The sequence below is a fragment of the Lucilia sericata genome, unplaced genomic scaffold, assembly GCF_015586225.1.
Source record: "Lucilia sericata isolate MDLA Ls3-8-SP2 unplaced genomic scaffold, ASM1558622v1 Contig000605F_arrow, whole genome shotgun sequence".
Taxonomy (NCBI): domain Eukaryota; kingdom Metazoa; phylum Arthropoda; class Insecta; order Diptera; family Calliphoridae; genus Lucilia; species Lucilia sericata.
The window spans coordinates 28,540-100,628 of record NW_023994612.1 but is presented as its reverse complement, the minus strand read 5'-3'; the positions used below and the strand labels follow the sequence as shown (position 1 = coordinate 100,628).

General features: G+C 32.6%; 2 protein-coding genes across 2 annotated transcripts; both read right to left on the bottom strand.

The window, feature by feature from the left end:
• Window positions 1–49,726: 49,726 nt before the first annotated feature.
• On the bottom strand, window positions 49,727–50,737 carry LOC119606605. Its single transcript, XM_037960172.1, has one exon. It carries the CDS (start codon window positions 50,735–50,737, stop codon window positions 49,727–49,729), a length of 1,011 nt encoding a protein of 336 aa, XP_037816100.1.
• A 10,673-nt stretch (window positions 50,738–61,410) lies between these two features.
• Window positions 61,411–67,950, bottom strand: LOC119606608. Its single transcript, XM_037960173.1, has 2 exons — window positions 67,715–67,950; window positions 61,411–62,161 (listed from the first exon to the last, which is right to left on the bottom strand). The coding sequence occupies exon 2, from the start codon at window positions 62,156–62,158 to the stop codon at window positions 61,532–61,534; it is 627 nt and encodes a 208-aa protein (XP_037816101.1). The 5' UTR covers window positions 62,159–62,161; window positions 67,715–67,950; the 3' UTR covers window positions 61,411–61,531.
• Between the last annotated feature and the right edge of the window lie 4,139 nt (window positions 67,951–72,089).

Here is a 72,089-nt window from a genome sequence, read left to right as displayed (position 1 = left end):
ATCAAAATTTTAATAGGATCGCAGATAGCTACAACAATTTAGTCCATATTTATCCCTTAATATCATTTTTTAGTTAGATATGGAAATTCTCGACCCTTTACAAAAAATTTCAAGCCAATATCTCAATTACATTCAAAAATATGTTCATTTAAACCTGTGTCCTTTAATTTCATCTTTTTCATATTTTAGTATTAAGTATGACAGAACATACATTTGGTGTTGAATAAAATATTTGGACAATTTTTAAAAATTATTTAGTTAATTATTTTATTATAATATTGTATATAAAATAAAAAAATTATAATTTTATTATGAGCCACGCACAACAACACCTAAATCACCCCACACAAATTACCTTTCCCGCCCACCGAAATATAAAACACAATTTAATACAATATCATCAGTTAGTATAATAGCTTTTTTTATTTGAACTGTTTATCTTAAACATAATACAATTAATTCTTACAACCTACTTATATAGTTAATTCCTAACACTACTTATTTTCTATAAAATAATCTGTCATATCGGTATACATATCCAGAAGGTAATATAAGTCCTTTAAATCTTCCTTGTTTTGAGATGATAGAGTTTCATAACAAATCCATCTTTTTCGCATAGTTGAAAGAACAGGATCAGAAGATAGAAGTAAACTATTAAAAATATCTTCATTCTGTGATTGCCTGGAGCATTTTTTTGAGCTGAATAGTTGAACATGCTTAAAATCTCGATTCCTCGCTTCCTGGGCTTCTTCTCTTAACTCTCCAAGTGGAAGAATATTCGATTCAATTATTATTTGACCATGACACAATACTTTGTGTACTGTTGGTGTTAGTTCCCTCCATGGATACAGAGATACAAGTAATTTAGAAATTTCAGGTGTGTATTCCCCAAATCGATTTTCATTAAATTTATGTTTACTATTCAGTGCCATTAAAATAGTTTTAACTCTTCGAAGCAACTCCTTGTCGATTCCAGTTATTTTTGAAGTAATTTCAAAATCACGAAAAAACCTTCTCGACGTATTACCGTCATTTGTACTACCGCAACTTGAAAGTGGTTTGTCGATGTTTAATCCCATCTGAACTTTAAATTCTTCTTGGATTATGCTTTTTTCCGCAGCTCTCAGTTCTTTCAATTCTTCATTATTTTTTGTTGATTTAGTAGGATAGTTTGTTTTTTTTTTCTGGATCGCCTTGTATGATGGTAATATATTGTGTCCTTTTTCATGCAGAGCTTTCCTTAATATTTGGTACTTATTTCGACTGAGACCCAGTTCCAACATAAGCGCTATTGCTTCCTCTTCAGTAAAATTTGATTATGATGTTGGAGTTGGTATACTTTCCACAATTCGCTTAAGTCGTTTTGGTGATGCATTAGGAAGAATAGTTGCAATATGTACGACATCCATATGTTGGTTTTCCTTTTTCAGCATTTCGTTAAATGTATCAGCAATTTCCTCATTTGAGATTGAAAAAAGTTTTTGTGTGACCCTCTTTTTTTTTACCTTGAACATAAGTCTTCGTATGACTTGCAAGGCGCTCCTGTTGATGTGTTGTAAGTTGAGATTCCCGTAGTAGTTTCCATCCAACTACAAAATTTTAATCGAAATTTCTTTTGATTTCCATCCACAGACTTACTTTTTACATCAAAAAGTTTTAAAAAGTTTTCAATTTTTGATATGCCTGTTTTGTCTACTTTTCTACTATATGTAGTTTTTATATAATTTGAAATGTCTTCAATTCTTTCTGGCCCTTTTGAAGATATACTCCATAAAACGGAACACAACTCTTCGTACTTTAATGTAATCTTCATTGTAGATTTATTAAATATGCTACTTAAAATCTGAGAAGTTTACTTATATACCAATTCTTGTCATTTCCGATACAGCTATTCCAAAGTAAAAAATTACGAATTGTCTACCTATTAACATTTAGGACTATATTACTATAACCTGTAATTCAGTCATTGATATTTCTTATTAGTGAATGAATCGAAATTATCATTACCTGTATATTTTTACCTACATGATCATAAACGAAACAGAACGAAATGATCTGTCGAAAAAATTTAGGTAAAAAATGGTTATAAATTTTTGGAAATTCAAGCATAATAGGACCTTTCAATTATAAGGATAAGCAAACAAATAGAAAATAGGTAAATATAAGATTTAAATATGTGCTGTCATACTTAATACTAAAATATGAAAAAGATGAAATTAAAGGACACAGGTTTAAATGAACATATTTTTGAATGTAATTGAGATATTGGCTTGAAATTTTTTGTAAAGGGTCGAGAATTTCCATATCTAACTAAAAAATTATATTAAGGGATAAATATGGACTAAATTGTTGTAGCTATCTGCGATCCTATTAAAATTTTGATATAAATCATAGTTTTAGAAATTAAACAAATATGTAATATATGACAAAATCTTTATTTATGAACAAAACTCAATGAAATTTTCAACGCTTGTTAAATTTGTCATTTCAAATAAGAATATGCAAAAAAAAAATTGAAAAGGTCAAAGGGCATCCCGCAATTCCCAAAAATAGGAATGAAAATCCCAAAAATGGGATTTTTTACTTTTTTGCCCATAGGGTCCACATTTCTTTCAGGGCTGGGAAAATACTTTTGGAGTAAATAGAAAACATATTGAGGTTTCCAAAACTGCTTTCAGTTTTCTGATCCCAGCTTTGGGATTTTAGAACATGTCGCCCAAAATTGAAGTTTTGATAAAAGATAGGTCATATTCGGAAGGACGCAGTGGCAACATTTTCAAAAAATAGGACAAGTTTTTTACGCCAAAGCGTTCTGCGTAAAGATACCTTTTAGAAAACTATAAAATTGTTATATGTTCTTAATAAAAATTTTATTTTATTAATAAAAGAGTTAAGACACATTTTTGGCAAAAAAACGCCAAAAATCTAAAATTTTTTGAATTTTTAAATTAAAAAACGTATATTTTTGGATCTGTAAACGATATTGATCTGAAATTTTTTGTATATTATTGGAAATTTTGTTGTCTAACTAACAAGAAAAAATTGAGTCCATTTGGTCCAAAATTACGCCCGGTATTCAAAAAAAGGCGGATCAAGGTATGGTAAATTTTGTATCACTAAATTTTTAAATGCCTATAACTCGGATATTATAAGAGATAAGTAGTTTTTTCAAGATCTCGTCTAGCGCTTTCACAAAATATAAAAATCTTTGTATTTGGGTGAAAAACAAAAAAATGGCACGAGTTTAAAAATTTTACATGTCGTAGGTACCCTACTTTGAGCCGCCACAGCGCCGTCCCTGGGGCATCTGCAGGGTTCATCTTCAAAACTTAAACTCGAATACTCCTTGGCTTCGCTCACGCCAAATTTTATCCCGATCGGATCAGCCGTTTAGAAATGCCAGATTTATTTCCAAAAAATTTCCATTCTGCCCCACTGTGCACCCGAAAAATAACAGATCAAATTTTTAAAAAGTTCGTAAATATTCCACAGTTAGATGGTTCCTTTAAAACTATTAAAGAGTTGTTAGACACTACTCGTTCGTCAATATCACTACTTAAAGCACTTGAAGTGGAAGTCGGAGATGCCATCTTAATTTTTTTGATTAGCCAAAAATTGGACAAACAAACTAAAAAAGAATGGGAGCAGTTCATCAATTCTAGCACAACAATTCCCCCAATGGCAAGTATGATCAATTTCATAGAAATGTCGTTTAGAACTCTTGAATCAATTGAAGAAACACCCTGGACATCAACAAGTGACACGTTAACATATTCTTCAGAAAAGAGAATACATAACCAAAAATTACACCGCAAATCTCTGCACGCAAACAACTTTCCTGTCGACAATAATATCTGCCCTTGCTGCCAACGTCGACATCCTCTTTACAAATGCTTTAAATTTTCTTCGCTGCCACCTGCAGACAAAAAAGCTGTTATTAATCAACATAACATCTGTTCGAATTGTTTACATATTGGCAACAGCGCAAATCAATGTAATTCGTCTGCTCGCTATCAAAATTTCAAACAAAATCATCACACTATTTTACATACTTCGTACTTAACAGATAATCAAAATATACATCCAACTAGAAATGTTTTGTCCACTACGGTAGAAAATGTTAATCAAAGTGCAATACGCAGCTTTCAACCAGAGGAACATCACAGTCAGGGTTGGCAAATGGAATTTTCAAATTGTATAAACATCATTAAAATAGTACTTTTTTGATTCTGATTGTACCAAGTCAAATTTGTTTGAAATTTTATATCAATATGAAGCATTTTCAAAATTAACAGTTCATTTGTATTTGCCCATGGCCTACCTATGGACTAGATAATAGTCTAGTCTATAGAATAGACATTAGAGTAGTATACTGACTAGTCTATGGAAAATAATGTACATATATTAGCATAAATACAAATTCTTAGAGTAGGTAGTAGAATAGTCTATAGAATAGACAACAGATTACTGTAAAGACTAAAAAATATACTAGTCTATAGAATAGTCAGAAATTAATCCAAATCCTATTTCATATACTAGTCCCTAGACTAATTTATAGACTGGACCATAGAAAAGTCATTAGACTAGATCGAAGTCTGGTAAAAAGTACTTTAAACGTCTATTATTTAAATTTTTAGCGGTCTCTTTGTTAAAAGTTTTAATATATTTAAACAAGAATTGTGTTTTGCCTCTTCTGAAGTTAAGTAAAAATTTTACCGAAGTTGATGGTCCTTTGAAGTACAAAAGTACAATTTCAGATTATTTTTTCAAAAGGAAATAAATTTAAAATTGTACAAAATGGATCATTGGTGTACCATTGTACTTTTGAGGATTGAATTGTACCAAATAAAGTACAATTGTACCAATTTTGCCAACCCTGATTACAGTTCAAACATTTCTTCTCTTGCTGTTAATAGAAACACTCAAGTTCTGTAAGCTACAGCTAATGTTTTAATAAAGCATAAAACATTTAGTAGGTAAACATTTAGTAAAAGCTCTTGTCGATCTAGGCTCGCAAGCAACGTTTATAACATCAGAAGTTTCTTAATTATTAGAGTTGAATACACAAAAAATAAAAGAAACAGCAGTTTGTGGAATAGGAGGAAACAACAAAACTCTGATAAATTATTGTATACATCTGCAGCTGATGCCAACACATGATAAACAATTTAATTTAGAAGTTGATGCTTTGGTAATAAAAAAAAGTAACATCATACAAACCATCAAATATAAATAAAAATCATATGCCAAACATACAAGAATATTTCCTTTCGGATCTAACGTTTTATTTGTCATCAAAAATTGATATTTTACTAGGTAGTGATGTGTACGGTGAGATTATGCTGTTTAATTCATTAAAATTTCCTAATAGTGTCTATTTACAAGAAAGTAGTTTTGGGTGGCTGGTTTCTGGACCTATTCAAAAGGTGGATGTAAACAACTGCAAAATAGAAAAACAATTACGTCTCTTTTGGGAATAAGAAGAACTGGTGGAGGTAAGAAAATGGTCGCAAGAAGAAGAATTATGTGAGGCTTTTTTTTCAAAAACATACAAAAGAGATGCTAATGGACATTTTATCGTACAGTTACCTTTTAAAAATTTACTTTATGGGATATAGTACCTGTATTTAACAATACTAATTATATCGCTTTAAAACGATTTAAACAATTAGAATCCCCCTTTATGTTTCGACCGCAATACGCAGCATTATATAAACAATTCATGACCGAATATATAAGGCTGAATCATATGGAAAAAATTGGTAATTATAGACAAGATCTACCTACTAATTGTTTCTTTTTCCCACATCATGGTGTTATCCGTGAAAATAGTACCACTACTAAACTTAGAGTGGTTTTTGATGGCAGTAGTAAATCAACCTCACAATTATCCTTAAATGATAAGCTTAGCCCTGGTCCAGCTCTACAACATGATTTGCCGGAAGTAATAACACGTCGGAGACGATTTAAAATAGGGTTCACCGCAGACCTAGAAAAAATGTTTCGGCAGATTAGCATTTGTAACGAGCATCAGCACTACCATTTGTATTTTGTGGCGGGACGAATATAATAACGAAATCAATATTTACAAATTAAAAACTGTAACTTATGGAACTACATGTGCGCCATTTCTCGCCATTAGAGTGTTGATTCCTTGTCTAGTAAAGTTCTTCAGTCAGATACATATGTAGACGATGTTATAGCGGGAGCTGATACACTTATTGAATCAATTGAACTACAACAACAGCTTCGTTCACTACTAGATGGCGCCGGCTTCAATTTGCGTAAATGGAATTCAAATTCACTTCAACTTTTGAAACACATTCCTATTGAATTCTTAGCAACTACAAACGACTTCCAACTGCAAAATCGAGATATGGCAAAGGCTTTAGGTTTATCATGGGACCCACAAACTGATAATTTTTGTTTTAAAATAAATTACAAGTTTTCTGAGAAAATAACCAAAAGTAGTGTACTTTCAGATTCAGCCAGACTTTTTGACCTTCATACCAGTTTATGAAGCGAATCGAGTTTCTCAAATTCAACGACTATCAAATGTTATTGACTGGAAGTATATTTCTACGAAGGAAAATCCTGCGGATTGTGCAACAAGGGGTTTATTGCCACAAGAGCTAAAATGTTACACACTTTGCAGTAACAAAGATCAGAAATATCATAGAATCTACTTCTACTGATATTGCCGCAAATGCAGTGTCTACTAGATCAACAGCAAAAACACCTGAAACAACAATACCAACTACTTTAAAAACATCATCAACAACAACCCATGAAAGTAATTATCCTGATTTTTACTCAAAGTTTTCAACATTTACGAAGCTGCAGCGAGTAACAGCATATATATTTCGATGGTACAACAATTTAAAGGAATATATGTTAAGAAAAGGTAATGGCGAAATTATTGCTTTCAAAAATGCGTATAGCGATAATCGAACCCATTATCTCACAACATCGGAATTGAAAAAAGTCGCATTAGTACTTGTAAAGCAGTGTCAACAAATTACGTTTCATATTGAAATTAACTGTATTTTGAATCAAAAACCATTGCCAAGCAGTAGTAGAATTAATAATCTTCAAAAAATATCCTATTTTATTATCAAAAAAGGATCCTATTTCTATTCTTATTTTTACAGATACACATTTTAAAACTTTACATGGCGGTGTGCAGTTAATGCAAACGTATGTCATGTCCCACTATTGGATCATATCCGCTAGAACTATTGGTACATCAGTTAAGAGGATATGTGTAATCTGCTTGAAGTATACTGCTAGAGCTTATCAGCAAATAATGGGCAATATTCCAGCTGTACGCATACAGCCAGAAAGACCATTTAAGCATAGTGGGTTAGACTACGCCGGCCCTCTTTCTATAAAACAATCAAATTTGCGAAGAAGTTCTTCAAGTAAAGATAGACAAACATTAGTGCAATACTTAATAACCGATTTTTATAGTTTTTTTTTTTTTCTAAAATACTACGTTTTTGAACATTATTTTTTTAGTTCATTTGAATAGGTTCGTCATCTTTAATTGACAAAAACAACAACAAATTGCATTTTTCATGAAACTTTTTTATTTTTATAATCATTTTTACAAGGTTTTAGAAAAGATTTACTAAGGAACATATCCGCCGCTACATGATATAACTCCGAAAATTCGAGGTGATAAAGATTTACAAAGATTCTTAAATAATGGCAGGGAAATTTCGGTTCAAGCCTTTTTAGTTCTTTTAAGTTAGGCTTCTTTTGTTTCATACTGTTTGCCCGACCTATACACATTACGAGAAAGAATATCCGAAACATTTTCAATAATAAATAGGTGAGACGATTATGGAGGCCACTCCAAAATTTTTACATTCGGGCTTCGAATCCACCCTTTTACAGCCCTGGCGGTATGGATTGGGGCATTATATTTTTGAAATATACACGGCAATGGTTCAAAGATATCCGAAAATGTGAAAAAGTTGTTTTCAGTATGGCATTACAATTATTACAATTCTTACTAGATGAAAGAAATTTAAGCTCACGTGTTTCATAATACGGAATTGCCACTACATTCAACATCCTCAACAGCTATGCAAAGGACTCAGGTAGAGCCCTTCCTTTCAAAAATCATAAAAATAATGATTATATCGATCTGGACCTTCTAAATTAAACATTTTTTCATCCGAAAAAACAAGATGTTGATATAGCTTTTTATAACCATGTGTTCACGTGCAAACTGAAGAGGATTTCTCTTTACGAGAGGCAATTGGAGTGGCTTTTATTAATTTTTTAACATTTCTAAAGCCTTGGCTCTTCTTACAATTCCTTTTACTGTAGCTATGCTTGCTGTAACACCTAGCCTCCATACAACCGTACCTCCCGATTTGGGCTTTTTATGCTATAATTACGTCAAATATACTATTATGACTCTAAAAATTGGCACAAATAAGTTTTATATAAGTATAAATGACACTGCAGATTTTCGTAATGATCGGCCCTTATTTGACCCTAGCCCACAGTGGACCAAATACCCAATCTAGCGCGAAATTGGTCGGAAAATTTTATGTTTTAAAAATACAATGTGTTTCGCTTTTACAATTGTCATGTTACCAGTGTGCTTAACTTTAATTTTTATTTTTTGTTTACTACCAAATTAACAACGCTGTAGGCAGTCAAACATGAGCAATTATTTGAAATAAAAACTTCTGCAAATTCCATACCGACGCGTTGATAGTTTCAAGTGATATTTTTAATAATTGAGAAAAGGTAATTAATAAATTTATTTATTATTTTTTAAGTACAAGGTATGCTTAAATAACTGTGTATGTGTGTAGTACTTTTGGGACGGGGTTCGCCAGAAAATTTCGATCGAATATATGCCTCTTTTGATGTTATTTTTATACCCAAAGATGGGGGGTATATTGATTTTGTCATTCCGTTTGTAACACATCGAAATATTGGTCATTGACCTACAAAAGTATATATATTCTGGGTCCTCATTAAATTCTAAGACGATCTAGCCATGTCTGTCCGTCCGTCCGTCTGTCTGTCTGTCTGTCTGTTGAAAGCACGATAAAGTCCGAATGGAAAGAGCTAGAGGGTTGTAATTTCACATAAATATTTTCAAAAGGTAAGGTTTGTTTGGTATTGAAAATGGGCAATATCGGTCCACGTTTTCGGATAGCCCCCCATACAAGTGGCCCCTCGAAAAGCAGCTTTAACAGCCATAACTTGTTTAAAAATACGAATATAGCGATGAAATTCGACATAAGTAAGTTTCTTGTGATCCAAAATCACTATACAAAATTTTATGAGGATCGGTCCATAATTGACCCTACCCCCCATATAAGGTCCCCTTTAGAAAATGACTTTAATGCTCATTACTAGCTTAAAAATACTAGTATATAGATGAAATTCGACATAAGTAAGTTTCATACGAGTCAAAATCTATCTAAAATTTTTTTTGTTGATCGGTCCATGATTGACCCTTTGGTAGACAGAATTTGGTTCGTATTAAATTTATTTGTGTCGAATTTCATTGCTACACTCGTATTTTTAAGCCATTAATGAGCGTTGCAGTCATTTTCTGAAGGGGACCTTATAGGGGGGGGGGTAGGGTCAATCATGGACCGATCCTCATAAAGTTTTTTAGATAGATTTTGACTCGTATGAAACTTACTTATGTCGAATTTCATCTACATACTAGTATTTTTAAGCCAGTAATGAGCATTAAAGTCATTTTCTAAAGGGGACCTTATATGGGGGGAAGGATCAATTATGGACCGATCCTCATAAAACTTTTTTCCACAGTGATTTTGGATCAAAAGAAACTTACTTATGTTGAATTTCATCGCTATATTCGTATTTTTAAACAAGTTATGACTGCTACAGCTGCTTTTCGAGGGGCCACTTGTATGGGGGCTATCCGAAAACGTGGACCGATATTGCCTATTTTCAATACCAAGCAATCCTTACCTATAACAAATATTTATGTGAAATTTCAACCCCCTACCTCTTTCGATTCGGACTCTATTGTTCTTTCGACAGACAGACAGACAGACGGACGGACGGACGGACAGACATGGCTAGATCGTCTTAGAATTTAATGAGGACCCAGAATATATATACTTTTGTGGGTCTATGACCAATATTTCGATGTGTTACAAACGGAATGACAAAATCAATACACCCCCCATCTTTTTTAATGTTGGGTATAAAAAGTGGTTAAATAGTAACTTAGTTTTTATAAATGCGGACATAAATTCTGAAGGTCTTGGAACATCGGTGCCCGTTACTCATGCAACAAAAAAGGATTATTTTGAGAAAAGTAAGAGAGCTCAACTTTTAGATGTTTCTTCGCTTGTAAATTCCAAGTCGTGTGATGAATTGGTTTTGCAGCAAAAGTTGGTTTATATAAATCTGGAAAAAGAGATGCTGCAAAAATGTTGAAAGAATTGGCGGCCTCTCCAACGAGAGCAAACAAAATTAAAAAAACAAATTTTTGACCCACCGGATATGCCTGTACCGTATACTCCAGAAGAGGCGTTGGCTTTATTTGTGGACGGAGACTGCAAAAGAAAAGTGTTATCCAAGTAATATGACATTTTAAGATGTTTCAGTAGAGGTTCCTTTGCAGTATTTGGTAAATAAAACAGCTGAAAGGTTAGCATACCTTCAAAGTGACATACTGGAGCAAACTAAATCACATGAAATGTATCTGACATACAAGTGGGGTTCTGATGGAAGTAGTGGTCATTCGAACTATAAGCAAAAGTTTAATGATACTAATGCTGATAATTCAGACCAACATCTTTTTGCAGTATGCCTTGTGCCTTTACAGCTTAATGATAATAATGTTTTTTTGTGGCAAAATCCACGACCATCGTCTACACGATATTGTAGACTTATCAAGCTAATTTTTGAAAAGGAATCAAAATCTTTAATAAAGCAAGAAATTACAATAGTTGAAAAACAAATTTCCGCAATTCAGCCAACAAAAATAAATTTAGAAAATCAAGAATTTACAATACATCATCATTTTTTGTTAACAATGATTGATGGCAAGGTTTTCAGCACTATTTCAGACTCGTCATCGCAAGTGTGTGGTATATGTGGAGCAAAACCAAGTTCGGAATTTCCGTTTTGCATGCCTGGATACGATGTTTGGAGTGCATTCTACATATTACATATAAGACTGTAATAAAGAAGTGGAGGCCTTGTAATGTAGAAGAAAAAGAAAAAGTTGAAAACCAAATAAAAGGTTGTAAAAGAAAAAATTAAATCAGAAATGTATTTATTGGCCGATGCCCCAAAACCTGGAATGGGATCAACGAATGACGGAAACACGGCTAGAAGATTTTTCAGTCAACCGTCCTTAGCGTCAAGTGTAACTGGAGTAAACGAGTTTTTGATAAAGAGACTGCAAGTTATTTTAAGTACGATATCCTGTGGATATACTGTAAATACTGAAGCTTTTCGTTTATACATATCAGAAACAGCCAAAATATATATGGAACTTTATCCCTGGTAATATATGCATCCTACCCCCCACAAAATATTAATACATGGAGCTGATATAATTCAACAATTTTCGTTACCAATTGGCATGATATCGGAAGAGGCCTTAGAGTCCCGAAATAAAGACATTAGAAATGTACGAGAATTTCACACTCGAAAGCTTTCCCGAGAAAAAACAATGCAAGACTTATTCCAATCTTTAATAGTATCATCGGATCCCATTATATCGTCAATTTCAACGAAGCCGTTCAAATATCGAAAATCGGAGTCTATTTGTTTTCAGAACCTATCATAACAGAAACTGAAAACGATGTTGTAGATGACTATTCAAGTGTTGAAAGCAGTGAATAAACATGGATATAGACCCTCAACTCGTTTTAATATACTCTTTGGCCATCGAAATGGAAGCTATTTATACCCTACACCACTTTAGTAGGGAGGGTATATTGGATTTGTGCTGATGTTTGTAACATACAAAAATATTCGTCCTAGACCCACCTCAAAGTATACCAATCGGCTTAGAATCGTTTTCTGAGTCGATTAAGCTATGTCCGTCCGTCCGTCTGGCTGACTGGCTGTCCATGTAAGCCTTGTGCGCAAGGTACAGGTCGCATTTTTCAAGATAATTGGATGAAATTTAGCACACACGTTTTATTTGAGCCAAGGCTACGTGAAATAATGGATTTTAACCATTTTCAATAGGCTTCGTCCTTGGATCAAAACAAGAGTCATTCAATTATCTTGAAAATTGCGACCTGTACCTTGCGCACAAGTCTTATTTTTATAATGTATCATATGTATATTTCCTTTTTTAAACTAAATGAAATATTGATTTTTTAATTTTAAATACACATACATAGTCAAATAAGTAAAATAATAAGTTGTGCATTTTTATTTTTTGATTTTATAACATAAATAAAATAGATTAAAAATAGGTAATAAAAAAATTAATTTTCACATATTGTATTTCATAGCAATTTGTGTCATGCCCCTTTAAAAATCACGTACATTTCTTGCCGAGTTAAACCCTCTTGCGCGCTAGATTACGCATTTGGTCCACTGTGTAGCCCCCATATAAACCCCCCTTCAAAAAATGCCTTAAACGTCTAAAATTGACTTGTAACAATTTGTATCGCAATGAAACTCAACAAAACTAACTGTTATTTAAAAATAAATCCTTTTCCCAAATTTAATGAGGATCGGCCTATGTTTGACCTATACTCCTATATAAAGCCTCGTTTAAAAAAATTTTGGAACTAAGGTAAAATTCAACATAAAGGTTTCTTTATGAAAAAGAAAAATTTTAAAAATATACTCATGGTGTAGGTGTAGGGTATGGTCGGCCATGCCTGACTATACTTTCCTACTTGTTTTTTTCGAATTGGTCCATTATTGGTCATAGTTCTCATATAAGTTATCGGCAGGATCGGCACATAATAATCGGTCGGTATCTGAAAATCACTTAATACAAATGTTTCTGGGCCTAATCAAAATTAATTACATACATACATGCGTAGAGAAGTTACAAAATGATAAATAGTATCTTAATTACGGAAACAAAACATATGCCGGGTTTAACAGTTCTCCATAAGGGAAATAAAGTACTTTAGTACTAAAGTACATACTTAAGTAAAGTTTCTTTCCTTGGTATAAACTTTTTTGTATGCTTGAACGTAAATCTGGTATAATAATTGTTTTAGAAAAAGTTGGCGTAAAAAGGGACGTGGCGTCCAATCCAGATCTTATACAGTTTATAGTTCCTCCTGAGGTCAGACGGTATACCAAATTTCATGTAAAACTGTTCAGTAGTTTTCTGTAAGTCTCGAATGAAAATTTTGTATAACAATTATATAGATAAAAGTGATCATAAGAGGAATCGTGACGTCCAATCATGATTTTATATAGCCTATTCCACTTAGAATAGAACTATAGCCTTCTAAATTTCATGTAAATCGATTCAGTAGTTTGGCCGTGAGAGCGTAACAAACAGTCAGTCTCTTTCATATAATTATAGGATAGGATATAGGTAAGGATAGTTTTATAAAAAGTGGGCGTAGAAAGGAGCGTTGCATCAGATCAAGATCTTATGTATATCCTATAGTCCTTTTCGAGCTTATACCTATCGGTATGCAAAATTTCATGTAAATCGGTTTAGTAGTTTTTGCATATTGTGATTGCAAAATTGGTGAAATAATAGTTTTACAAAAAGTGCGCGGAAAAAAGAGCGTGCCATCCGATCATGATCTTATATAGCCCATTGCTCAATTTGGGGTTAGACCTATTAGCGGTCCAAATTTCATGTAAATCGGTTGAGTAGTTTTGCACACAAACAGTCTGATTTATATATATGTATGATATTATACGTTTTGATAAAGTAATGTGTCAGATTTCATGAAAATCGGATCAGTACTTTTTTGTATGCTTGATCGTTAATTTGGTATAATAATTGTTTTAGAAAAAGTTGGCTTAAAAAGGGGCGTGTCGTCCGATCCAGATATATATATAGTTTATAGTTCCTCCTAAGGTCAGACCTATCAGTATACCAAATTTCATGTAAAACGGCTCAGTAGTTTTCTGTTAGTCTCGAATGAAAATTTTTCTATTTAAGGCATGAGAAAACTTATATATTTCTTCAAATATTTGATCAATAAAAAAACTGCTAATATAAAAGTAGCTGGTGGAGGGTATTTACGATTCAGCTCAGCCGAATATAGCACTCTAACTTGTTTTTCATAGGATCAACAACGTTGAAAATCTATTGTACCTCCCGTACAAAATTATATAAGTTTTATAACTACAAATATTGCCATAAATTTTTCTCACACATAGAAATTATTTTAAATACAGAACATAGGTTAAATTTAGTACTCTCTGTAACATTCTGTTAAGTGGTAGTTTTGTTTTTAATTGCATATTGTAAGGCGTAATGAACGTAAGTCAAAAATATTAAGGAAAATTTGAATCAATCCATAAAAGTTGATAATTTATGAAACCAGTTTAAGGTGGAGGGTATTTAAGATTCGGCAAAGCCGAATATAGCTCTCTAACTAGTTTTTTAGTACAGGAGGTACAATCTATATATATCATCATCATCATCATCATATATATAAATACGCAAAGCCAAAACGATTGGGAACATTTTCCGGCTCTATTACTTGACCGATTTTCTTGATTCTTTTTTTGATGAATGCAGATTCGCGAACCTCACTGCAGAATCTATATATGATCAAAATCGGTTCAGTATTTTCGGAAGTATAAGCGTTTAAAGTTTCTACCAATACACAATCACACAAACATGTGCTTGAATTAAAAAATAGAAAACAAAATAAGAAAGCAAAACAACACTTTTTTTTCATTGTAGAAAAAAGAGAGGAGAGTGTAAAAACATGTTACTTCTCTGTTGATGATTTATTTTTGTATTTTGCAATGATATTTTTTGTAGTTGTTTTTAATAAGATTTTTGTAAACTAATATGATTTTATTGTTTTTTTATTTTTTAAAAGTGTAAAGTGATAAATTGTGAATGTAATAATTATTTATGTAAGATACAAGAGGATGATGATGTTTGATCTGGGAAAACATTGCTGGGACAAGAATTCTACATAAATGTTAGTTTTTATTGATTTTAAAGATTTTAATGATGGACAAAAACAAAGCCTGTTAAAATATAAGTAGGATAGTTTGTTGGTCATGTCGGTACATGATACACCGTAATAAATGAATCAGTATATCTCTAATACGTAGGTTTAGCACAGTGAGGATTTGATGATATTCTTCTTTTTCGGGTTATTCTAACCAATTAGGAAAAAGGCGGTTATAGAAATAGAAGTGTAAAGTGAAAACTGTAGTTTGTGTAGGCGATGGTTACTTATATGTTTTATAAAAATAGATGGTTGATGACTGCCCTTTCTTAAGGTGGTATTAGAGTCTAATACCACCTTTAGCAATTTATCGTTTACTATTCTTTTACTTGCAACTAAACTTACATACATATGTTAATTAAGGCTGGAATTTATAGTTTATTAACGTTTTCTTTCAAACATTTCTTAAGAAGTACTTAAATAATTATGAAAAATTAAATAATAACTAAATCATGGACAAACTCTTGAAGTAAAGAGGCGTTTAAGTCTTATCCTCCAGATACAAGAATCTATCCCTGTTGCAAAATCTCTCTTGCCTATGCACTTCTATGCGAAAGCTAATAGAATAAATTCGATTAAAAACATTTAAATTTAAGCCAAATAAGTAGTAAGTCAGCTGAAAGAAGTCTTTATCGAGTGTTATAAGGGAGAATTTATACAACATAAACCTGAAGGATGGACTTTTTATACAAAAGGCAGCAAAATTTATTTATTTCTTATAGAGATAATATATACTATATATACTCCTGTTCCAAAAACACATTCCGATCTAAAATGGAGTTATTTAAGTAAAGATAGTTATTAAAACTTAAAAAAACAATAATTTAAAACATCCCACTTTAAAAATTGAAAGTGGTTTATTCAAAAAACAAAAAAATGGAAATAATTCCACTTTTGATCGGAATGAAATTTTTTTACAGTCCTGATAGCAATAATTGAAAAATTGAATTTTGTATGAAATTTTGTTAGATCGTAATTTGCAATGTACTTTTGAAGGAATACTTCAAGTCTACCTTCTGCGCAAAAACATAGTTACAAAAGATGAAAACACAGAAGATATGTTGAATTTTGGTCATTAAAATCTATGTCCAGTTTTAAAAAAATGCTTATAGGTTTGGATTCTGTGCGCTGTGGTTTGTACTTTTCTGATTCCTCTTAAAAAAATACAATTTCACTTCCAAATAACTATAAAAAATATATTATAAAAATAAATTCTTGAGAATGACTTCAGGAGTAATGAATTTGGAATCAAATAAAAGAGACATTCCGCCTATAAACAATCTGTGTTAAAATCATCACTTCTGTAGGTCTTTTCTTTTTTTCTTGCTGGGATATAGAGATATAGGTTGAATATTATTACAGGTTACAAAGGAATAGTGCTGGGCAGGTTCGACATTGTTTACGACAAGGGGCATCGATGATTGCTAGAGGAATTGACAGATTGTTAAACATAGGAAAATATCATATTGTAAAGAATGAATACATATATCATATTGTAAGTTTTGCATAGATTTTATAAACATTTATGTAGAGGATAATAAATCGAAATATTTTTGAAAAGTATGTTGCATAAATTATTTTAGAACTTAGATTTTAAACTTCTTTCAGAATTTAACCAAATTTTATCACATTTTCTAAAAGAATACGTTGATCAAAGCAAGTTTTACACTTTGATAATAGTAATAGGAATATTTTTTAAAGACATTTGAACTATAAAAGTAGGGATTTATTTTGCAGCATAAGTATGCAATCTTTTCTTCAATGGTTCCGGTCGAATTTCGGCCGCGGGGCGAACTCTAGTAAGAATGAATGTGTGTTTATTTGTTTGTGGGTTTGTTTGTGGATTTGTTTGTGGGTTTGTTTGTTTGAAGTCTATAGACGGCTAAACTGCTGGACCGAATTTTCACAGTGCCTTCCTGTATGTCTGGAAGGAACTATAGGCTACTTTTTATTTAGAAATTTTAAGTGGGCGAGGTGCCACGCCTACATGCAAAATAATAATTAAAAGTTGCATATCTCAGAAACTGCAACAGCTAGAGTCCTCAGATTTTGTATGGACAACTTTGACATCCATATGAACATATGTGGAAAAAATGGGCGGCCTATCTATAGTGGGCGTGACACCTCCCATATAATAAAATCTTAAATTATATAAAGAAAATATAACAGTTAGAGTTCTCAAATTTTTCTGAGCTACTTTATTAACAACATGAATATTTAGGACAAAAAATAGGCGGACTAGCAATAGGGGGCGAGGCACCTCCCATATGAATCTATATATAAAAATGAAAGTGTGTTTGTATGTATGTATGTATGTTTGTTTGTTTGTGCTTTATAGACTGCTAAACGGCTGGACCGATTTTCCTGAAATTTTCACAGTTTCTTCCTGTATGTCTGGAAGGAACTATAGGCTACTTTTTATGTTGAAATTTCATTGGGCGACGTGCCACGCCCATATTAAGAAAATATTAAATTAGTATATCTGAGATAATATAATAGTTAGAGTCTTCAAATTTTGTCGGAGCAACTTTAGTATCAATATAATTATTTAAGACAAAAAGTAGACGGATTAGCATTAGGGGGCGTTTCACCTCCCATATAAATTAAATACAAAAATTCGTTTATCTTGGAAACTATTACAGTTAGAATATTAAAAATTTGCACGAGTAACTTTAATATCCATGTAAACATTTTGGGAAAAAAAAATTATTATATCTGAGAAACTATTAGAGCTAGAATCTTCAAATTTTAATTGAAGAACTTTGACATTCATGTGAACATTCAGAGAATAACGGGCGGACTTTCAATGGGGGGTTTGGCACCTCACATATGAATTAAATATAAAATTTCGCTTATCTGGGAAACTAATAGAACAAGATTCTTCAAATATTGCAAGAAGAACTTTATTATACATATGAACATTTTGGAGAAAAAAAGGGCGGACTGTGGGTTCCCATATGAATTAAATAGAAAAATTCGTATATCTGAGAAACTATTAGAGCTAGAATCTTCAAATTCTACATGAAGATCTTTGACATTAATGTGAACATTTAGAGAATAACGGGCGGACTTTCAATGGGGTCTTGGCTTATATGAATTAAATACAAAATTTCGTATATCCGGAAAAATATTAGATTTTTTTTTTTAATTTGTCATCGATTACATTAAAATCTTAATTAACGTTCGGATAAAATGTATCTCTGGAAAACATTACAGTTAGAATCTTCAAAATTATTAAGAAGATTTTTTATTTATATTGCTTTTAGGGTAGCAAAGCACACTGGGTATAGCTAGTATCTTATAAATATAAAATAATACCCATGATATCCAAATTTACAATGGTTTCCAAATTTACAATTTGTTGAAGCCTAATATTTAGATAGTATGTGTAATGAGGATCCATACGAGGCTACATAGTGCACCTGTACTGCACTTATGTACTCATGAGACCATCCGTCTTGAGCTGAATATCGGATATATGGTTTTTAATGGTTAGTAGGGAAATACTACAGAACTGGTTTCTATCAATTATAGCCATAGTAATTCCAGCTTTTGCCAAGGCAATATTATTTTTAGTTATATCCCGTGTTCTCTAACCCAAATAAGGGAATTATCATCTCGCCATCTTATTGACAGGTTGACTTCCATTATAGATTCTAATACACCCATTAGATATCCCTACACCAGCTTAGTGGGGATGGTATATTGGGTTTCTCCGAAGTAGTGCTTTTGTTTTGTCCTTAAATACCCTGATGAATTTTGAAATGATTGGGCTTCTTTTGATCCTAGCCCCCATACAAAGCACAGCTTTAAAAAAGAATTTAGTGTCAACAATTCGCTTAAAAAGAGAAGTGCCGCAATGAAATTCAGCATAAACACATTTTATGTAACTGTAAATTCGTCCTCCAAATTTTATAAGGATCGACTCATATGAAGGCATCCCACAAGCATATTTCAGAAAGATAGTGTTTTAACAATAAATGGCTAAAATATATCGGTGGCGAGGTATAAATCAACTTAAATGATTTATTATGAAAACTAAATCACATTTTACTCTCATAACTGGTGTAGGGGGTTATATGGTCGGCCTCGTCAGCCTATAATTTCTTTCTTGCTATTTTTATACCCTTCACCTTCGTGAGAAGGGTATATATAAGTTTGTCATTCCGTTTGTAATTTCCAAAATATAATTTTCCGACCTCATAAAGTATATATATTCTGAATCCTTATAGATAGCGGAGTCGATTAAGCCATGTCCGTCTGTCCGTCTGTCTGTCTGTTGAAATCAGTTTTCTGAAGACCCCAGATATCTTCGGCATCCAAATCTTCAATAATTCTATCAGACATGCTTTCGAGAAGTTTCCTATTTAAAATCAGCAAAATCCGTTCATAAACAACTGAGATATAAGCAAAAATCCGAGACAACCTCTGAAAATTTCATACAAAATAAACAACAACAACACTGCTTATTCATTGCCTTTGTATTTTGTTTTTGTTTTTTGAGTATTTCGTTTCGTATGTTTGGATGGCTGTGTGTTTCATTGCCTTGTGTATATTGTTTTTGTTTCTTAGTGCATTCAATTTCGTATGTTTGGATAACTGTGTGTTTCATTGCCTTGTGTATATTGTTTTTGTTTTCTTGGTGTATTGAATTTCGTATGTTTGGATGTCTGTTGGTTTCATTGCGTTGTGTATTTTGTTTTTGTTATACCCTCCACCACCATAAGTGGTGATAGAGAGTATATATAAGTTTGTCATTCCGTGTGTAACACCAAAAAATATTCATCTGAGACCCAACAAAGTATATATATTCTGGGTCCTTATGAAATTCTGAGTCGATTTAGCTTTGTCCGTCTGTCTGTCTGGTTAAAACACGCTCACGTTAAAACTAAGCAAATAACATCAACCAAATTCACTGAGAATATTCATTGTTTTCCTAAGCAGTTTGGTATTGAAAATCAGCAAAATCCGTTCACAACGTAAAAAGTTATGAGAAAAAATTTCAGACTACCTAAAAAAACATTAAGTTTTTTTCCCTAATTCTTGAGTAGTTTTCTCAGAAAACACCAAAGATAATTCGACAAATTTTGTCACAGATTATTTTTTCCATCTATAGATTAATTATGTTTAAAATTGTAACAATCGATCCAAAATTTCCCATATCCCCCATACAAAGGTACATATTCCCGGAAATTAATTTATCGTTAATAACATCCTCAAATATATCGGTATCAACACAAAATTTTGTACATATTGACATTATATGAACAGGAATCAAAACTACGGACTGTAAACTACGGAGATCTGTATCGGTCCACAATTGGTCATAGTTCCCATATAAGGTCCACTTTCAAAAATCACTTAAATGAACCTATTTTATTGATAAATAAAGCTATCAGGATAAAATTCGACATGAATATGTTTTGTATATACATAAATCATTCTACGGAATTATTTTCCGGATCGGTCCATAATTGGTCATAGCTCCATATAAGGTTCACATCAGAAAATCACTTAAAAATAAGTTTACCATAAAGCAGACACAATAACAACAACCACAATAACAACAACAACTATAATTATTGCACACGAAACGTGTCATCAAAATCAACAAGTTCAACAACCAACAAACGTGCCAACATCAAGACTGCAATACTAGCAAATTGACATGAGGTAACCCGAATCCACACAAGCTCCAGTAATAAACACTGTTCAACGGTTCAGCGTGAGAAAATACAAAATCAGCAAATGCATTACACGCGCATTCGAAATAATGGTTCGATGCGGAAATATACAGAATCAGCAAATTCATTTTAAAATAAGTTTCATTTTATATTAAAATTGTAAAGTCTTCGCAGTCAGTTTAGTGAATTAAACAATAAAGGTTCTATTACTAACTTAAGTTAGTAATAGAAAAAATATTTTTAAAAAAAATAAACCTTTAAAATAGTAATTGGCGCCCGAGCAGGGACCCATGGAAATAAAGGGTCCTTTGTCGTAATAAGTGTTATTAATCGTGGAAATGATGCGCCTTATTAGTCTTTCTTAAGAGACAAAAGGGAGGTCCTCTTAAGGATCAGCGGCCGCGATATAAATAAATAAAAAAAAATAAGAACATTTAGATTAATAAGTGAACAATAAATAAAATTTAAAAAAAATAATAATAAATTTGTGAACAATGAATAAAATAACTCTAAAAAAATAAAAATAAATAAGTGAACAATAAATAAAATTTTTCTAAAAAAATAAAAATAAATAAGTGAACTATAAATAAAATTAAAAAAAAAAATAAAAATAAATTTGTAAACATTAAATAAAAATAAAAAAGTGAACACTAAAAAAGAATTTCTGAAATAAAAGCAAACAAACAAATAAATGAGTTTTTATCGAATAAAAACTTTAAGAAAAAAATAAAAAAATAGAAGAATAAAAGCATATAATTGAACACTGAAAAATTTTTTATAATAGAAAGAAAAAAAATAAGAACAAATCTCAATAATTAAAGACAAGGACATCATCATATATATAAATACGCAAAGCCAAAACGATTGGGAACATTTTCCGGCTCTATTACTTGACCGATTTTCTTGATTCTTTTTTTGATGAATGTAGATTCGCGATCCTCACTGCAGAATCTATATATGATCAAAATCGGTTCAGTATTTTCGGAAATATAAGCGTTTAAAGTTTCTACCAATACACAATCACACAAACTTGTGCTTGAATTAAAAAATAGAAAACAAAATAAGAAAGCAAAACAACACTGTTTTTTTCATTGTAGAAAAAAGAGAGGAAAGTGTAAAAACATGTTACTTCTCTGTTGATGGTTTATTTTTGTATTTTGCAATGATATTATTTGTTGTTGTTTTTAATAAGATTTTTGTAAACTAATATGATTTTATTGTTTTTTTATTTTTTAAAAGTGTAAAGTGATAAATTGTGAATGTAATAATTATTTATGTAAGATACAAGAGGATGATGATGTTTGATCTGGGAAAACATTGCTGGGACAAGAATTCTACATAAATGTTAGTTTTTATTGATTTTAAAGATTTTAATGATGGACAAAAACAAAGCCTGTTAAAATATAAGTAGGATAGTTTGTTGGTCATGTCGGTACATGATACACCGTAATAAATGAATCAGTATATCTCTAATACATAGGTTTAGCACAGTGAGGATTTGATGATATTCTTCTTTTTCGGGTTATTCTAACCAATTAGGAAAAAGGCGGTTATAGAAATAGAAGTGTAAAGTGAAAACTGTAGTTTGTGTAGGCGATGGTTACTTATATGTTTTATAAAAATAGATGGTTGATGACTGCCCTTTCTTAAGGTGGTATTAGAGTCTAATACCACCTTTAGCAATTTATCGTTTACTATTCTTTTACTTGCAACTAAACTTACATACATATGTTAATATAAGGCTGGAATTTATAGTTTATTAACGTTTTCTTTCAAACATTTCTTAAGAAGTACTTAAATAATTATGAAAAATTAAATAATAACTAAATCATGGACAAACTCTTGAAGTAAAGAGGCGTTTAAGTCTTATCCTCCAGATACAAGAATCTATCCCTGTTGCAAAATCTCTCTTGCCTATGCACTTCTATGCGAAAGCTAATAGAATAAATTCGATTAAAAACATTTAAATTTAAGCCAAATAAGTAGTAAGTCAGCTGAAAGAAGTCTTTATCGAGTGTTATAAGGGAGAATTTATACAACATAAACCTGAAGGATGGACTTTTTATACAAAAGGCAGCAAAATTTATTTATTTCTTATAGAGATAATATATACTATATATACTCCTGTTCCAAAAACACATTCCGATCTAAAATGGAGTTATTTAAGTAAAGATAGTTATTAAAACTTAAAAAAACAATAATTTAAAACATCCCACTTTAAAAATTGAAAGTGGTTTATTCAAAAAACAAAAAAATGGAAATAATTCCACTTTTGATCGGAATGAAATTTTTTTACAGTCCTGATAGCAATAATTGAAAAATTGAATTTTGTATGAAATTTTGTTAGATCGTAATTTGCAATGTACTTTTGAAGGAATACTTCAAGTCTACCTTCTGCGCAAACATAGTTACAAAAGATGAAAACACAGAAGATATGTTGAATTTTGGTCATTAAAATCTATGTCCAGTTTTAAAAAAATGCTTATAGGTTTGGATTCTGTGCGCTGTGGTTTGTACTTTTCTGATTCCTCTTAAAAAAATACAATTTCACTTCCAAATAACTATAAAAAATATATTATAAAAATAAATTCTTGAGAATGACTTCAGGAGTAATGAATTTGGAATCAAATAAAAGAGACATTCCGCCTATAAACAATCTGTGTTAAAATCATCACTTCTGTAGGTCTTTTCTTTTTTTCTTGCTGGGATATAGAGATATAGGTTGAATATTATTACAGGTTACAAAGGAATAGTGCTGGGCAGGTTCGACATTGTTTACGACAAGGGGCATCGATGATTGCTAGAGGAATTGACAGATTGTTAAACATAGGAAAATATCATATTGTAAAGAATGAATACATATATCATATTGTAAGTTTTGCATAGATTTTATAAACATTTATGTAGAGGATAATAAATCGAAATATTTTTGAAAAGTATGTTGCATAAATTATTTTAGAACTTAGATTTTAAACTTCTTTCAGAATTTAACCAAATTTTATCACATTTTCTAAAAGAATACGTTGATCAAAGCAAGTTTTACACTTTGATAATAGTAATAGGAATATTTTTTAAAGACATTTGAACTATAAAAGTAGGGATTTATTTTGCAGCATAAGTATGCAATCTTTTCTTCAATGGTTCCGGTCGAATTTCGGCCGCGGGGCGAACTCTAGTAAATATAATATTCCGAGCTAGAGACGCAAAAAATTTGGAGAAATATCTTATACTCCGATGGCAGCTACCAGAACAACATTCAACAAAAAGCAGCATGTTCCCGACATCAATTCTTATGTAGGATTATTTTTATTTCTATCTAGAATTATTACACTTATTATTAGTAAAATTAATTACCCACAAAAAAAAAAAGAAAAGAGAAAAGAAAAAATATTCATTACAAAAATTTTTTTATAAAAGTTATTATTACATAAATTAAAGAATACTACGTCCTTGAAATTAAAATTGGTATAGAATCAAGTTATTTTCTGAATTTGATCGCGACCATTTCCAATGCCTGACGAGACTATTGACCAACTGACTGACAGACTTAATAGAACACTCACAATGGCAACACCGGGTACGGGCACGACACGGACTGTAGGACTTACTGAATCACAGAAACAGGAAATAAGGGATATCATTAGGGAAACTTTGCGAGCACCACAGTGTGGTAATCTGGACGAGGACATGGACCAGCCAATAGGACAATTGACACCAAAATTGGAGGAATTGGATAGGGTACCCGATATTGTAAAATCTTTAAGGGAATTTTCAGGTACCATAGGGGAATTCAATTCTTGGAGGAAATCGGTGGACAGGGTGTTGGAATTATACGAATCACAAAAGGGAACAGGGCGATACTATGCCATTCTTCATACCACACGCAGGAAAATTACAGGAGAAGCAGACACGACACTTGAGTCTTACAGGACACCGCTGGATTGGCCGAAAATAAAAAATGTCTTATGATGCATTATTCGGACAAGAGAGATATTGGTACGTTGGAATACCAAATGACTGTCCTCTGCCAGGGCAATAGGTCGATAACGGAGTTATACCAAGTAGTTTACCAACATCTCTCCCTGATATTGGATAAAGTAGCCTGTCTGGATATTGACGAAGGAAGCTTGAGAGTTATGACCAATACCTATAGGGACAAGGCACTTGATACCTTTATAAGGGGATTAAACGGAGAATTACCGAGACTCCTGAGTGTTCGGGAACCATCGTCACTTCCCCTGGTCCTACACATTTGTCTAAAACTGGATAATATGACATTCCGGCGGAATTACGCCCACGGTCAGCTAGCTAGGAATAACGTACCAAAGGATCGTATTAGTACAAACACATACCAGGGAAACAAACCTAGATTTTATCCGGAATTGGCCCATATTGGCGGTAGAATTCTTCCTAAACCACCATTACCACCTCGGAATACGACAACACCAAACTTTAATCCGAATACTAACTGGCAGCCCGCGAATAACCGAAATTGGACACCAAGACCCCACTATAACCAAGGGAACCAACAAAAATTCCCAAATCAATATCCTCAAGCACAATATTCAAGCCAATCTATAAACGAACCAATGGACGTGGACCGATCAATTCAGACACGCCAAGTTAACTATATAAATCGACCAGCGAACACAGTGTTCAAGAGACCACCTCCAGCATCCATTCAAGCCCCACAAAATAAGATGCAGAGAAACTTTCACATAACAGCGGACAACGAGAATGGACTCTATTAATTATTATCATGAGGAAGGCGCTATTGGAGGGGTACCTGACATAGAGGAATATTACAGGGAAATCGAGGACAACGAACAACCTTATAGAGATACTACATACGAACCTCCTGAATATGGTCCTTCGGAAGATCCACAAAACGAAGCTCTTGTGGACCTTAATTTTTTTGGTTAAATAGTTCCTCGTTACCATACTTTCAGGCTAGAACGAGGAACGGACAAACACTAAAAATCCTAATAGATACAGGTAGCAATAAGAATTACATAAAACCCCAATTAGCGATTAACCCAAAATTAAATCAGGAGAAATTCAGTGCAAACTCAGTTGCGGGAAACGTCCAGATAACTCACCACGTAATTGGTTGCATGTTCGGAATAAACGATATTACAATTAAATATTACCTTCTACCAGGACTTAAAACGTTTGATGCAATTTTGGGGCATGATTGCCTAAAGCAATTATCAGCAGTAATTTATACTCTCACATACACAACTAGGGTCATGGGCGAGATAAGGACAACAACCAACACACCCACGTATTCAAAAAATTACCCCTACTCAATGGCTCTACGGGGGGTTATAGAGGAAGAAATTACTAGACTACTGAATGACGGAATAATTCGACCATCACGTTCTCCGTATAACTCACCAATTTGGGTAGTCCCAAAGAAACAGGATGCGTCCGGAAGAGAAAAATATAGAGTTGTAGTGGATTTCAGAAAACTTAATTCAGTAACGATTCCTGATAAGTACCCCATACCAGAAATAAACGATGTCCACTCTCATCTTGGAGGGAACAAATACTTCACGGTGATCGATCTAAAAAGTGGCTTCCACCAAATACCCATTAGGGAAGAGAACATAGAGAAAACGGCTTTTTCCGTAAACAACGGAAAGTACGAATTCACGCGCTTACCTTTCGGATTAAGGAATGCTCCATCTATATTCCAACGAGCTCTCGACGACATTTTAAGAGAACATATCGGCCGGATATGCTACGTTTACATAGATGACATTATTATTTTTAGCAAGGATGAAGTCTCACACTTGAGGCACCTAAATGATGTTTTTAGGACTCTGAATGCAGCTAACATAAAGGTCAAGTTCGACAAATGTGAATTCTTCAAGGAAGAAGTCGAATTCCTTGGCTTCATTGTTTCCTGCAATGGAATAAAAGCTAATCCGAAAAAATTGGAAGCAATCGTGAACTTTCCCTATCCTGGTAATATTAAAGAGCTTCGATCATTTCTTGGCCTCTCCGGATATTATAGGAGATTCATAAGGGGATACGCGGACATCGCTAAGCCACTAACAAAGCTCTTACGAGGAGACAGAGGAATGATTTCCAAATCAGAGTCAAGCAGGAGGGAAATAAATCTCGACAGTTCGGCAAGACTTGCTATTGACACACTAAAAAACGCCTTAGTATCCAAGGAGGTGATACTGTCATATCCAAACTTCGAAAATGTATTTCAGCTAACTACGGAAGCATCTAATGTGGCGATAGGAGCAGTACTAAGTCAAGACGACAGACCGATATCCTTCATTTCTAGGACGTTGACAGAAACCGAAGAGAATTACGCAGCTAACGAGAAGGAGATGTTAGCTATAATTTGGGCTTTGACAAATCTGAGAAATTACCTATACGGATCGGCAAAGGTCACCACCACCGACCACCAACCGCTAACATATGCTCTCAGCAATAAAAATAACAACTCCAAAATGAAAAGATGGAAAGCGATTTTGGAGGAATATAATTACGAGATTCAGTATAAACCAGGGAAAAGTAACGTGGTAGCCGATGCACTCTCAAGACCTCCTAAAACAAATATTAATTCTCTAACAGGAACTGTACACAGTGGCGATAGCTCACCGGAGGAAATAATACCCAGTGTAGAAGTCCCAATTAACGCATTCAAAAACCAAATTTTTCTTCAAATTGACGACACCCCAACATATGAATTTAAGATAATATTTCCCGGATTTCACAGACACCTGATAAAAGAAGAGGATTATGACACGGAAAAATTGATATCCATATTAAAGAAATACTTAAACCCGTCGGTGATAAATTGTATAAAAACCACGGAATGCATTATGGGAAAAATACAACTTCTTTACCCACATCATTTTGGAAATTTTAAGGTGCGATTTACACAAAATTTTGTGGATGATATTCTATCGGAATCGGATCAGGAAACCCTGATCATAGGAACCCATAATCGTGCACATAGAAATGCAGTAGAAAACAAAACCCTGATACTTGAGAAGGCTTATTTTCCCAGCATGTTTTCTAAAATTAAGAGGATACTAAAGCTCTGCTCTATATGCAAGAGGAATAAATACGAAAGACATCCCAACCAACCGAAAATAAATGAGACACCAATACCAACTTATCCCGGCCAAATCATTCACATCGATATTTTTTCTACTGATGGGAAAATAGTCCTAGCAGCACTTGACAAATTTTCCAAATACGCGCAGACGAAAATTTTACAGGGAAAATCTATAGAAGATGTTAGGAGACCTTTAAGGGATATTCTTTTTTTCTACGGGGTCCCTAAAATAGTTGTTATGGACAATGAGAAGTCGTTGAATTCCGCCTCAATTCTCTTTATGATGAAAGATGAATTGGGAATAGAAGTCTTTACAACGCCACCCTATAGAAGCGAAGCAAATGGTCAAATCGAGAGATTCCATTCGACATTGGCCGAAATTTTGAGATGTCTTAAGGATGAGGGGGTTTGTAGGGATTTCGAAGAGTTATTGGAACGATCTGTTAACGAGTACAACCATTCCGTACATTCCTCAATAGGAAGAAAGCCGGTAGACTTGTTTTTCGGTAGGACCGTAGATTTTTCTCCAGGGAGCTACGAACGAACAAGACAGAATAACGTCGATAAATTGAAAAGGAAACAGGAAAAGGACTTAGACTATCACAATAGGAACAAGGCGGAAACTAAGCGATACATACAATTTAAACGGGAACTATAAAAAGAGGACAGACATTCCACTATAGTGACTGAAAGAAGCAGAGTAGTACTCAAGAAGCACATAAGGAATTAACTTTTACCGAATTTTATTACAGGTTACTTTTGCTGATCGCGGCCTGTGTGAGTGAGTTCCAGATAATGGACTACTCCAACTCAAGACTGGTAGTGATTAGCACAGGCTCAGCGAAAATTCAAACTGGCGTGTTCAAACTTGTCCATACTATCGACTTGGGAGAATACGAGAGTTTAATAGAAAGACTGGAAAACGAAATTAACCTTAACAATAATACCGACAATCAATTACTACCTTATCTATCTTACACCATATCTCGAATGAGATCCTCTCTATCCAGACTAAAATCCAAAACAAAGACGAAAAGGTCTCTGGACTTCATTGGCAGTGCTTGGAAGTGGTTAGCAAGTAGTCCGGATCATCACGATTTCGAAATAATAAAAGATAAAATTAACAATGTCCTAGACACCAATAATAACCAAATTGTAATTAATCAATTAACTCTAGAAAAGATAAACAAACTCTCAAATATGACCAATAATATTTCCAAATTGTTCGAAAAAGAAATTAAAGAAGAAAAAATGTTAGACTTTAAGTATAAATTAGAAATTATTAAAGAAGAATTATCTAATATTGAATATGCCATTTATTGGGCTAAAGCAAACATTGTAAATTCATTTATTTTTTCTGATACCGAAATCGACGTCTTAAGAGATATTTTTTACAATGACAACATTCCATTCGGTAATATGGACGAATTACTAAATTTTGCTAAAGTCAAAGTTGCATCAAATAATAGGGAAATTATTTACATAGTAAATATCCCAACAACCAGTAAAGAAACTTGTAAAAAATTTTCAATTAGACCTGTAAAAAGAAATAATGTAGTAATTAAGACAAATTTTAAGAAAATTTTGAAATGTTATAATAAGATATTTGGAATTAAAAATGATTGCAAAGACTATAATAAATTAAGTATTTGTGAAACAGACAACATTATAGACATAAGTGAATCAGAGTGCATCCCGAATCTTCTGAAGAGTAAAGCATCCCGCTGTACAACAACTAATGATGAGCGTGTGGCACTAGTAGAAAAGATAGATGAAAGCATGGTACTTCTGAATCAATTCAAGGGGCAAATTGAAATAGATAATTCGACAATCAACATAGATGGCACATTTTATAAATTCATCACCTAAATTCCACAGTACGAATTCGAAATCAGACTTATCTGACAACTCAAGTATCCCTTACAAAACCATTACCCGCATTGTTTCAGCAAAGTAATGCGATTTTCCAGGAACAAGTTATGTCGTTGGAGAGGATGGAGGCCGTTAATGTCAACAATTCTCACTTAATCAAAAAATTACAAGTCGAGAATAAAATCAATCTTTCGGTTAATCTTGGACTGATAGTGGCCATAACAGCATTAGCTATCGTTGCCTGCGTAATGAGAAGGAGGGGAAATGAAACCACTGAAATAGAAAACAAGTCACCTGAAGTAGGAAAACAATCACCAAACTTGTAAAGACAAGAGGAGACGGTTGAAAATGATAAATTCCACGTAAATCCGGAAGTTTCTTTGTCACTGCCATCAATAAGTGTCAAGAACAAGAGGATTCACGACCTTCCATTTTTCTAGTAATTCATACGAGGACGTATGAACTTACAGGGGGAGGAGTTAACACATTGTCCGTTACACTACTCATAATAAGTTTACCATAAAGCAGACACAATAACAACAACAACTATAATTATTGCACACGAAACGTGTCATCAAAATCAACAAGTTCAACAACCAACAAACGTGCCAACATCAAGACTGCAATACTAGCAAATTCATATGAGGTAACCCGAATCCACACAAGCTCCAGTAATAAACACTGTTCAACGGTTCAGCGTGAGAAAATACAAAATCAGCAAATGCATTACACGCGCATTCGAAATAATGGTTCGATGCGAAAATATGCAGAATCAGCAAATTCATTTTAAAATAAGTTTAATTTTATATTAAAATTGTAAAGTCTTCGCAGTCAGTTTAGTGAATTAAACAATAAAGGTTCTATTACTAACTTAAGTTAGTAATAGAAAAAGATATTTAAAAACAAGTTAGAGTGCTATATTCGGCTGAGCCGAATCTTAAATACCATCCACCAGCTACTTTTATATTAATACTTTTCTAATTGATCAAATATTTGTAGATTTAATGTCTTAAATAGAAAAATCCCAAGATTTAAACAGCTTAGGTCTTTAAGGGGCAGTTCCTAGTATGGGAAATAAGATCAATTATAGACCGATCGTAAAAAATTCTTTAAGCATAATTTCTGTACATAAAAGCTATATTTCAGTCAAATTTTGTATCTACATATATCGTAATTTAGTATAGTTTTATTTGGTAATGAGTAATGTGCGTTTAAGAGATTTTCGCAAAAGGACTTTGTATGGGAGCTATGACCAATTATGTATATAAAGACAAAATTTCAAAATTCTGTATCTATATCATTATTTGGTAATGAATATTGTTCATCTAAGTGATTTTCTGGAGGGGACCTAGTAGGAGAGCTATGACCAAATATGGACCGATCAGGAAAAAATTGTTCATCTAAGTGATTTTCTGGAGGGGACCTAGTATGAGAGCTATGACCAAATATGGACCGATCGGGAAAAAATTCCACAGTAATATTTCTGTGGGAGCTATGACCAATTATGTATATAAAGACAAAATTTCAAAATTCTGTATCTATATCATTATTTGGTAATGAATATTGTTCATCTAAGTGATTTTCTGGAGGGGACCTAGTAGGAGAGCTATGACCAAATATGGACCGATCAGGAAAAAATTGTTCATCTAAGTGATTTTCGGGAGGGGACCTTGTATGGGAGCTATGAACAATTATGGACCGATCGGAAAAAACTTTCACGGTAATATTTCTATGAATATGGGCAATACTTGTACCAATTTTTATATGGATATCTTAATTTAGTAATGAGTTATGCGCGCTTAAGTGATTTTCGGGAGGGGACCTTGTATGGGAGCTATGACCAATTATGGACCGATCGGGAAAAAATTAAACAGTAACATTTCTGTGCATATGGGCAATACTTGTACCAAATTGTATATGGATATCTTAATTTAGTAATGAGTTATGCGCGTTTAAGTGATTTTCGGGAGGGGACCTTGTATGGGAGCTATGACCAATTATGGACCGATCGGGAAAAAATTTCACAGTAACGTTTCTGTGCATATGAGTAATACTTATATCAAATTTTATATGGATATCTTAATTAAGTAATGAGCTATGCGCGTTTAAGTGATTTTCGAGAGGGGACCTTGTATGGGAGCTATGACCAATTATGGACCGATCGGGAAAAAATTTCACAGTAACATTTCTGTGCATATGAGTAATACCTGTACTAAATTTTATATAGATATCTTAATTTAGTAATGAGTTATGCGCGTTTAAGTGATTTTCGGGAGGGGACCTTGTATGGGAGCTATGTCCAATTATGGACCGATCCAAAAAATTTTTTCTTTGAATGAATTCTATTGATATAAGATTTTAATTTGTAAAATTTTGTGAAGATATCAACATTCCGACGGAAGTTATTAACAAAAAACCCATTTTCCGGGAATATGTACTTTTGTATGGGAGGTATATGAAATTGTGGACCGATTCTGGCAGCAGGGATCAAGCTCTTATGGAGAAACGAATGTGTGGTGATTTCCATGGAATTACCTTACATAGTTTTCGAGAAAATTACATCAGAATGTGTAAAAAATTCCTATTTTTTTCGAGGTTGTTTTAAATTTTGATTCATAACTTTTCCCGGTGTGAACCGATTTGGCCCATTTTCAATACCAATACTCAGAATTTGATAAGGACCCAGAATATATATACTTTGTTGGGTCTCAGATGAATATTTCTTGGTGTTACACACGGAATGACAAAGTTATATATACCCTCTATCACCACTGATGGTGGTGGAGGGTATAAAAAAAACAAACCTTTAAAATATTTATATATATATATATATATATATATATATATATATATATATATATATATATATATATATATATATATATATATATATATATATATATATATATATATATATATATATATATTCGTGAACATTTTCCACATCAGTCCATAATTGGTTACATTCCACATAAGGAATTTTTTCAGCATCGGTCCATAACTAGCTCCCATATAAGGTTCACTTCTGAAAACCACTTAGTGCAACATAATTTATTATTAAACTGGACATGAGTATGTTCTGTGTATAGATAAATCATTATGATTATTTTTTTTCGAATTGGTCGGATTTTATATTTTCTTAATGTGGGCGTGGCTCATCGCCCACTTGAAATTTCGAAATATAAAGTAGCCTATTACCTATTCCAGACATGCAGGAATACGCTTTCAAGAAAATCGGTTCAGCCGTTTAGTAGTCTATAACGTTCAAACATACAAACATACAAACATTCATTTTTATATATATAGATAGATTAAAAGAAAATAACAATAGTAAAGAAAAAAGATTAATAATACTTTGAAGGAAAACTATAAACAAAACCTTCAATAGAAGAAAAAAATGAGTAATTATGAATTAATAATAGAATAATTAAAAAAACAAGTAAGAGTGCTATATTCGGCTGTGCCGAATCTTATATACCCTTCACCATAGTGTATTTAAAAATTCATTTTCCCGACTTTTCATTATTATAGCAATAGCAAAACATAATGAACAACAACAACGCTAAACGATATAAACACACAAAAAACAAAATACACAAGGCAGTAAAACCAACAGACATCCAAACATATGAAACGAAATACATAAAAAAAAACAAGTTAGAATCAGGGATCGTAAATAATTATTATCTTTGAATTTTTAAAGAAAAAATCAAATATAAGAAATTATAGGAGAACAACTTTAAAGATACCATTTTTATTGTTTTGAGCTATATTTTTATAAAACACTATGCTTTTTAAATTTTTTATTTTTTTGGCAAAAAATAATAATTATTTTCTGATTTTTATTTTTTTTTTGGGCAGAAATAAAAATCAAAAAATGATTTTTATTTTTTTTGGCAGAAATAATAATTATTTTTTGATTTTTATATTTTTGGCAGAAATAAAAATCATTGTTCGTTCGTCAGTGTCTTTGTTTGTTTGTTTAATTGTTTGTTCGTTAGTCTGTCTGTTTGTTCATTACTTTATTTTAAGATCAAATAATATAAAATACAGACTTATTTAGTTATACATTTTATTATTTATAAAATTGTTTGTTTACTTTTTTGTTATAAGTTCACAAAATATAAAATACATGTTTATTTTAGGACACATTGTCTTATTTAGCTAATTGAAAATGTATAATTACAAGAAAAATAAGTATAGCTCTTCTTCTTTATATAAGTCAACGTAATTTGTATTTTAGCTTGAAACAAACAAACAAATTAAGAAACAATTTTATAAATAATAAAATGTATAACTTAATAAATCTATATTTTATATTATTTTATCTTAAAATAAAATAATGAACAAACAAATAAACAAACAGGCAGACTAACGAACAAACAATTAAACAAACAAACAAAGACACTGACGAACGAACAAATAAACGAACTAACGAACAAGCAAAGAAACTATCTAAGATCAAATAAACAAATAAGCAAAAATATCAAGCGAATTAACAAACAAATGAATAAACAAAAATGATATTACCTTGATGATTTTTATTTCTGCCAAAAATATAAAAATCAAAAAATAATTATTATTACTGCCCAAAAAAAATAAAAATAATTTTTTGATTTTTATTTCTGCCCAAAAAAATAAAAATCAGAAAATAATTATTATTTCCACCAAAAAAAAAAAAAAAAAATAAAAATCCAAAATAATTATTATTTTTTGAGTTTTATTATAAAAATCATAACGGTTACGGTCCCTGGTTAGAATGCTATATTTGGCTCTGCCGAATCTTAAATACCCTCCACCTGCAAACTACTTTTTATTAAAACCCAATATAAATATGTTATAAATGGTTAAAGTTATAGGGCCGAATTTATAATTTATACCAAAGAAATAAATTTTACTTAAGGGCACTTCACACGGTCACACTTTCCGTACGACAAGTCTAATGAAAAAGCAAAATGAAATTCCATCCGTATGACAAAAAAGAGAGTTTACAGTTCTCCATAAGGGAAATAAAGTACTTTAGTACTTAATATGTATTTTAATACTTAAAGCCCCTTTCACACGAGCACACAAGTAATAAGATCTGTCAAAATTTTGTGCACAAGAGAACGGATGGGATCGTCTAAACACAATATGTAATGAAATCATCACACATTGAGAGAAAATACGGATGGAAAATTTGACAGTCGTATGGCTCTCTTCATTTTTTGAAATGATTCAGGGATGTATTTTTATGTAAACACATACAAAAAAGTGAAACGGCTGTTCCATCTTACTTTGTTATTGTTTTATACCAATCGTGTAAACACAAAAAATATAAATCATACGACTTTTATTCTCTTTTTTGTCATACGGATGGAATTTCATTTTGCTTTTTCATTAGACTTGTCGTACGGAAAGTGTGACCGTGTGAAGTGCCCTTAAGTAAAATTTATTTCTTTGGTATAAATTATAAATTCGGCCCTATAACTTTAACCATTTATAACATATTTATATTGGGTTTTAATAAAAAGTAGTTTGCAGGTGGAGGGTATTTAAGATTCGGCAGAGCCAAATATAGCATTCTAACCAGGGACCGTAACCGTTACGATTTTTGTAATAAAACTCAAAAAATAATAATTATTTTGGATTTTTATTTTTTTTTTTTTTTTTGGTGGAAATAATAATTATTTTCTGATTTTTATTTTTTCGGGCAGAAATAAAAATCAAAAAATTATTTTTATTTTTTTTGGGCAGTAATAATAATTATTTTTTGATTTTTATATTTTTGCCAGAAATAAAAATCATCAAGGTAATATCATTTTTGTTTATTCATTTGTTTGTTAATTCGCTTGATATTTTTGCTTATTTGTTTATTTGATCTTAGATAGTTTCTTTGCTTGTTCGTTAGTTCGTTTATTTGTTCGTTCGTCAGTGTCTTTGTTTGTTTGTTTAATTGTTTGTTCATTAGTCTGCCTGTTTGTTTATTTGTTTGTTCATTATTTTATTTTAAGATAAAATAATATAAAATATAGATTTATTAAGTTATACATTTTATTATTTATAAAATTGTTTCTTAATTTGTTTGTTTGTTTCAAGCTAAAATACAAATTACGTTGACTTATATAAAGAAGAAGAGCTATACTTATTTTTCTTGTAATTATACATTTTCAATTAGCTAAATAAGACAATGTGTCCTAAAATAAACATGTATTTTATATTTTGTGAACTTATAACAAAAAAGTAAACAAACAATTTTATAAATAATAAAATGTATAACTAAATAAGTCTGTATTTTATATTATTTGATCTTAAAATAAAGTAATGAACAAACAGACAGACTAACGAACAAACAATTAAACAAACAAACAAAGACACTGACGAACGAACAATGATTTTTATTTCTGCCAAAAATATAAAAATCAAAAAATAATTATTATTTCTGCCAAAAAAAATAAAAATCATTTTTTGATTTTTATTTCTGCCCAAAAAAAAAATAAAAATCAGAAAATAATTATTATTTTTTGCCAAAAAAATAAAAAATTTAAAAAGCATAGTGTTTTATAAAAATATAGCTCAAAACAATAAAAATGGTATCTTTAAAGTTGTTCTCCTATAATTTCTTATATTTGATTTTTTCTTTAAAAATTCAAAGATAATAATTATTTACGATCCCTGATTCTAACTTGTTTTTTTTTATGTATTTCGTTTCATATGTTTGGATGTCTGTTGGTTTTACTGCCTTGTGTATTTTGTTTTTTGTGTGTTTATATCGTTTAGCGTTGTTGTTGTTCATTATGTTTTGCTATTGCTATAATAATGATAAAGTCGGGAAAATGAATTTTTAAATACACTATGGTGAAGGGTATATAAGATTCGGCACAGCCGAACCCAGCAAAAATTTTCATTACCTAGTAATCCAGAAAGTAATATTGGAATCACGTGGAAACTAATTACTTTTGGGGTGAATAACTAATTATTTTTGTTCGACGAGGTTCAAATAATATGTACCTACCTTAAACAAATTAATAAATGGTTACTAATTTGATTACAAAAACTTTGCGAAATAACTAGTTACAAATAAAACTACAAATATGTTATGTGATAGCTAGTTATTTTGGGCCGACTTTGTATGTAGAAAAACAAAAAATAAAAAAATTCTCGGCCGGGATTTGAACCCAGGCATTCAGTTGTTTTCTGTGTTTCTCACTCCAGCCGCTTACTCGATGCTCCATTAACATGTTGCTGTTTGCAATTTTGAGAACGGCATTTTACAAAAATATATAAATGAATGTCATTTTGAAAAAAAAATAAATAGTATCCAGCAGGGCTCGAACCACGAACCCCCTGTTTGTTAAATAAGCGACCTAGACAATTGAGCCATAACAAATCCAAATTGTTTTGTTATTTACCAGTAATAACCTATTCAGCTAAATAAAATAATGTGGATGATAATGAACACTCATTACCAAGTAATGTATGAAATAACTACTGGCTATTACCAAAAATTTCAGATTTTTTGCTGGGAATATAGCACTCTTACTTGTTTTTTTAATTATTCTATTATTAATTCATAATTACTCATTTTTTTCTTCTATTGAAGGTTTTGTTTATAGTTTTCCTTCAAAGTATTATTAATCTTTTTTCTTTACTATTGTTATTTTCTTTTAATCTATCTATCTATATATATAAAAATGAATGTGTGTTTGTTTGTATGTTTGTATGTTTGAACGTTATAGACTACTAAACGGCTGAACCGATTTTCTTGAAAGCGTATTCCTGCATGTCTGGAATAGAAATTTCAAGTGGGCGATGAGCCACGCCCACATTAAGAAAATATAAAATCCGTATAGTTGAGATAATATAACAGTTAGAGTCCTCAAATTTTGTCGGAGCCACTTTAGTGTTAATATGATCATTTAGGACTAAAAGTAGGCGGACTAGCATTAGGGGGTGTGGTACCTCCCATTTAAATTAAATACAAAAATTCGTTTATCTGGGAAATTAATAGAACTAAATTCTTAAAATTTAGCACGAAGAACTTTAACATCCATGTAAACATTTTGGGTAATAAATTGGCGGACTACCCATGAGAGGAGCGGCACCTCCCATATTAATTAAATACAAAAATTCGTTTATCTGGGAAACTAATAGAACTAAATTCTTAAAATTTTGCACAAAGAACTTTAACATCCATGTAAGCATTTTGGGTAATAAATTGGCGGACTACCCATGAGGGGCACCTCCCATATTAATTAAAAACAAAAATTCGTTTATCTGGGAAACTAATAGAACTAAATTCTTAAAATTTTGCACGAAGAACTTTAATATTCATCTGAACATTTTTAAGGAAAAAAGAGCGGACTTTCATCTGGAGCCCCCAAAATAGAAAAATTCGTATATCTGAGAAACTATTAGAGCTAGAATCTTTAAATTTTACTTGAAGAACTTTGACATTCATCTGAACATTTAGAGTATAACGGGCGGATTTCCAATGGGGTACTTGGTACCTCCCATATGAATTAAATACAAAATTTCGTTTAACTGGGAAACTAATAGAACTAGATTCTTCAAATTTTGAACAAATTATTTTAATATTCATCTGAATATTTTGGAGGAAAAAGGGCGGACTTTCATCCGGGGAGCTTGAAGCCCCACATGAATTAAATTCGTATATCTGAGAAACTAGAATCTTCAAATTTTACATGAAGAACTTTGACATTCATGTGAACATTTAGAGAATAACGGGCGGACTTTCAATGGGGGGCTTGGCACCACATATATGAATTAAATACAAATTTTTCATAGATAGATAGAAATTGGCAAACTTGCAATAATTTGCTTGGCATCTCTTATATGTAACATATTGTTAATCTGGAAAACTATTATAGTTAGAATTTTCAAAATCGTTAAGTGGGTTTTTTATTTAATCAGTTTAAACGGCTAAACTGATTTTCTTGAAATTTTCACAATATCTTCCTGTATGTCTGGAAGGAGTTATAATTGCTTTTTATGTTGAAATTTCAAATGAGCGAGGTCCCACGTATAGAATCTGCAAAAGTGCCGGGAAAATGCCATCCGGCCCTGCAGCTTTATAGGGAGCAAAGCTCTTGATTGCCCCTTTAACCATGTCAGATGTAATAACTATTTCCGTGTTACCCTCTCCTTCCTCCAATATCGGTTCATCTATGTAATTCGATATACCGGGTGGGAAATGAGAGTCCATTAGGAGTTTCATTGTCTCCTCCATATCTTCAAGCCTCCTGCCCGTGTCATCGATCATAGATTCCCGTTGGACATGAGTTTTGGATAGGAATTTTTTATCTTCGATACGTCATTTACACTATCTACCTGTTCACAGAAAAGTTTCCGGGGGTCTCGTTTGGCTTTTCGAACAATTTTCTTATAGCTAGGCTTCCCTGGTTTGGGTATAAATATTACCCTTGCTTCTTGCCATTAAACTGGGGTATATGCCAATTTTAAGCATGCAGTGAATATCTGTGACAGATGTACGGAAACCAGTCCCGCATCCATCTGCAAAAGTGCCGGGAAAATGCCATCCGGCCCTGCAGCTTTATAGGGAGCAAAGCTCTTGATTGCCCCTTTAACCATGTCAGATGTAATAACTATTTCCGTGTTACCCTCTCCTTCCTCCAATATCGGTTCATCTATGTAATTCGATATACCGAGTGGGAAATGAGAATCCATTAGGAGTTTCATTGTTTCCTCCATATCTTCAAGCCTCCCGCCCGTGTCATCGATCATAGATTCCCGTTGGACATGAGTTTTGGATAGGAATTTTTTATCTTCGATACGTCATTTACACTATCTACCTGTTCACAGAAAAGTTTCCGGGGGTCTCGTTTGGCTTTTCGAACAATTTTCTTATAATCACCAAGTTTATTACGATACTCATCCCAGTATACTGCATTTTTTTACGCCGTGCCCGGTTAAATAGTTTGCGAAGAGTCTTCCCAAGGTTCCGGATCTCCCAGTTACCCAGGGTTTTTCCTGGGCAGATCTCCGCTCTTGCAGAGGGCAGCTGTCCTCGGACGATTCAATCAAAGCACTTGTGAACGTTTCCACTTTGGCTTCTATATTCTCTTTATTTCGACATTGAAAAGTGTCCTTACCTAAACGATTCTTTAGTAAGGTCCCGAACATTGTCCAATTAGTTTTAGACTTATTACGAAACTTTATCGGCTTTGGTGGTGGCCTTAGTATTTTGAATCTTATGTACCGATGATCAGAAAAGGAGTGCTCGTCCGAAACTCTCCAATCCTGAATTTTGTTTATAAGCTCTTCTGAACATATAGTTATATCTAATACTTCTTCTCCGATTCTATTGACGAAGGTAGCTTTATCACCCAAGTTCAATGTTATCAAGTCTTTAGTATTAAGGAAATCCATGAGGGCTTGTCCCCTACGATTGGTGTTTGTACTACCCCAAGCTACATGGTGCGAGTTGGCATCACAACCTATTACAATTTTCATACCTGTAAAATAATGATTAATAACACTGTGTGACACTCATAAACACTGATTACGCGATATAATGATTTTTATAGACCTAGATAAGTAGATCATTTTACCATTTTTATAATCTTCAATATACCCACTGTTGCCAACTTTTTTCCCAAAAATATCGCTAAAGTCGACTGAAAAATAGCTAGAAAATAGCTAAATTCAAGACATTTTGAAAAATTTAGCGATAAATCGTCAAAATAATATTTATTATATGATTCTGAAAACAAATAGCTAAAAAAACTAGCTAAATTTTTCAGATTTTTCATATTATTCTAAAAAGTCAGCGATTTATCGCTAAAATCTATATACATACGTTGGAATGGGATAGTGATACAAACACATCTTATAACAAACACATAAGAGAATCTTTTTTTATGTTAAATATTTTCACTTTGGGTTAGGAAAAATGTCAAGTTGAGGTTAATTTCGATATGCGACCCTATACAGATTGCTTTAGAAATGTTGTAAAGATAAATTGAATTTCGAAGTGCTGGCCTTTATGGATCGAGCAGGGTGACGATAACCATACGACTGTTGTAGTGTAGCAGACCAGGATCTCTGCTGGGAATCGAACCCACAACCCTCAGACTGACAGGCTAGCACACTACCAACTAGCCTACCGGGGCACCCAAGATTATTATTATACACTCCTTTTGTGGGAATTTTATCTGCAATATCGATATGCGGCCCTATACGCCTTAGAAATGTTGTAAATTTTTAGGACTTTATGGATCGATCCTTTCGTCACTTATTTCCAATGTTCACTAATTTTTAGAATTATGGTAAATTTTATTATCATATCACTCATTTACTAAAAGACTAGAATAATTAAATATTCGTTTTTTGAGTACAACAAAATATACCCCTTTTAAAGTTTTTCGTATAACTTTACCTGTACGCACAAATATTTGCTCCTAGTTATGTTCTTCAGAACATTCAAAATAAGTATAATACACACAGCTAAAACTCAAATAATTTACATTGAATGCATATTTTTATATACATACATATATGTAAATCGTCATTCGTAGCAACTTTTAAGCGATATTATCAAAATATAAATGAATAAAAAATGCCTTAAAATCTAAAGCAAATTCGCTAGATTTCCCGCTAATAGCTAAATCATATTTTTCCCCGCAAAATGGGATTAAAAATCGCTAGATTTGACGAGAAAATAGCTAAATTGGCAACAGTGCAAATAAAGCTATCTTGATGAAATTCGACACAAATATATTTTGTCTTTATATGAGTCACTCTACGAAATTTTTGGTCATAGCTCCAATATAAGGTCCACTTCCGAAAATCACTTAAACGCATATATTTCATTAAATTCTAAAGCTATAAGGATAAAATTCGACACAAATATGTTTTGTGTACATATAAATCATTCTACCACTTTTTTCCTGGATCGGTCCATTATTGGTCATAGCTCCGATATAAGTCCCACTTCTAAAAATCACTTAAAGGCACATATTTCATTGTCAAATAAAGTTATCTTTGTAAAATTCGACATAAATATGTTTTGTCTTTATATGAATCACTCTACGAAATTTTTTCAGGATAGGCTCCCATACAGGGTCCACTTACGAAAATCACTTAAACGCATATATTTCTTTGAATAATAAAGCTATCGGGATAAACTTGAATATGTTTTGTGAGCATATAAATCATTCTTCCAAATTTTTTCCGGATTGGTCCATATATGGTAATATCTTCTATATAAGGTCCACTTCAAGAAAATCACTTAAACGCACATATTTCATTATCAAATAAAGATATCTTGATTTCTGTAAGGTCATAGCTCCTATACATATTAGAGTTCTGCATCGAATAACTTATCTTGTCGGTCGATAATTGGTCACAACTCCCATGTAAGGACCATTTCCGAAAATTACTCAAATGCACATTAAAAATCAAAGTTATCGGGATAAAATTCGACACAAATGTGTATTTCGTATTTATATACGAAATTTTTTTCCGGAACCCACAAACAAATAAACACACATTCATTTTTATAGAATTTTCCAATTTTGCAAGAAGAACATTAAAATCCATGTGAACATGTGGGGGAAAACGGGCGGACATTCTTTAGGGGGGCTTGGTACCTCCCATATGAATTAAATGCAAAAATTTGTATATCTCAGAAACTATTAGAGCTGAAATACCCAAATTTTGCACGAATAACTTTGGCATAAATGTGAATATTTGGGTAATAAATTGGCGGACTAGCAATACAAACTATTAGACAGACCTGGGATAAGTGCATTAAATATGTTAATGCATTAACAATTTTTTCAACATTAAAAAAAATTAATGTTAATGAAAGTTTATTGCATTAACATTAACATGGGTGCATTTAATGCATTAACATTAAATATTTTTGAATTTAATGCATTAATTTTACATTAACATTAAATAATCAATATATATAAAAATTAAAGTGTGTTTGTATGTATGTATGTTTGTTTGGTTGTTTGTGCTTTATATACTGCTAAGCGGCTGGACCGATTTTCCTGCAATTTTCACAGTTTCTTCCTGTATGTCTGGAAGGAACTATAGGCTACTTTTTATGTTGAAAAAGTGGGCGGATTAGCATTAGGGGGCGTGGCACCTCCCATATAAATTAAATACAAAAATTCGCTTATCTTGGAAACTATTATAGTTAGAATATTAAAATTTCCACGAGTAACTGTAACATCCATGTAAACATTTTGGGAAATAAATTGGCGGTCTACCCATGAGGGGAGTAGTACCTCCTATGTATGTATGTATGTATGTATGTATGTATGTATGTATGTATGTATGTATGTATGTATGTATGTATGTATGTATGTATGTATGTATGTATGTATGTATGTATGTATGTATGTATGTATGTATGTATGTATGTATGTATGTATGTATGTATGTATGTATGTATGTATGTATGTATGTATGTATGTATGTATGTATGTATGTAGTATGTATGTATGTATGTATGTATGTATGTATGTATGTATGTATGTATGTATGTATGTATGTATGTATGTATGTATGTATGTATGTATGTATGTACGTATGTATGTATGTATGTATGTATGTATGTATGTATGTATGTATGTATGTATGTATGTATGTATGTATTTTTTTTTTTTCATTAGGAGGTGTAAATCTTGCATTTGATTCCCATGGTAATAACCTTGGGATATGTCGGATTCCTACCGACTAAAGCACCCCCTTCGTCATCCAAAACCCCTGCGGGACCGTCTATAATGATATTGCATCGCAGGGTTGGTTAGCCTTATTTTAGCTATTTATCTCAATTAACGTTTCTCGTCTCACTTTCTCTTCCGCTCTTAGCTTCTCATGAACACCTTTAATCATTTTGATTAATACTTCCCAGTTTTCTGCCTTTTTTCCCATTTTTGGGATTTTCATTCCTATTTTTGGGAATTGCGGGATGCCCTTTGACCTTTTCAATTTTTTTTTGCATTTTCTGATTTTAAATGACAAATTTAACAAGCATTGAAAATTTCATTGAGTTTTGTTCATAAATAAAGATTTTGTCATATATTACATATTTGTTAAATTTCTAAAACTATGATTTATATCAAAATTTTAATAGGGTCGCAGATAGCTACAACAATTTAGTCCATATTTATCCCTTAATATCATTTTTTAGTTAGATATGGAAATTCTCGACCCTTTACAAAAAATTTCAAGCCAATATCTCAATTACATTCAAAAATATGTTCATTTAAACCTGTGTCCTTTAATTTCATCTTTTTCATATTTTAGTATTAAGTATGACAGAACATACATTTGGTGTTGAATAAAATATTTGGACAATTTTTAAAATTATTTAGTTAATTATTTTATTAAAGACTATAACATTGTATATACAATAAAAAGTTATAATTTTATTATGAGCCACGCACAACAACACCTAAATCACCCCACACAAACCACCTTTCCCGCCCACCGAAATATAAAACACAATTTAATACAATATCATCAGTTAGTATAATAGCTTTTTTATTTGAAATGTTTATCTTAAACGTAATACAATTAATTCTTACAACCTACTTATATAGTTAATTCCTAACACTACTTATTTTCTATAAAATAATCTGTCATATCGGTATACATATCCAGAAGGTAATATAAGTCCTTTAAATCTTCCTTGTTTTGAGATGATAGAGTTTCATAACAAATCCAGCTTTTTCGCATAGTTGAAAGAACAGGATCAGAAGATAGAAGTAAAATATTAAAAATATCTTCATTCTGTGATTGCCTGGAGCATTTTCTTGAGCTGAATAGTTGAACATGCTTAAAATCTCGATTCCTCGCTTCCTGGGCTTCTTCTGTTAACTCTCCAAGTGGAAGAATATTCGATTCAATTATTATTTGACCATGACACAATACTTTGTGTACTGTTGGTGTTAGTTCCCTCCATGGATACAGAGATACAAGTAATTTAGAAATTTCAGATGTATATTCCCCAAGTCGATTTCCATTAATTTTATGTTTACTATCAGTGCCATTAAAATTGTGTTAACTCTTCGAAGCAACTCCTTGTCGATTCCAGTTATTTTTGAAGTAATTTCAAAATCACGAAAAAACCTTCTCGCCGTTGGTTTGTCGATGTTTAATCCCATCTGAACTTTAAATTCTTCTTGGATTCTGCTTTTTTCCGCAGCTCTCAGTTCTTTCAATTCTTCATTATTTTTTGTTGATTTAGTAAGATTCTCTGGCACACTTCTATATTTGAGGTCGTATGCTATGTGTAAAAAGTAATCCAAAAATCGTATTCTGGCATGAAGTGGTGAAATTCCGAAAGACAGGTCTTCTTCATTAATACTTCTGCTTTTGTTTATATTTGAGAATTGCGACTTTTTCTCATTACATATTGAGCATCTCCAGAAGGAAGAAGTTGCTGTTATGGCATTGCTGACCTTTCCATCAATCATTGTTAAGCTTAGCTGATATGATACGTTAATAGAGAATTCCTTTATTTTTATGCAAATGGGCTCCAGTGCATTTATTTCATCTTTTAAATATTCCACTAAATCTTTTGTTGTTTTCTTTGACTCCTTTATATGTTTAAATCCAATGGGTCTACAAAAATTTTTTGAACCCGGAGTTGTATTGATATATCTTCAAATGAATTTCCGATGCTTGACGATGATGGATTAAGGGAATATGAACGAATTCGTAATGGCACTAATGATGACATAAATACACTTTTGTAGTCTTCTAATGTCCGACTTCCACAAGCTTGTTTGTATTCTGGAAGTGCTGATAACAAAAAAGTTTTAAAAAGTTTTAAATTTTTGATATGCCTGTTTTGTCTACTTTTCTACTATATGTAGTTTTTATGTAATTTGAAATGTCTTCAATTCTTTCTGGCCCTTTTGAAGATACACTCCATAAAACGGAACACAACTCTTGTAGATTTATTAAATATGGTACTTAAAATCTAAGAAGTTTACTTATATACCAATTCTTGTCATTTCCGATACAGGTATTTCAAAGTAAAAAATTACAAATTGTCTACCTATTAACATTTAGGACTATATTACTATAACCTGTAATTCAGTCATTGATATTTCTTATTAGTGAATGAATCGAAATTATCATTACCTGTATATTTTTACCTACATGATCATAAACGAAACAGAACGAAATGATCTGTCGAAAAAATTTAGGTAAAAAATAGTTATAAATTTTTGAAAATTTAAGCATAATAGAACCTTTCAATTATAAGGATAACCGAATAAATGGAAATAGGTAAATATAAGATTTAAATATGTTCTGTCATACTTAATACTAAAATATGAAAAAGATGAAATTAAAGGACACAGGTTTAAATGAACATATTTTTGAATGTAATTGAGATATTGGCTTGAAATTTTTTGTAAAGGGTCGAGCATTTCCATATCTAACTAAAAAATGATATTAAGGGATAAATATGGACTAAATTGTTGTAGCTATCTGCGACCCTATTAAAATTTTGATATAAATCATAGTTTTAGAAATTAAACAAATATGTAATATATGACAAAATCTTTATTTATGGAAAAAACTTAATGAAATTTTCAACGCTTGTTAAATTTGTCATTTCAAATAAGAAAATTGAAAAGGTCAAAGGGCATCCCGCAATTCCCAAAAATAGGAATGAAAATTCCAAAAATGAGATTTTTTACTTTTTTGCCCATAGGGTCCACATTTTTTTCAGGGCTGGGAAAATACTTTTGGAGTAAATAGAAAACATATTGAGGTTTCCAAAAGTGCTTTCAGTTTTCTGATCCCAGCTTTGGGATTTTAGAACATGTCGCCCAAAGTTGAAGTTTTGATAAAAAATAGGTCACATTCGGAAGGACGCAGTGGCAACATTTTCAAAAAATAGAACAAGTTTTTTACGCCAAAGCGTTCTGCGTAAAGATACCTTTTAGAAAACTATAAAATTGTTATATGTTCTTAAAGAAAATTTTATTTTATTAATAAAAGAGTTAAGACACATTTTTGGCAAAAAAACACCAAAAATCTAAAATTTTTTGAATTTTTAAATTAAAAAACGTATATTTTTGGATCAGTAAATGATATTGATCTGAAATTTTTTGTATATTATTGGAAATTATTGAGTCCATTTGGTCCAAAATTACGCCCGGTATTCAAAGAAGGCGGACCAAGGTATGGTAAATTTTGTATCACTAAATTTTTAAATGCCTATAACTCGGATATTATAAGAGATAAGTAGTATGTCCAATCATGTTTTTTCAAGATCTCGTCGAGCGCTTTCACAAAATATAAAAATCTTTGTATTTGGGTGAAAAACAAAAAAATGGCACGAGTTTAAAAATTTTACATGTCGTAGGTACCCTACTTTGAGCCGCCACCGCGCCGTCCCTGGAGCATCTGCAGGGTTCATCTTCAAAACTTAAACTCGAATACTCCTTGGCTACGCTCACGCCAAATTTTGTCCCGATCGGATCAGCCGTTTAGAAATGCCAGATTTATTTCCAAAAAATTTCCATTCTGCCCCATTGTGCAGCCCATATGGGAGCGGCGTAAAGGATAACAGAGCTAACCACCGTAGATATTAGTTTTCTCTTGTATTGTTTCGGCCCACCTACGTTTGGCATCATTCTTTCGAGTGCAACTCTAATATTCGATGCTTTATTGTAAACATACTCAATGTGAGCTTTGAAATTCAATCTAGCGTCTATTATAATCCCAAGGTACTTAAGATGAGTATTTGATCTAACCTGATGTTCTCCTACGGTTATTTCTATATTTTCTCTTTTCCGACGGCTCGTCGTCAGCACTACTTTAGTTTTATGTTCTGCTAGCTCCAGGCCAGCACTTTTCATCCAGTTTCTTATAGTTAATATTACCTCGTTAGAGATTAGTTCTACTTCATCTTTAAATCTTGCTGAAACAGTTACCGCGATGTCGTCGGCAAAGCCTATTATATTTGCTTCTTCTGGAATATTCAGCGTTAATACATCGTTGTACATAACGTTCCATAATAAGTAATTTATTAATTATTAGTCCCCAATTTGCGGAGTTAAACGCGTTTTTTTCATCAAGTGTAATTATTGCACAATATTTTCTGTTTGCGCCTTTGCCTTCAATAGCCGTTCGTGCTATTTCAACTACCATGTTAATCGCATCGATGGTTGACCTAGCCTTTCGAAACCCGTATTGTCGGGTTGATAAATCTCCGTTTTCTTCCACAATTGGTAGTAGTCTATTGTATATTATTTTTCAAGTATTTTTCCACTTGTATCAAGGAGGCATATTGGCCTATATGCTGAGGGGTCTCCTAGACGTTTATTGGGTTTTGTAATCAAGATTAGTGATTGTTTCTTCCATGCTTCAGGGAAAACTGCCTCTTTGTGGCATTGGTTAAATAAATCAACAAATGTTTTAGTTGATTGTTTAATTGCCAACTTAAGAACATTGTTTGGGACGCCATCAGGTCCAGGTGCTTTGTCATCTCCGATTTTATCTACTATTGAGATTAGTTCTTCTTCCGTTGTTAACTCTATGTTTTCTGCGTGATATGGACTTCTTGTTGTAAATACGGAGTTTATGTGTTCTGGAAACAAAGTCTTAACTATTTTATCAAGTAGCTTAGGACAACTGGGTTGGAGGGTTTTCTTTCCCTTAAGGCGAGAGGTGACCACTTGGTAAGCCTTTCCCCATGGATCTGAATCTGCTTCTAAGCATATCTGTTTGAAGCTGTTCTTCTTACTTTTTAGAATTGCATGTTGGAATTCTCTCCTTGCGTATTTGTATTCGCAACACGCTTCTTCAAATCCTGGTCGACCTCTGAGACGTTTAGTCTTTCTTCTGGCTCTTAGACAAGTGGCTCGGAGGTTGCTGATCTCTGAGTTCCACCAATAGTTTGGAGGACGATTCTTTGTTATTCTTCTACTTGGCATTGCAGAATCACAAGCTCTTCTAAGCCTTAATGAGACCTGTTTCGTCATTTCAGATGCTGTTCCATTCAGTTCTGTATAATTCAAAAATTCTTGAGTAAATGCTTCTTTGTCAAGTCTCTTAGAAGCCCATCCTGTATAGTTTACGTTGTTCTCCTCCCTATGGGATCGTCTTCTTTCTAAGCTACTAGTAGAGAATATAATAGCCTGGTGGTAATGTAATGTAATGTCCACTTACTGACCACTCCATAACTCTTGCTAAGGAACTACTTGTAAATGTCAAATCCACAATTGAATTTCTTTCTCTAGCGGTAAATGTCGGTGTATTACCATTATTGTCTAGCACTAGGTTTCGTCCCGAAAAGGCTTCGAGTAGAATGCTTCCTCGGGTGTTGGTTCTTTGGCTTCCCCATTCAACAGCCCACGCGTGGAAATCGCCAGCTATAATTTTTGGGTTATGATGATTTGAGTCCCTTAGCAGATGGTCTAACATCAGTTGGAACTGCACAATTGTTGAGCTTGGAGGAGCATAGCAGCTGTAGATATGGATGCTTCCTATTTTAGCTCTAATAAAACCGTCTTCATCGTGTTCTGAAATTTCCTCTATAGCCTTGTTTCCACAAGCCCAAATAGCAGCTTTTCCACTTAAGTCTTTAACCCATGCAGAGCTGTTCATATCTCTATACTGCTCACTAATAATGGCGACATCAACACGAGATTCGCATATTATCTGCGAAAGCAGGTGCTGTGCCGCCTGACAGTGGTTGAGATTTATTTGTACGAATCTCATTTCCTCATTTTACTAATTGCCTTTTTAAAGACAGGGCATCTTCCACTACCAGCTACATGATTTGTATCGGCATTTTCCACTTCTTTGCAGAACATACATTCTGGATTTTTTTTACAGTCCCTTGCTATGTGTCCGCCAGCTCCGCATCTTCTACATAGTTTCGACCTGTCTTGTTTATTTGTACACGTAGTGGAGATATGACCAAATTACAAGCATCTAAAACATTTCGTAAGGAGCCGTTTTTCCCTTATTCGGCATATCACCCATCCTATTTTGACTTTGCCTATTTCGATGGCTTTACGTCCCATTTCTACTGGAAGCCTAACGCTTGCAGTCTGGGTGCCACTATAACTCTTTCTAAGACTCGTTATATCCGACTCCTTTATTGAAATCCCTAGGTGATTATTGAAAGCTTCACATATATCAGACTTTGTAGTAATTTCGTCAATATCCTTGCATTCAATTACGGTCATCTGTCTACTGGTTCTAATATTAGCCTGCTGCCCAACCGATTTTTCCACCTTTGCTTGGAATTGATCAACACTTTGTTTATTGGCTGGATTAATTTCCAGTAGGAGGTCACCTTTAAGTGTCCTTCTTATTCGGGACACGTATTCTCCAAGATCTTTTAAGTTAGGGTCCGATTTTATATGTTTCAATATATCCGCATACGTAGCCTTTCCTTTCGCTGAAATAATCATTGCTTCTTTCTCCTTTCTTTTTTTTACTATTTTCTTACGTGGCACCGTTCTCCATGAATTTATATCATCATTGGTTTTGGGTTTTCCATTGACAATAGTCTCCATCACTTCAGATTTCTTTTGTGTTTGGTTTGTTATTTTAGACTTCTTGGGTATTGGGGTTTTTGACGATATATCTCCGGACTCCCTGCTTCTCTTTAAATCTTTCATATGCTCCGTTTTGGGAGTTGTTTGTGTTGACAGCTCTTTTGTTTCGGAGGCTTGTAATGTCCCATTTAACGTCATTTCCTTTCTAACTTTGTTGTACGTCGCCTTTATGGCCCATGCTTGGTTCTTAATGGAATGATGGATATTATTCTTCGGCTTCATGAACTTTATCAGTCCATCTATTAGGTTATCCAGTTCTATGAAGAGGGTGTTACCAGCAGAGGTTTCCTCCAGTGTTTCAGTTTGATCGTTAGTCGGTGTAGCTGTAGGTGTTGCGGTCTGTATAGGGATCGATGTCGGTGTAGCCATCGGGGCCGTGGATGGTACTGAGATCTCTGTCGGTGTTGCGGTCGGGGTTGGTACAGAAGTTGTTGTCGGTGTAGCGGTCGCTGTCGGTTTATGAATAATCGGCGTTGAAACATCTGGTGATGCTATTCCAGAGTTTCTGCGAAAAGGATTATCCACATTACACTGCTCCTTGTTTTTGTTCTTGCCTGTAGCTTTAGCTTCTAGCTCAGCCAGGTATGTATGTATGTATGTATGTATGTATGTATGTATGTATGTATGTATGTATGTATGTATGTATGTATGTATGTATGTATGTATGTATGTATGTATGTATGTATGTATGTATGTATGTATGTATGTATGTATGTATGTATGTATGTATGTATGTATGTATGTATGTATGTATGTATGTATGTATGTATGTATGTATGTATGTATGTATGTATGTATGTATGTATGTATGTATGTATGTATGTATGTATGTATGTATGTATGTATGTATGTATGTATGTATGTATGTATGTATGTATGTATGTATGTATGTATGTATGTATGTATGTATGTATGTATGTATGTATGTATGTATGTATGTATGTATGTATGTATGTATGTATGTATGTATGTTATGTATGTATGTATGTATGTATGTATGTATGTATGTATGTATGTATGTATGTATGTATGTATGTATGTATGTATGTATGTATGTATGTATGTATGTATGTATGTATGTATGTATGTATGTATGTATGTATGTATGTATGTATGTATGTATGTATGTATGTATGTATGTATGTATGTATGTATGTATGTATGTATGTATGTATGTATGTATGTATGTATGTATGTATGTTTGTATGTATGTATGTTTGTTTGTTTGTGCTTTATAGACTGCTAAACGTCTGGACCGATTTTCCTGAAATTTTCACTGTTTCTTCCTGTATGTCTGGAAGGATCTATAGGCTACTTTTTCTGTTGAAATTTCATGTGGGCGACGTGCCACGCCCATATTAAGAAAATATTAAATTAGTATATCTGAGATAATATAATAGTTAGAGTCTTCAAATTTTGTCGGAGCGACTTTAGTATCAATATAATTATTTAAGACAAAAAGTGGGCGGATTAGCATTAGGGGGCGTGGCACCTCCCATATAAATTAAATACAAAAATTCGTTTATCTTGGAAACTATTATAGTTAGAATATTAAAAATTTCCACGAGTAACTTTAACATCCTTGTAAACATTTTGGGAAATAAAATGGCGGACTACCCATGAGGGGAGCAGCACCTCCCATGTTAATAAAACACAAAAATTGGTTTATCTGGGAAACTAATAGAACTAAATTCTTCAAATTTTGCACTAAGAACTTAAATATTCATCTGAACATTTTGGAGAAAAAAGAGCGGACTTTCGTCATGGGGAGCTTGGAGCCCCCATATAAATTAAATAGGAAAATTATTATATCTGAGAAACTATTAGAGCTACAATCTTCAAATATTAATTGAAGAACTTTGACATTAATGTGAACATTTAGAGAATAACGGGTGGACTTTCAATGGGGTCGTGGCACCCCCTATATGAATTAAATACAAAATTTCGTATATCTGGGAAAATATTAGATTTTTTTTAATTTGTCATCGATTAAAATCTTAATTAAAGTTCGGAAAAAATTTATCTCTGGAAAACATTACAGATAGAATCTTCAAAATTATTAAGAAGATTTTTTATTTATATTGCTTTTAGGGTAGCAAAGCACACTGGGTATAGCTAGTAAAGCTATAAAAGAAATTTCATTGAATATTTATAAAAGGTACCAACACAGTACCCAAAAATGCTACCCATACCTCTTTCTCCATTGAATTATTCAAATTTATGTATTTTATGTATCATTTCAGAAATCGATGTTGTAGAACATATATTGAGAAAATCACGTCAGAGAGGAACCCTTCCCTCTTTAATGATGTTCGTTTTGAAAAACACATTTTTTACCGATTACGGAAAAATATTAATAAAAAACAAGTAAGAAAGTATAGTCGGGCGTGGCCGACCATATGATACCCTACACCAGTTATGAATATTAAATGTAATTTATTTTTCATATTAAAGCATTTATCTTCAATATTCCCTTGTTCCGATACATTTAAGCAATTTATGGATGAAAAACTAATTTTCTGTAAGAGGCTTTATTATCCATATTTGCCCCTAGCCCCCATCTAGGGGCAAATATGGACCAAGCCCGATAAAATTTTGTGAATATATTAATATTTACATAATATTTTATTGTGCTGATTTCATCGCGATGTTTGTGTTTATAAGTTAATTTGGGACATTCAAGTAATTTTCTGAAGCGGACTTTGTATGGGAGCTAGGGTCAAATGGGGCCCGATCTTTATGAAATTTGCCAGGGTCATCAAGACTTATATAAAACTTAGTTGTGCCGTATTTTATCGATATATCTGTATATTTAACATAATTATGAGCTCAGAAGCCTTTTTCGGGGTGTTCTGTTCTATGGGGGCTAGGTGAAATAATGGACCGATTTTAACCATTTTCAATAGGCTACGTCCTTGTCAAATAAAACGTGCGTGCCAAATTTCATCCAATTATCTTGAAAATTGCGACCTGTACCTTGCGCACAAGGTTTACATGGCCAGCCAGCCAGACGGACGGACATAGCTTAATCGACTCAGAAAACGATTCTAAGCCGATTGGTATGCTTTAAGGTGGGTTTTTCCTGTTTTTCCCTCTAGGGGTGGACTCTCGAATACACATATCTCTGAAACTAAAAACTCATCGTTTAAAATATTTTTACCTTAGAATGAAAAAAAATCAGACTATAACATATAAGTAAAAATTTTTCCTTTTTTCGCCTTTTCTCCTATTTCGAAACGGAACTTTGCTACATAATACATATTTCAGACACTTTAAAAGCATAATCGGAAATGTTTTTGCTTGAGTATAGACAATAATTAGTATTTACTCCCAAAAGTACGAATTTTGTCTCTTTTTCATCCACATACCCCTTCTTGTCCCTTCTTATCCAAGTTTTGGAAAACAATATAGTATATCACATCGTACACCTATATATCTAACTACATATGTTTCAAATTAAGTGTAATTAAAAATATTACGCACACGCTACAGGTCGCAATTTGCAAGATAATTTGATGAAATTTTGCACATACTCTTCCAAGGAATCCTATTGAAAATGGTTAAAATCGGACCATTATTTCGCATAGCCCCCATACAATCGCACGCCTGAATATGGCTTTTGAGCTCATAAATATGTTAAATGTTCTTGTATTACACCAAAAATCGGCAAAACTAAGTTTTTTATAAGTTTTAATGACACTGCTGATTTTCGTAATGATCGGTCCTCATTTGATCACATCCCCCATATAAAGTCCATATGGGGGATGTGATCTGAACCATCAAGTTCTTCATAAAAGAACTTGATGGTTCAAATTCACTTATAAACACTAATATTACGGCGATATTCTACATAAATAACTTTAATGTAGACGTAAATCCCTTTACCCAAATTTATAAGGATAGGCCCATATTAACCACCTACCCCCATATAACCCTCTTTTAGAAAATCCTTTTTTGTCAATAACTTGTAAAAATATTTCTGAAAAATAAATTTATATGCTTTCTTATTAAATAAAATAATCAACATTTGTATCATAATCACTGGTGTAGGGCATCATATGGTCAGCCATACCCAACTATAAATTTTTACTTTAATTGTGTTATTTATTCATTGAAACTACTTCAATGAATTGTACAAAAATATCCATTTATTAAGTCTCTTTACGCAGCAAAAACAGATTTCCCTTTTTTACCCGTTTTTCCCCCTAAGGGCGGGATTTCTAAATATATGTACATATGTCTGAAACTATCAAAATCATAGCAAAGACTATATATTTATAGTCTTTGATCATAGTTTATAATATTTTGGCTTTAGAATAGAAAAAATCGTTCTTAAAGCACAAAAGTACTAATTTTGTCATATTCTCGAAATTTGGCCAATTTCTTTTGTCTCCTTCCGGTCCAATTTTCGCAACGGCACTTTGTTAATATATATTTCTAACAAATTAAGTAGTTTAATCGAAAATGATTTTTGCTTAAGGATAGACAAAATCAGTAGGTATTTACTATCAAAAGTACTCATTTTGTCCGTTTTTCACCCATTTTTGCCCCCTCCTAGTCCAAGTTCTGAAAAAATATATAGCCTAGAACACTCTCCAAGTATAGATCTAACTATGTTCCAAATTTGAAGAAAATCAGTCCAGCCGTTTAGGCGTGTTTGACTAACAAACAAACAAACAAACGAACAGACTTACAAAGAGATTAGATCTTGAATGAATGTCTGCGATGTCACTATTGTATGCAGTACTGAACAAAAACCACTTCTTAAATAGGGTAAATAATATATTCATATTACATATTTCACAAAAATTCGAATTTTAAACTTAAATCTACAAATCCATCTAGAAAATCATTTATATCTCCCCTTAAAATTTCTATTTATATAACTGTTTAAAAATTTACTTTAAATAACTCTCAATTCGAGAAAAACTAAAGATCCGTAATCACTCATATTTTTCATACAAAAATATAAAATTTAAATTTATTGTTAAATCGATATAACAATAAAAATCTGCAATAAGTTAAAAAAACCATCAAAAATTATCTTGATATAAATTCGGTTGCCATTTTTTAAATGCAGCTCAAATCTAAAAAAAACATGATATGTATTTGACTACTCATTAGAGTGTCCTGAAAGACAGAACTTTTGCAAATCTTATATAGGTATACCTCTGAAACGATGCATATAAAGCATTGTTCATATAAAATATAGATGAATTCATCTTTCAATATCTTTTTATACTTTTAGAAAATTATCCACCAAAAATTATGCACGTATGTAGCACCGTATTTATTCTAAGCTTTTCAAATTAAATAATGATTTTGAATAATTCCAGCACACATTTTCCATTTACCATTAACAAATTCCGGAATTTTTTAATTAGAGGAAGATGTGAATATTTTAATAAGTAAAATTATTTGGTATCTTTTTTGTATATCTAACGATATTTGATCTTTAAACCTTTATTTCTTCCGATTTAATAAGTGGTGTCTATATCCATCCAAAACATTAGTGTGGATGCATAAAAGCTAATGAATAAAAATAATATTTTTAAACATACTTTTTTATAAATGGATGTATTTTTGAGAAACAAAGACGAAAAAACGGTGGTTTTACTATTTAATGAACAACTCAAAATTGTTTGTCAAATTAAAAGTAGTTTTGTTTTCTCTGTCAATATTCGAGGATTCTTCATATATTCCTAGGTCAGAAAAAACGTAATTTTGTTCTTTTCAAAGGAATTTGAAATCAAAGAGCCCAAATTTTTCATGATTTTGTGCAGAATTTCCCATAATCGTTTCAGAGTTTTTTTTTCAATTGCATGTACTTTTTCAAACAGCAAAAAATCGCTTGAAATTTTATCTATATATATAAAAATGAATGTGTGTTTGTTTGTATGTTTGAACGTTATAGACTACAAAACTGCTGAACCGTTTTTCGTGAAATTTTCACAGCGTATTCCTGTATGCCTGGAATAGGTAATAGGCTACTTTTTATTTTGAAATTTCAAGTGGGCGAGGTGCCACGCCCATATTAGAAAATATTAAATCCGTATATTTGAGATAATATAACAGTTAGAGTCCTCAAATTTTGTCGGAGCCACTTTAGTGTCAATATAATTATTTAGGACAAAAAGTGGGCGGACTAGCATTATTAATATAAATTAAAAACAAAAATTCGTTTATCTTAGAAACTATTACAGTCAGAATCTTAAAATTTTGCACAAATAACTTTAGCATCCATGTTAACATTTTGGGAAATAAATTGGCGGACTACCCATAAGGGGAGCGGCAAAAAAATTCGTTTATCTGGGAAACTGATAGAACTAAATTCTTCAACTTTTGCACCAAGAACTTAAGTATTCGTCTGAACATTTTGGATGAAAAAGATCGGACTTCCATCTGGGGGGCTTGCAGCCCCCATATGAATTAAATAGAAAAATTCGTATATCTGAGAAACTATTAGAGCTAGAATCTTCAAATTTTACTTGAAGAACATTGACATTCATCTGAACAATTAGAGTATAACGGGCGAACTTTCAATGGGGGACTTGGTACCTCCCATATTAATTAAATACAAAATTTCGTTTATCTGGGTAACTAATAGAACTAGATTCTTCAAATTTTGCACAAATTACTTTAATATTCATCTAAACATTTTGGAGAAAAAAGGGCGGGCTTTTATCTTGGGGGATTGAAACCCCACATTAATTAAGTAGAAAAATTCTTATATCTGAGAAACTATTAGATGTAGAATCTTTAAATATTACATGAAGTACTTTGACATTAATGTGAAAATTTAGGGAATAATTGGCGGACTTTAAATGGGGGACTTGGCACTTCCCATAGTAATTAAATACAAAAATTCATTTATCTGGGAAACTAATAGAACTAGGTTCTTCAAATTTTGCATAAATTACATTTTGGATGAAAAAGATCGGACTTCCATCTGGGGGGGCTTGGAGCCCCCATATGAATTAAATAGAAAAATTCGTATATCTGAGAAACTATTAGAGCTAGAATCTTCAAATTTTACTTGAAGAACTTTGACATTCATCTGAACAATTAGAGTATAACGGGCGGACTTTCAATGGGGGACTTGGTACCTCCCATATTAATTAAATACAAAAATTTCGTTTATCTGGGTAACTTATAGAACTAGATTCTTCAAATTTTGCACAAATTACTTTAATATTCATCTAAACATTTTGGAGAAAAAAGGGCGGGCTTTTATCTTGGGGGATTGAAACCCCCCATGAATTAAATAGAAAAATTCTTATATCTGAGAAACTATTAGATGTTGAATTTTTAAATATTGCATGAAGTACTTTGACATTAATGTGAACATGTAGGGAATAATTGGCGGACTTTAAATGGGGGACTTGGCACTTCCCATATTAATTAAATACAAAAATTCATTTATCTGGGAAACTAATAGAACTAGGTTCTTAAAATTTTGCATAAATTACTTTAATATTCAACTGAACATTTTGGGGAAAACCGAGCGCACTTTCATATGGGGAGGCGTGGAGCCCTCATATGAATTAATTAGAAAAAATCGTATATCTGGAAACTACTAGAGCTAAAATCTTCAAATTTTACTTGAAAAACTTTGACATTCATCTGAACAATTAGAGTATAACGGGCGGACTTTCAATGGGGAACTTGACAACTCCCATTTGACTTAAATATAAAATTTCGTTCATCTGGGAAACTAATAGAACTAGATTCTTCAAATTTTGCAGAAATTACTTCAATAATCATCTGAATATTTTGGAGGAAAAAGACCGGACTTTCATCTGGGGAGCTTGAAGCCCTCACATGATTGAAATAGAAAAATTGTATATCTGAGAAACTATTAGAGCTAGAATCTTAAAATTTTACAGAAATACTCTGACATTCATGTGAACATTTAGAGAATAACGGGCAAGCTTTCAATTGGGGGCTTGGCACCACATAAATGAATTAAATACAAAATTTCGTATATCTTGGAAACTATTATATTATTAAAATTTTTCATAGATAGATAGAAATTGGCGAACTTTCAGTAATTTGCTTGGCATCTCTAATATGTAACATATTGTAAATCTAGACAACTATTGCAGTTAGGAGCATCAAAATCGTTAAGTGGGTTTTTTATTTATACAGCTTTTAGGGTAGCACAGCACACTGGGTAAAGCTAGTATTATATAAAAACCGAAGACTTTTGCCTCTTTACACCAGGGGCACTACAATTCAAAGTACGGTGTGACGTAATTTAAACTGAATAGTTCTTTAAATCTACTGCACATTGAAAAAATAAAATAAATCATTTGAAAGTGTTCTTAGTTCCCTACCAGTGATTGAAAATGCTGATTTCAGTATAATTTCTCAAAAAAAGTTTTTTTAAATTTTTCTACAAATTAGTCAAAATTTAAGCTCATTTTCAACTTCTAAACTTTTAAGGGACTTTTTTGTCCAGAAACTCACTTTAAGGATTAAAAAAAGGCAGAAAAATAAAAACTATTTTATCGTTATAAGATAAATTTTGATATCTATTTCAAAAAAAGTCATTACAGATAGAAAAATATTCTCTTTAGTTTTTGAAGAAACGCAGGCAACGCCGGGTACACGCAGCTAGTTAAAAAAATCTGAAAGGCAACTTCGAATTGGTATTACGACCAAACACCATGGAGATGAAACATCCCTGTCAATGAATATGGAAAACTAAACAAAGAACAAATGACAGTGGCAGGTAGCTAGCTGATACATACATATATATGTACATATGTACAGTGTCTCTCATAAGTATTCGAATTTAATGTATTATGAAAATAGACACCATTTTATAATAGATTTTGTGGGAAAAATAAATAAATTTATTATGTTGTCCAGACAGTCCTTAAATTTGATATCACATTTTAAAAATTAAAAAAAAAATATATTTTACTTAAACTAATTTAACTTTTTTTAAAAAAGTGCAAAAAATTGCTTCACAAAAGTATTCGAATTTTTTGTATAAATCATATTTAGATTAGCATTATGAAGTAAAAATAAACAATTAAAATGAAATGAATGTTTCGTATAGTAGCCTTTGTTTTTAAAAACAACTTCCAAGCGACGTGGGACCGTTTCTACCAATTTATGGAATAGTTCTGGCGTTATTATGTCCCATTATTCATGCAAAGCAACCGTATGGTGGTTTTGGAGGATAATGAGTGATTTAAAAGTTGTTTCAATGGAGTTTAAGTCCAGACATTAACTCCATTGAAAATTTGGTGAAAGAAGATTCTTAGTGTCGTAAATGATCAACATTTTCACGTACCAGGTCGTGTATTTTGGATAGTTTTTCTGTTGAAAAATAAATTGAATGGGTTGTAGCCCCATTTTGGTGGTACTATCATGCAAATTCTGCTCTAAAATTGACAAGTAGACCTTCTAGTCTATAATTACAATAATAAATTTTAGCAGTCCAACACCGTGGACGGACACAGAACCCCAAAATATGGCAGAGCAACTTGGGTCCTTTACAGTTGGTTTTAGTTTAGATAATTCCAAGGCATCTCCAAGCTTTCGCCATATCATTTGACGACCATCGGAGCCAAATATATTATATTTGTTCTAATCGTCGAAGATAACCTCCTTCCAGAATCCAATATTCTTACTTATGAGTCTATTTACGGAGTCAAGACACTTAACATCGATTAACTTTGATATGAGCGGTTTCCACCTTGGTACTTGACCATGCAAATTATAGCTCCCTAGTACTTTGCACACAATTGCGACACTAATTTTTATTCACAGGACTGTCCTGAGTTCGTTGTTAATTTTTGGAGCTGATAGATGAAGGTTCCTACGGTATTTCCTCAGTATTTCTCTGTCGTCCTGTATTAACAGCAGTTTTGGACGACTTGATAATGGTAAATACTCGATGGAATTCTTTGTTCCATGCGTGTAATGACAAAATATATTGTCGATGGGAATCTATCAAACAATTCCTATATGTATTTAATTGATCGGGCTTGATAATACAGATATAAAGTAATTTTTAATTTGAATTGATCAACTCTTTTTCTTTGAACATTTTAATCGCTTACACAGGAAGGATTTACAACATAATTATGCAAATTTCCAAAAAATATAATGTTAAATATTCCATATAACCACTACCTACATAATGGGTTAATTAATGGGCAATAAAACACGTGTTCAAGGATTCTAAAAAAAGTTCTCAGAAAAAATTCGAATATTTTTGCGCAGTACCTGAAATGACCCTTTTTGGGTTTTTTCCATTTTCTTGGAAACCATTAATGAGTTTTTTTATTTTTTTCTTGTATTTCGTAAAAATAATATAAATTAATAAAATTTCATTAAACAATTTTAAATACTATTATTATTTTTAAAGTAGCATCATAAAATAACACAGTAATTCATAAAAAATAATAAATTCGAATATTTATGTGAGACACTGTATGTGTGTATGTACATACGTTTGGATAAAATGTTGAAAAAATGTAAGTGTTTTTTCGGGTTAGAAAGGGTAGGGTATAGATTAGTTTTAAGTAGTGGGTAAGTAAATAAAACTCGTTTCCATTTCTTTTCAAAAACGTTATAAATTCATATGTGTTTATTGAACTTTTGGGTAGTATATAAGATAAGTAAGTATATAACACAATTTTTTTTTCAATATTAAGATCAATATTAGGTTAAATTCACGTTTTAATACACTGATCTGTGATATATGTATTCTTAATTAGTATTTAAGTTTTAATATTTTATTTTTAGGTTTAGGGTTTTCGTTTGTATGTTTTTATTTAGGTTTAAGTTTTTAATTTATTTATTTAAAAACTTTTAAGTTTATTTTTATGTTTTAGGGGTTGATGTTTTGTTTTTCGGTTTGTTGATCACACACTTCTTGTTCTTCACACAGGTTGATTATAAGTAAGTTAAAGATGAAGGCCAAAGCTGCAGCTGACGTTCATATGTAGATGAAGTTGGCTGCAGTTATGTGTGGGTATTAAATGACGTCAGGGATGGACAGTGTTATGTGTTCACTGATGTGAACATCCTCCCGGGCCTGGCAAACTGTGAAGAGAAAAGGACAATTATTTTTATTTATTCAATAAAAATTGTGTAGGGTAATAGGGTAAATTATGCATGTAAAATACTTCATTGTGTGCGGGTTTATTGGGTAGAGGATCCCATGACCAACCAGCCAAGAGTAGAATCCTGAGCTATAAGTGAGCCCCCGTCGATGTGGATTACATTGGGCTGAAGAATGCTGGTGTATAAATCTCCTCCAATCTCCATAGAGACAGGTTTGTTCGAATAAAATTCGGGGTCAGCAAGTGAGATACGACAAACTTTGTTTTTAATGGCTTCGTCCATTGGGTTTGGGTAAAGGGTTTTTGGAAGATCTTTAACAACTTCCATACAAACCTCGTATCTAACGTTTGATGTTAGATTTGGTCCAATTAACACTTTGACGAAAACCTCGTTGTCGATTGTGAAGGGTTTCAAACTGGTGTCTCGTACTAACACGGTTGCAATTCGGGACTTTGTTAGGCTGGGGTTTAATATGGCCCTTGCTATCCGGTTTCCGCTTTCCATGATCATCTGGACAACTACAGCCGGTACGAAGGTTTTCGTAATGGATGTTGTAATTGGTGCAACCGCCAATGAGATGGTTCCTCGCCAAACAAAATGGCGTTTTGGTTGACGCTTATCGTTTTTGCGATTGGGTTTGGACCGAGATCCATTGCGGCTGGGACGGTTGGTACGTCCTTTGCGATTGTTGTTGTTGGGTGCCATATTCTGTGTAAAAGAAATGATGTGTTAAAGAATGAAGTGTAATGAATGTGTTAGTGGGTTAAGGTGAAGGGTTAAATGGTTAGTTGAGCTAGTTAGTGATGATATTGTTATTTTGGGTTAGGGTTTGAGTAAAAGTATTAGACTAATTAGCGGTAAAACATCAATTTTAGTAATTGGTCGGGTTAGAGTACCAGTTGAAGTTTGTAAATCAACTACTCTACTTCTACCATCAGAACCAGGGTATGTTTTGGTCACACGTCCAAGTAACCATTCATTGGGTGCTAAATTGTCTTGTCTAATTACTACAATATCCACTTATATCTTTTATGGAGCTCTTTAAGATATTCATCTTTCCATCTTTTACAAAAGTTGTGATGTTGTATCTTTAGTTTTTGCCATCTGTTTGCCAGGGTTATATTATCACTGCTTGTGTCGGGTTCTGCAGGGGTAAGTATGGGTGAGCCAATTAAAAAGTGTCCAGGGGTTAACGGGTTAAGGTCCTGAGGATTTTCACTTGACGGGCATAAGGGTCTCGAGTTTAGGTATCCTTCTATTCGAGCAAGGAGTGTAGCTAGCTCTTCAAATGTATATTTAAGGGTATTTATTTTCTTCAAATGAGCTTTAAAGCTTTTAACTCCTGCCTCCCATAAACCGCCCATGTGTGGTGCTCCTGGGGGTATAAAATGCCACGTCAAATTCAGAAAACTGTTGGTAGATATAACGGAACCTTTCAATTGCCTGATGAATTCCAGTCGCTCTTTCTTCAATAGCTTACTAGCTACAATGAAATTTGTCCCATTGTCCGAGTAAATGGCGACAGGGCATCCCCTCCTCGAAAAAAATCGAGCCAAGGCTGCCATAAAGGCTTGGGTAGACAAATCAGATGTTGGCTCCAAGTGGATGGCTTTTGTTGCAAAGCAAACAAAAACACAAACGTAACCTTTCGTTATTTTACAAGTTCTGCCACTATACGCTTTGACGTCAAATGGTCCTGCAAAATCAACTCCAACATTTGTAAAAGCTTTATCAATGGGTTCTTTCTGGTGGCAACGCCGCCATAATCTTCTATATCTTATGCAGGGTGAGCATTTGTTAACAACATTACTAATCAGATTCTTAAGTTTCGGAATCCAATATCCTGATCGGATTATTCTCAACATAAGTTGATTTCCACCATGCAGGGTTACCAGGTGGACGTGTTGTACTAGTAGCTTAGCAAATGCCTTTTATAGGGTACTAATATAGGGTGTCTTTCGGAATAGGACAAACTGTTGGAATTTGCTAGTCTACCATTTGCACGCATTATCTTTGCAGAATCTAAAAATGGCATCAAGTTCAATACTTGGGTGAGTAGTTAATAAACGTAGTCTATCATTGACTAGTTGTGGGTTATTTCGATCAAGAATAACTCTATCATTTCGAATTATATTTCTTCGGGTATATGATGCGCGATCGCAAAATCGATAGACATATGTCATTACCTTTAGAGCTTTTGACAATTTCGAAAATCTTGATAATATATCTGGGTTTTCAGTATTCGTATTAACCAAGGAAGGGTTAATACGAATACTGTCGTAGTAAACGACTGACTAACTTTAGCTTCAGCTTGAGTAATAAAGTGTTTATTTGTTTTTGGCCACTTCGACGCGACTTCTTTCAACCACGATGGTCCATTCCACCATAAAGTGTCATCTTTTAACTCATCAGCATTACATCCTCGGCTAGCAACATCGCCAGGATTATCGTGTGATGATTCCAGTTATCTACTCCTACTGTTTGTAGAATTGTTGAAACTCTGTTTGCCACAAATGTATTCCACGAGTTAGGGTGTTTACTAAGCCAGGCCAAAACTATAGATGAGTCGATCCAGAAATACGTCTGATGTAAGGGTAGGTTGAGTTGGGTGAGTAAATTGTGTGTCATATTTGCCAACAACACTGCACCACAAAGTTCTAGTTTTGGTAACGAGATTACTTTGATTGGCGCAACTCTCGTCTTAGCGAAGAGTAGGGTTACGGAATTAGGTCCGTCTATGGGTGTTACTCGTGCATATAGACATGCAGAGTATGACTTTTCAGAAGCATCTGAAAAGCCATGAAACTCAATTTTTGCTGAAGGTGAAAAGTTAATCCATCTTGGAATACGAATTCGATTAATATTATCGGAGAACTGCAAAAACTTTTGCCATTTTATAAGGGTGAGTGGGTTAAGACATTCATCCCAAGCTGTATTATCTTGCGAAATTTGCTGCATAATAATCTTGGCAGATATAACAATTGGCGCTAACCAACCAGCTGGGTCAAATAGACGAGCAATGTCTGATAACACAGTTCGCTTTGTGTATGCTGATTTTCTTTCAATTAAGGGTACATTAAAGAAAAACGTATTTTTCTTAGCGTTCCAACGAATGCCTAACGTTTTAGCATTATTTGATTCGGGTAGGGTGTGTAAATCAACATCTAGTAGATGTTCTTCGGGTAAATTTTGTAATAAATCCTTTGTATTGGAAATCCACTTTCTCAAAGGAAAACCAGCAGAGTCAAGAGCCGCGATCAATTGGGATTGAGCTTTTTGAGCTTCCTCAATTGTGTGACCTCCGGCTAAGACATCGTCAACATACATGTTGTTTCGCAATATTTGCGAAGCTATAGGGTGGGTATTTTGAATGTCATCGGCTAATTTGTGTAGAGTTTTAATAGCCAGATATGGCGCACAGTTAACACCAAATGTAACTGTTTGCAGTTCATAATCTTGAATGGGTTCGTTGACTCTTTTACGGAATAATATTCGTTGGAAGGGTGTGTGGGTAGGGTTTAGCATAATTTGCCGGTACATTTTTGTAATGTCGGCATTATAAAGTATATTGTAAAAGCGCCATTTCAAGATAAGTACAACTAAATCTTGTTGAAGGGTAGGACCAGTGTGTAGGGTATCATTAAGACTGTTGCTATTCGAGGTTTCGCTAGATGCATTAAATACAACTCGATCTTTTGTGATGATGGGGTAAATAATAATGGGTGTTTGAAGGAGTCTTTGGGTTATATTTAATGGGTTTCATATGACCTAAGTCGATATACTCATGTAGCACGTTATCATATTCCATTTTAAGCTCTGGCTTTTTCATCAAACTTTTCTCGTTCCTTAGAAATTGAGCCATAGCAACGTGTCTAGAGTTTCCTAACTCAACAGGAGGGTATATAAATGGTAAATTTACCTGATAACGGCCATTTGGTAATCGAAGGGTAGTGGTCATAAAAGTTTCTTCACATGAAGAACTTTCTTCTGAAACTTTGGGTTGGGTGGGTACATCTTCAATTTCCCAGAACTTGGTCAAAACTTTATCAAGCGTGACTGAACTGAAGTAAGAAACTAAGGGTTGGGTATTTTGCGAATTCTGAACGGGTCCTGTTAAAATCCAGCCAAACTCAGTCTCCTGAGCTATAAGAGTATTAAGAAGATCTTTTCGTACTCCAGATTTTAAAATCTGTGGGTAAAAATTTGAACGAGCAGAAACTATTTCGTTTAATCCTGAAATTTCAGCAACTATGGGTGTAGTGGATAATTTTAGCTTCCTTCTCAGTTTATCTGTGATAAACGAGAAGTCTGAAGCTGGGCCAATAAGCGCTCTAGCTGGAAATAATTCACCTTGAACTTCAACATTCAGAACTGCAGTTCCTAATAACTTTGTTCTGTCATCTATGGGTTTGCTTGATTGGGTGTGGGTTGAGAAAGACTGAACTGTATTTGACGATGAAGATGCCTGATTATCTTCATTATGTGGGTTTATCCTCGAATTTGGTCGGTGCAATAGACTATTATGTCGTCCACCGCAATATCTACATATGAATGTACTGCGACAAGCTTGTATGACATGACCGACGGCTAAACAATTGTAACATATTTCATGTTTTTTTGCAAACTTAATTCTCTCGTTTATTCCAAGAGAATTGAATGACGAACATTCCCTCAAAGTATGGTTTTCGCTGCAAAGCTTGCAAATAGAACCATCATGTTTAATTTGGGTGCTTGGGTTGTTTGATTGGGTTGAAGGGTGAAATTTTTGTTCGGTTTTACGTTTGTTCTGGGTGGGTGGGTTTTTTATGGGTTTTGGTTGATTTTTTGGGTTTTCCCATTCGAATCATTTGTTACGTTATGAAATGTTTTGCCTTTTCTGTCATATTGTGTTCTAACATCTTGGAATTGTTTGGGTTTAGGGTGGGTAGGGTTAATGCTATGGTCCTGGACATCATTAACCGAAGTTAGTTCCTTAAATGTGTTAGTCAAAAATACATCTAAGTCAGTCCAAGAAGGCATCTCTGCACAATCTGGAAGAGATTTTCTCAAATTCTCTTCGGGTTTCTCTGGGTAATTTCGATGTGCATAAATATACTAAGATGGGATCCCACTGATCCGTATCTATGTCTAAAGAGTTCAGATTTGCAATACAGCAATTTATCTTTCTCTGAAGCTTTCTTATAGAAGCACTACACATGGTGCTTACTAAGGGTAAATTCAATAGGGTTTTTAATTGCGCGTTAATTTGCATCCTACGATTCTCATACTGAGAAGCTAATTGATTCCACGCAATAAGAAAGCCATCATTTGTTAAGGGTGCATTGTCTACTATTTCTTTGGCTTCGCCGCTTGTTTTTTGTTTAAGATGGAAAAGTTTCTCAACTCCACTTAAACGGGTATTATTGCCATAAATGGCCTTGAAAAGATCCCTAAACGAAGCCCAGCTTTTGAAATCTCCGCTGAACGTTGGCATGTCAGAAGGGGGTACAGTGAAACCTGCAGAACTGCTGGGTTGTGGGGGTTCGGGTAAAGATGGTCGGGTTTCATTTTCCTTCGTAATCTCCTCAATAGATTCGTCAATCGAGATCATGCTTGACCTATAAAATCCTTTAGCAGATCTGACTTGCCTAACAACTTCGCTTAAATTTATGGCTTCAGCTTTCTTCGGGTCCAGAATATCGGCAGATTCTCTAATTTGGGTGAATTTACGGTCAATTTTAGCCCATAATTCACTTAATTCCCGTTTTTGGAATTTAAGAGCGGGTAGAGATCGGAAACTTTCCGGAGTAGCACGATAATCTTCATCAAACGACTTTAAATCCGTTTGGATATATCTTAACAAATCGGCTGCCACAGACTCTAGAGTAGACATATTGGGTTATTTGAAAAAAAATGCTCAAAATAAAAAATATATTTCTATATAGAAATATTTAGGGTTCAAATTTAAAAAAAGTGTGAGTTTTTTGCTTTAGCTGTACCAAAAATTACTTTTGCTCCAGCTGACAAAATTTCCAATTGGGTATTAAAACGTTAATGTGTGCGCTACTTATATTAATACGCAGTATTAGTTCCCTAGAAACAATATACAAAATTATATTTTCAAATTTCTCTGAAAAGGGGGTTGGGTGGGTTTTATATTTTCAAATTTGTATGAAAAGGGTTGGTTAAATGGTAAATATATTGTATATTGTAATGCTACGTGGAACAATATATTGGAAATTTTATAAATTTTATATAAAAATTGCAAAAAGTTTAACTCACCTTTTTTCCTGAGGGTAGGGTACAAACCACAATATAAAAATAAAAAAATTGCTTGTGTTGTCGATTCCTCTTTTTGTCGTCTTCCCGCTATGATGAGTGTTGATAATATGGATAGTGTTGTTGTTGTAATTGTCGACAGTCGCTGTGAGTACTTTGTGTGTAGGTATGTATATATTTTAATGTGGTTTTTATATTTGGGTAATTTTGTAATATTTTGTTATTATGTTTTGTGTTAATACTTTTTGTTCAATATAAATGTAAGTATGTAATATATGTATATAAATAAGGGGTAATTTTCCATAAAAAATTTTTGTTCACAATTTTTGTTTTTTATTCTTAAAAATATTTTAATATTTGTTCTGTTTTTAATATTTTGTGTTGTATTGTATTTTGTGCACTTTTTTGCTGTTGTACTTCCTTTTCTTTTCAAAAACGTTATAAATTCATATGTGTTTATTGAACTTTTGGGTAGTATATAAGATAAGTAAATAGGGTAAGTATATAACACAAATTTTTAGGTTATAAATACTGTTCAATATTAAGATCAATATTAGGTTAAATTCACGTTTTAATATTTATTTATTTTAGGGTAGGTTAGATTTAAGTATTTATTTGTTTATTTATTTTAGGGTAAGTTTTTTATATAAATAAAACTATGATACACTGATCTGTGATATATGTATTCTTAATTAGTATTAAAGTTTTAATATTTTATTTTTAGGTTTAGGGTTTTAGTACTAGGGTTTAGTTTTACCACTCGTTTGTATGTTTTTATTTAGGTTTAAGTTTATAATTTATTTAATTAAAAAACTTTTAAGTTTATTTTTATGTTTTAGGGGTTGATGTTTTGTTTTTCGTTTTGTTGATCATACACTTCTTGTTCTTCACACAGGTTGATTATAAGTAGGGATGCCAAACGGGAATTCCCGATTCCCGAAAATCCCGGGATTTTCGGGATTTGAAAGTACCGAAAACCGGGATTTTAAAAAATGAAATACCGGGAAATTTGGGGATTTTAAAATCCCGAATTTTTAAGTGTTTTTCCGCTATTTTATACATTATAAACTATTAAATAAGAGAATTTTAAAAGTTTTTGGACTTAAGATGACTATACTAACTTACAAGCTGAAATATCAAAAATAAAAAGGGCAACTAATAGGCATAGATACTATCGGATATATAAAAATAACAAGTAAGAAATTATTGGCGGGCGAGCACGACCAAATAACCCCCTGCACCAGTTATGAGAGTAAAATGTGATTTAGTTTTCATAATAAATCATTTAAGTTGATTTATACCTCGCCTCCGATATATTTTAGCAATTTATTGTTAAAAAACTATTTTGTGAAATATGCTTGGGGGAAGCCTTCACATGAGTCGATCCTCATAAAATTTGGAGGAAGAATTTACGGTTACATAAAATTTATTTATGCTGAATTTCATTACGGCACTTCTCTTTTTAAGCGAAATGTGGACACTAGGCTAGGATGAGAAAAAATTCATCAGGGTATTTAAGGACAGTATAAAACAAAAGCAATACTCCGAAGATACCCAATATACCTTCCCCACTAAGGTGGTATAGGGTATAAAAAGGGCAATAATCGGATATCTAATGGGTGTATTAGAATCTATAATGGAAGTCAACCTGTCTCTACTGACCATTAAAAACCATATATCCGATATTCATCTCAAGACGAATGGTCTCATGAGTACATAGGTGCAGTACAGGAGCTCTATGTAGCCTCGTATGGATCCTCTTTACGCATACTATCTAAATATTAGGTTTCATCAAATTGTAAATTTGGAAACCATTGTAAATTTGGATATCATGGGTATTATTTTATATTTATAAGATATAAGAAGCTTTTGCTCAAAAGTAGGTTTTTATTCTACTATTCAGTACCTGGGATGGAAAGATTTTTATTATAAGTACTTTGAATTAATTTGTTTTTCTTTTCACAAAATGCTTATTGGAAAGTAAACACCTTCTAAGTGTATTCATATTGCAATATGAAATAGAAAATGTTATTTTTGTCGGTGAATTATTAAGATTTTTTGAATTTTTTTTATATTTTTCGGGATTTTGAAATCCCGAAAATCCCGGGATCCCGATATCGGGATTCCGGGATTTATTTAAAAATCCCGAATCCCGGGATTTCTAAATATCAGTCCCGATTGGCATTCCTAATTATAAGTAAGTTAAAGATGAAGGCCAAAGCTGCAGCTGACGTTCATATGTAGATGAAGTTGGCTGCAGTTATGTGTGGGTATTAAATGACGTCAGGGATGGACAGTGTTATGTGTTCACTGATGTGAACAGTAAGTAAATCAGATTTCATATAATTTTAAAATCTTTTGAACGCCATTAAAATAACAAGAAACAAATTCCATAAAATAAAGTGTCTTATATTGTTTATTTTCAGATGGAGTACCTGAGGGACAATAACCCTCGGATGAATTCCTTGAGGACAACATGAGATGCGACCCATAAAAACAGCGAATATAAACGCCGAAAGTTTATAGTTAATATGTAATATTTAAGTAGTTTAAGAAATATTTAGAGTTGTTTATTTTATACGTACTTTAACTTTTTCAATTTTGTGTGTTTTTAATATTATAGTATTACTAGCTATACCCAGAGTGCTTTGCTACCCTAAAAGCAATATAAATAAAAAATCGTCTTAATAATTTTGAAGATTCTAACTGTAATGTTTTCCAGAGATACATTTTTTCCGAACGTTAATTAAGATTTTAATGTAATCGATGACAAATAAAAAAAAAATCTAATAATTTTCCAGATATACGAAATTTTGTATTTAATTCATATAGGGGGTGCCAAGACCCCATTGAAAGTCCGCCCGTTATTCCCTAAATGTTCACATTAATGTCAAAGATCTTCATGCAGAATTTGAAGATTCTAGCTCTAATAGTTTCTCAGATATACGAATTTTTCTATTTAATTCATATGGGAACTCACAACCCCCAAAATGTTCATATGTATAATAAAGTTCTTCTTGCAATATTTGAAGAATCTTGTTCTATTAGTTTCCCAGATAAGCGAAATTTTGTATATAATTCATATGTGAGCTACCAAACCCCCCATTGAAAGTCCTCCCGTTATTCTCTGAATGTTCACATGAATGTCAAAGTTCTTCAATTAAAATTTGAAGATTCTAGCTCTAATAGTTTCTCAGATATAATAATTTTCCTATTTAATTTATATGAATATAACAATGAAGAAAGTCCGCTCTTTTTTCTCCAAAATGTTCAGATGAATATTTAAGTTCTTAGTGCAAAATTTGAAGAATTTAGTTCTATTAGTTTCCCAGATAAACCAATTTTTGTATTTTATTAATATGGGAGGTGCTGCTCCCCTCATGGATAGTCCGCCAATTTATTTTCCAAAATGTTTACATGGATATTAAAGTTACTCGTGCAAATTTTTAATATTCTAACTGTAATAGTTTCCAAGATAAACGAATTTTTGTATTAAATTTATATGGGAGGTGCCACGCCCCCTAATGCTAATCCGCCTACTTTTTGTTTTAAATAATTATATTGATACTAAAGTTGCTCCGACAAAATTTGAAGACTTTAACTATTATATTATCTCAGATAAACTAATTTAATATTTTCCTATGGGCGTGGCACGTCGCCCACATGAAATTTCAACATAAAAAGTAGCCTATAGTTCCTTCCAGACATACAGGAAGAAACTGTGAAAATTTCAAGAAAATCGGTCCAGCCGTTTAGCAGTCTATAAAGCACACACAAACATACATACATACAAACACACTTTCATTTTTATATATATAGATTCATATGGGAGGTGCCTCGCCCCCTATTGGTAGTCCGCCTATTTTTTGTCCTAAATATTCATGTTGTTAATAAAGTAGCTCCGAAAAATTTGAGAACTCTAGCTGTTATATTTTCTCAGATATACTAATTTAAGATTTTATTATATGGGAGGTGTCACGCCCACTATAGATAGGCCGCCCATTTTTTCCACATATGGATGTCAAAGTTGTCCATACAAAATCTGAGGACTCTAGCTGTTGCAGTTTCTGAGATATGCAACTTTTAATTATTATTTTGGATGTAGGCGTGGCACCTCGCCCACTTAAAATTTCTAAATAAAAAGTAGCCTATAGTTCCTTCCAGACACACAGGAAGGCACTGTGAAAATTTCAAGAAAATCGGTCCAGCCGTCTATAGACTTCAAACAAACAAACCCACATACAAATAAACACACAGTCATTTTTATATATATAGATAAAGATAACTTTTTTGATGGCACGTTTACCTGATCATAGATTTTTATTGTTATCTCGATTAACAATAAATTTAAATTTTTTATATAAAACTCGATTTGTAT

Excerpts from the sequence above, each read along its gene's own strand:
- LOC119606608 (XM_037960173.1), bottom strand. The coding sequence starts at position 62,158 with ATGGCACCCAACAACAACAATCGCAAAGGACGTACCAACCGTCCCAGC.
- LOC119606605 (XM_037960172.1), bottom strand. The coding sequence starts at position 50,737 with ATGGCTACACCGACATCGATCCCTATACAGACCGCAACACCTACAGCT.